The 72,089-nt window shown below is 42.4% G+C and overlaps 1 protein-coding gene across 2 annotated transcripts; it reads right to left on the bottom strand.

Annotated features, from left to right (window-relative positions):
• Positions 1-940: 940 nt before the first annotated feature.
• Positions 941-58,427, bottom strand: LOC132872385 (junctional adhesion molecule-like). Of its 2 annotated transcripts, XM_060907159.1 has the most exons (6): positions 58,368-58,427; positions 28,024-28,329; positions 5,683-5,997; positions 5,461-5,571; positions 5,094-5,366; positions 941-4,477 (listed from the first exon to the last, which is right to left on the bottom strand). In XM_060907159.1, the coding sequence occupies exons 1-5, from the start codon at positions 58,414-58,416 to the stop codon at positions 5,248-5,250; spliced, it is 900 nt and encodes a 299-aa protein (XP_060763142.1). In that variant the 5' UTR covers positions 58,417-58,427; the 3' UTR covers positions 941-4,477; positions 5,094-5,247. The 2 variants fall into 2 exon arrangements, with proteins under 2 accessions (XP_060763142.1, XP_060763151.1); XM_060907168.1 differs by having other exon boundaries at positions 5,094-5,571.
• Between the last annotated feature and the right edge of the window lie 13,662 nt (positions 58,428-72,089).

The following is a 72,089-nucleotide window of genomic DNA, read 5'->3' on the forward strand; positions in this document are numbered from 1 at the left end:
CTGTGCAAAAGTCTTAGGCACCCTAATTTTTTTCATACAAACTTTGTAGATTTCTATTTTTTGACTTCTACATTATTGAGTCAGTTAAATAAAAAAAAGTTCCAAACATCATTAATTTTTCAGCACAAAATTAAATGCTGCAGATTTTTTTTTTTTTTTTACCTGAGCAGCATATTACATAAGAGACCACTTTTCAGATTTAAAAAACATCATGAAGGCTCCTGGGTTTTGCTGCAAAATTTAAGCAAGTGTGACAGTCAAAGTGTCCAGAAGAACTGTGGCTGGTTCTGCAAGATGCTCAGTAAAACCTACAGCTCATTTCCTTATCAAACTGCACTAATTATCTCATCTCATTATCTCTAGCCGCTTTATCCTTCTACAGGGTCGCAGGCAAGCTGGAGCCTATCCCAGCTGACTACGGGCGAAAGGCGGGGTACACCCTGGACAAGTCCTGCACTAATTGTCCCTGAGACAATTTTTTAAAGCAAAGGGTCGTCTCACACCAAATATTGACTTTGTTCCATTTATTATGGCTTACTTACTGATAGTATTTTTTAATGTTGAAAATTTTTATTTTTTTAAGCCATTTTTGGTCTACAGTATTTCTTGATATGTGCCTCATACTTTTGCACAGTACTGTACAGTTCATCATGTTGTGACATGCACAGGAAGGTATCCAGGTGATTCTCACCACCGCTGGAATTTATCTTGTGTTCACAGAACCACAGTTGTGCACATAACTCATGTTCTCATGGCACTTCAGAGCTACTGTGAGACACTCTAGTCAGAGTAACCGCACGACTGTGGCCATGGCAACATGGGGACTGGTGGAAGAATGGCTACTTCCTCTTTCTTACAGCATCAGTTCACCAACATTGTGCCATACACACAGAATACTGTGTAATACTCCACACTCATCAAGCACACTGTCAGACATCCCTTACAATATTTTTATTTTATTTTTATTTTTTACAGCAGGTGACATAGACTACATTTCTCATTACTGAATTCACTTTTTCAAAATTCTTCACTTTATCAACTGTTGTTTCAAAAAACGACAAAATTTATCAAATTCTTCACTTTATCATTACAGCAGTTGACCTCACATCTAAGATGCACAACACACCTCAAAATCACCTTATCTACCAGAACACTAGCAAAGGCTCTCTCTCAACATGAACACCTTATCATTCAGAACACAATGATAAAAAACCCCACTAATATCAGCCAACATTAACATCAGCAACTTTTCAGAGAAGGCCTTGCTTGTTTCAGCAAGACAATGCCAAAACACATTCTGCAGGTATTACAACTGCATGGCTCCATAGTAAAAATAAAAAAAAAAGTCTGGGTGCTAAACTGGCCTGCCTTCAGTCCATGCCAGTTGAGCAACCACTGAACAACTGAAATTATATATCAGGCACCAATGGGACAAAATTTCACTTTCAAAACTACAGCAACTCGTCTCCTCAGTTCCCAAACAGGTTATTAAAAGTAGAGGTGATACAATACAGTGGTAACCGTGCCTCTGTCCCAACTTTTTTGAAGTGTTGTTGGCATCAAATTCAAAATGAGCAGATACTTTTCAAAAAACAATAAAAATTCTCAATTTCAACATTTATGATGTCGTACTATTCTCAATGACATCTAGGGTTTCCATGACTTGCAAGTCATCACATTCTCTTTTTATTGAGGTTTCACACAGCATCCCAACTTTTTTGGAATTGGGGTTTGTAGAAACACTGGAATATAGTCCATTAAAACAAAAATACACACATTTCAGAGGGAATGTTCAAAAACATATCATGAAACCATGTTAATTCCAAGAATGTGACAAAAAGTATAAATATATTCGCTACACATACTGTACATCGACATACACATGCATGTAAGGTATCGATCAAGCACACTGAAAAAAGACTAAAAAAAAGTTTCACACGAACATTTACATGAATGGCATTTGGCCATAAATGTAAATGACCGACAGAAGTGCTTACAGAAGTCTCTCAAAAACACATCCTCATGTTATTTCACTAGGACAGGGACTAAGGGTCTCATCAGATTAAACACAGTGTTGAGAGGTTCGTTCCTCATGAAAAAGACAATACAAGTATTTGCTAATTTAAGTCCTCGGTGAACAGGTAGGTCTTTACACACTGATTCACACTTTCAGAAATATCATTTTGTTCCATTTTGAACCTGTATTCAATAGTTTTGAAAATATTTTGCAGATGGGAAAAATAAGTTGGAGAGACACAAAGTTTTGCTGGAGTTTAAGATTGAAAGAAGAATTCATGAAATTTGATTGATTTGAAGTCAGGAGACGTCAAACTTTCCATGAAAGTCACAAACCAGAACATGTATAGGAGTCTTCTTACACAAAACAGGATTATGCTTCTAGAACTTTCATTTCTTAACCTGCTATAAGAATGGGACACAAAAGATCTAAAATGACATGTACACTCAAAACATAACTTGCAAGATTGTCCATCAGCAATTTCTAAATGATTAACAGACAGAGACAATGCAGAACAATTCTTCGTTTGCATGTGACGTCATAGCTAATTATGCATGAGGCTTTAAACCGGAAGTGGGCCATGTTGGAGGATATACACAAACTCACATGGTGCACATTTACGATAGAAGATATGCTTGAGAGGTTGTTATGCTCAAGAATTCCTTTTGTTTCTTCACTATGCCAGGAGAGTTCTCCACGGAGCGTAGACATCAATGGCTGTCCAACATAAACTGGGCTGATGTAAGTGATGAGAAAGCAAAAGCCACATGAGTCTGCAGTGAACATTTTATCAACGGTAAGTGCTACGAACTAGTTATTAATAAAAGATCACAATCTATAAGAAATATTGGATCGTTTAATAGCCTGGTCGTGCAGAAACTTGCCGCTATCAAACGTGACAAAGCTGTGATCATTGAGCGTGTGAGCCGACAATCAAAGGCTTCTACGATTATTTCATTTTAAAGAGAGCTATATTTTTGATGACGCTGCTTTTATTTTACTTTTTCTTTCCATTAGGGAAACCAGCTGATCTCTCCAATTTTACAGATCCAGACTGGGCTCCAACACAAAATATGGGCCACAACAAAATCAAAGATGGTACTAAAGCAGTAGCTCGAAATGCTAGGCTTACAGAGTGCAGAAAGAAACACAAAATTATTGAACAATCTTCCCAAACAATCACAGAGTCAATCGAACAAGATTCATGTTAATCCACTACCTCAGATACTACACTGCAAAAAATTGAAAAATGAATTTGAGGAGCAAATTACTTCATAATAGTGAAATTATCTTGCTGCATGGACAGATATTTTTACTTGATAAGGCATCTTAGAATAAGTTGATTGCAATCTAGAACTAGGTTTAATAATCTCAGAATTGGTGTCTTGTATTCTTCTAATAGGAAATGCTAGATCGTTTCAACTATTTAAGATATTTTCACATGCTAAGACATCATTTTTTGCAGTGTGCAGCCTCCTCGCCCGGTGAGTGCTCTTTTATAACTAAATCTGTTATAGTGTGTTAGATACCTCTCTTTTGAAGCAGTCAAAATTGTTTTTAAAATAGATTTGAGAAATGACTACATGCTTGGGCGGCACGGTGGTGTAGTGGTTAGCGCTGTCATCTCACAGCAAGAAGGTCCGGGTTCGAGCCCCGTGGCCGGCGAGAGCCTTTCTGTGCGGAGTTTGCATGTTCTCCCCGTGTCCGCGTGGGTTTCCTCCGGGTGCTCCGGTTTCCCCCACAGTCCAAAGACATGCAGGTTAGGTTAACTGGCAACTCTAAATTGACCGTAGGTGTGAATGCGAGTGTGAATGGTTGTCTGTGTCTATGTGTCAGCCCTGTGATGACCTGGCGACTTGTCCAGGGTGTACCCCGCCTTTCGCCCGTAGTCAGCTGGGATAGGCTCCAGCTTGCCTGCAACCCTGTAGAACAGGATAAAGCGGCTAGAGATTATGAGATGAGATGAGACTACACGCTTCGAAATGTAACTCCTCTTTACCCTCCAGTCTGTACTCTTACCGCTGTATGTCTTACCACTGTGTATAGATGTGTATATTGTAGATCCTCCAACATGGCGGTGGTCAATGACGCAAGCAGTTTTGGTCACATGGTTGCAAACGAAGAATACACTTAGCTAACATAAGTAAAGTTAACGCAATACTCTGGAAACCCCGCCCCCATCCCCCAAATTACACACAGGCATGTCTGTGAATATGATTTCTAACAACAAAATAATAATCCCAAAACAGCCAATATTGTGAAGCTGGTGCTTGAACCTTGTGTGTATTTAATATATGTTTTCAGCATTATTCTACAATATCTGAGAATGGATCGATATTTACTGTGGGTTAGTTTGTTATAATGCTGGCGTATTCAGTTTTCTCTCCAGCGTTGGTCTGAACCCGCGCTGCTCCAGGTGTTAATGTAGGTTACAGTGGAGTAAGTATCATCTGGTCCAGTCTGTGGAAAGACAAAGCATGAAAATTAGACATAAAAACACAGTTATTTCTTTTGCTTTTACTGTTGCCCTCAAAAACCCAACTTATATTTATCCATCTGAGCAGGTGAGAGTTAAGGGCAGCAGGAGATACTTTCCTATAACTCACTATTCAATGAGAGCATGTGTGGTTCATGTGTGTTACCTGCAGTGTCTCACAAATCCAACTAAAGTTAGAAACAAATCTGCTATAACTGTTATTGTTGTAACCATGCAGAACTGAATCGAGATCAAATTAAGAATACAGTAGGACTCTGATGGACAATGAAAAGGAACAAAAAAAATTTCATCACATTCTCAATCATCTCCCTTCCTTTTCAAAGATTTAAAGATGCCACACTGCGCAAAATATCCCAGAATCCAGAGATGGTTTTGCCTGGATATTTCAAACTATGACCCATATATGATAAATCCATGTTGGGTTCTCTCTGATCACGGCATGGTAAAAAATATCTCCAGAGATGATCCAGATTCTTTCAAAAATTAAAAAAAAATAAAATCTCTAGATTATTGGGGTTTTGGCACAGTGCCACATAATAATAAAAATGCAGCTGAGCTGACGCCTGCATGTACACTAACCTGATCCTTCTGCTTTCTCTTCCAGTCTGGACGTTCTTCAGTCATCCTGTTCTCTCCACATCTTCCTCCTAAAGAGAAAAGACCTTTAGTTTTCCTTATCCAGAGTGACTTACAGGAGTGCTGCTGGTTTGATAGCTTCTGGTTCGAAAGGTTTTCAGTTAATCAATCTCAGTGTGTGTGTGTGTGTGTGTGTGTGTGTACCTCTACGTCTCCAACAAATAAATGTCACTACACCAGGTATCACCAACAATAAAACCGCCAGAATGCCAAAAACTGTCATAAAACACAACAAAGTTAATAAACGTAATAGGGATGAGGTTTTTTTTTTTACCTTTTCATTATTGAATAAAATGAAAAGTTTTGGCACCTATAGGGAGGCTGCTGCGTGTTTGCGGTTTATCTTGTTCCAGTGTTGTTGGTTCTGATGGAGGTGTTGTGTCTGTTTTGCTTGAGCGTGTTGAAGTTTCTCTTCTTCTGACTGAAAAGAACAATAAAACTTAAACAGGAATTAGTTTTAATATCACTGTGAGTAATATGGCCCATGACACTGGAGTAAAGCATGCTCACAGTCATTAATGAACAAATGTACCTTTAACAGATAGTCTGAAATATTTGTAATCAGCCTGTGCAGAACATCTGTAGTCTCCCTGATCCTCTTCAGTCAGGTCTGATATGAGTAGAGAGAGGTTTCTTGAAGGGTTTTTACTGACCAGTTTGACTCTGTTCCTGTGATGTCCAGTCTGTTCAGGGTAAATTTCCTGATAATTTGTTCCAGATCCTCTTCTAAACTTCCATTGTACAGACTTTGGTTTGTCCTGTAGGTCAGTGCAGACGCAGGGCAGAACTACAGACTCTCCTGTGAACCCAGTCACCGCCTCTAACCCTGCCTTCACCAGCTCACAGCCTGTAAACATCACATTTACAGTTAATAACAGAAGCAGAGCAATTATTAATATTCCCTGCTTGTAAATCACAACATTTTTAAAAGGATGTACAAAAATTTGATTTTCACAAGGTATAAGGATGAAGGGGATTAATCATAACTTGTGCAAATGCTGTTTTGCTTTTAGTTATTATCATCTGTGTTTATGGCATGCACCTCATCTTATGAAGGCAAGGTTACTGAAGGGACATCGTCTTAGGGCTACATGACACCTACATAAACCCTTCATTACAAATTAACTGAACCTAAAGACGTGTTGAAAAAGACTTTCTAAAGTATCAGCTGATGTACAGACTGTGTTTATCAATGTTAAGTTACTATCACACCGAGTCTAGTGACAGATTTCTGTAGACATTAAATGATGTTATGGTGGACAGTGACAACTACTGAAGCCTTTTTTAATGTTTATTTCGGCTTTTGTCAGGTGTCATGTCGCTCTATAAACACTACAGTGTTACAAATAAAATAGATTAGACTGAGAAATGTGTCAAATCCAATCTGACAGCATTCCAAAGTTCAGCTCAGTCTGATATCCATCATCACTATTTATTGCCATTTATAACTTGATACTGATGTGTCACAACATGAGATTATTTCCCCTTTTGTGATGGTAAATGGAGGAGATATTTTTGTTACATCTTTTTTGTGACCAAATGTTAATTTGAACAAGAACACAAGTTACAACCGAAAACAACTCGTTAATTGGACAATAAAGACAGTACAAGAATTGACAGGGTGGCACCTCACAGCAAGAAGGTCCGGGTTCGAGCCCCGTGGCCGGCGAGGGCCTTTCTGTGCGGAGTTTGCATGTTCTCCCCGTGTCCGTGTGGGTTTCCTCCGGGTGCTCCGGTTTCCCCCACAGTCCAAAGACATGCAGGTTAGGTTAACTGGTGACTCTAAATTGACCGTAGGTGTGAATGTGAGTGTGAATGGTTGTCTGTGTCTATGTGTCGGCCCTGTGATGACCTGGCGACTTGTCCAGGGTGTACCCCGCCTTTCGCCCATAGTCAGCTGGGATAGGCTCCAGCTTGCCTGTGACCCTGTAGAACAGGATAAAGCGGCTAGAGATAATGAGATGAGAAGAATTGACAGTAACAAATAATTACTAGTTATAATAATAATAATAATAATAAGAAGAAGAAGAAGAACAACAACAACTTTGCATGTAAATAAGGTGCAAACAAACGAAACCAAAAGGACATGAGTGGGGGGGGGGGGGGCAGCACCCCCTCCCACCCCAGCACTACACTCATTAGGTACGCTCACTCGAGTCTACTGGCATCCTATAGATTTTATATCTCTAACACACACACACACACACACACACACACACACACACACACACACACACACACAGGGGAAACAAGGAGAGTACAAGTCTCACAAAAAAAGCATCAAGTAAGGGAAGTGTTCATCCTACAAGTTCTTTCAGCGAATCAGCTACTGCGTGCCAGTTGTTTATGGTAGCCTCACTAGCGCCATTAACTCTAGCAGTTGACAGTTCTAAATAAATTACATCCAGGAAAGTATGGGCCCAGTGTCTGATGGTGAGAGAATGGGGAGGTTTCCATCGCAATGCAATCAACTTCTTGGCAGCTGTCAGGTCGGCTAGAACAACACGCTTTTTAAGATTTGTAATATTCATCTCTGACAGATCGTTTAGCAGAAGGACAAGTATAGTCACTGGTATGGTCACTGATACCAAGTCAGATAACTCAGCTGCCATTTTAGACCAGAACTGTGAGACAGGAGGGCAATTCCACATCATATGCAAAAAAGTGCCAGAGGCTTTCATAGAACATAGGCTACACAAGGGGTCAGTTATCAACTTCATACAATGGAGCTTGCGAGGGGTTAAATATGTTCTGTGTATATAGTTAAAGTGGATCTGCTGGTGGTCTGGGTTGCGGGAAGCCTCCCTAATATTGGCCCAGACCTGTGACCATTCAAAATCAGAATCAAGATTGGGGCAGTCACGCCTCCACATTCTGTCAAGTGGTAATTCATGATAAGAGGCCTCCAGGAAGAAGTGATATAATGCAGAGAGCGTACCTCTATTTTTAGTTTGTGTGATGAGTAACTTGTATAGTGGGTGGACTGGTAAAGATTGTTGCCCCGGGGCACCATGTGCCAGTAGAGATGATCTAAGCTGCAGATAGAAAAAGAACGAGCATACAGGCACATTATACCCGTCTCTAATATCTTGAAAGGTACACAGCCCAAAGTCACCATAAACATCGTCTAAAGTGGGAATATGACTATTACTCCAGGCAGAACATGAAATAGGTCTTCCTCCAATCAAAAGGCCTCGGTTGGTAAAGATCGGTGTAAGTGTATGCCACTTGCAGGAGATCTTGCATTGAAGTTCAGCCGCACGCCATGTCTGAATAAGTTGTGAAACTATTGAGCCAAAATGCAACCGACATTGCTTATTGGATATATTAGCAAAGAGAACCTCCTGCAAGTCCCAGGGTCTCACACAATTTTCCTCTCGCCTACGCCAGGAAACTGATGCATTAGAGTCACACCATACAAGTAATGACCTAAGCACGAATGACCAGAAATAAAACTTACAGTTAGGTACCGAGAAGCCACCACTGGCCACTCCTCTTCGTATAGTTGACAGTCTGAGGTACGGACGCGTCCTGTTCCAGATAAACCGTGAAATACTAGAATGTAATTTGTTCCAATAATTGACAGGAGGGGAGGGGGGGGGGGATCATTGAACTGATAAAATGTATTATGGGCAAAATATTAATTTTGACTATAGAGATACGGGCTCTGAGAGAGTTGGGGAGACTAATCCACCCATCCAAGTCTGTTTTAATTTTATTCATTGTGTCTGAGTAGTTATGCGTTACAATGTGATTCAAGGATGGGAAGATTTGTATCCCGAGATATTTAAAGTTCTGGACAACTGGAAGACCAGCTGCAAATTGCAACCTCCTAGCCGAATCATTAAGAGGAAGTAATGAGGACTTGGTCCAGTTGATCTTAAAACCAGAGAGACAACTAAATTCTTCACAAATGGACAGCAAGTTAGGTATAGATTGTAGTGGATTCTCCATAAAGACCAAAACATCATCGGCATATCAAGACAAGTGGTGATGAGTGTCGTGAACTGAAATAGGACGCACATTGGAAGACTGACGAATCAGCTGAGCAAGTGGCTCAAAAGAAAAGTGCAAAAAGTTCTGGACTCGGGGGACAGCCCTGTCGGGATGATCTAGTGACTGGAAAGAGTGCAGAGGCTAGTTGGCCAGTGAGTGCCAGGGCTGAGGGATTTAAGTACAGAACCTTAATCATATGAATAAACAGGCATGAAAATGGGTCAGGGGTTGAAAAGGTGAGAAGGGTGCGCACGCGCGGGGGTGGGGTATTGTCAGGCGACAGGAGTTGGTGGTGCGGAGGAAATACTTCCGGTACACTGATGTATCGCAGTTTGGACGTGAGCAATCAAAGCATGACTGCCCTTGTTTGCATAATTTATGTCCTTGTGGCAGAGGACACATCTGGCCAATCCCTCTCTGTCAATTTTCTTAAAGAAATCCCCAACATGAAAGGACACCTCTTGTCCCTTCACAGATACCTTGCCCTCCAGCTTAAGCCAGGCCCACTTCCAGCTTAACAGCTGCAGCGTCCTCTTCCCCTAACACACTCATTCTAAGGCCCACTTTACACGGGGACGGTCTGAAACAAAAACGCAAAAGTCCGTTTTCGTTCTCACTTTTTTCCGCGTCTACATGACCGTTTTCAAGGAGGAAATCTGCGTCTATACGGTGACGCATAAATGTGTGGAATTCAATTGGATGTTGTAATAGAGTGTGCCGAGCGGATGGAGTAGTCAGTCAGAATGATGAGCAAAACAAGGAAAATTCTTTCACAAAAATAGTTTTCTTTTTATTCTTAAGCCGGCAGTTAACACAAACAGGACAAACAAACAAACAAACAAACAAAAAAAAAAAACATGACAAAACCAAACAAAAAAAAATTCTGGGACAAAATGCCCACGCAAGCTAGGCTACTCTGGCATTACTCACACAGAGCTCAAGTCATGCATCCCCTGAATGAACAGTGCAGCGCATATTTAAGACTACGTCACAGTCTTAACACAATTAAAATCAATCAACACATCTAGACAGATTTTAACAGTTCTAAACATTTTCACTGCATGCATTACACTCCTACAACAATGTGCAGACCTTAAATATTACAACAAACACTTACGTAAGATTTTTAGACCATTTCTCTCCGCTCTAATGAGCTGCTTTCCCGCGCATCGCGGAAGAAACCTTGAAAAGCGCTTTCAGACCTGCGTTCTGGTCTGGTCCCGCACCCGGAAGACTACAGCAGGTAAATGGCTACAAACATTTCTGGCTGATGTTAGATAAACTCTAGCAGAAAAGGATTCAGATGTTAAACGTGCGCACTTAATGAATCTTTACACGCTATTGTTTATAGTGAAAACTAATAAATGCTTGCGCTGTTTAAACCTGTGTCGCGTCTTTTACTATGAACACATGTACCAAACATTTCAGGTTTACATATCTAAAAGTTGTAACAAATGTACCTGTAACAAAACATACTTGTAAAGCCCCCATTACCAAACCCACAACAAACATACAACACAGATTGCATTTGGAATGTCTTTGCAACTGTGGTTTAGTCCATTGCACTTGACCATTGAAACATGACCAGCGGGAGGAACCGCTGTTTAGTGACAGACGCATTGCGCTCTGTCACAGATGTGCATGCCAGGCGGCTAGGTGGTGCTGTGAAAGACCTCCGCTATGTCTGCACGCATGCGCAACGTCTAACGTCTTGTCTGATCTGCACATTCTCTCTGCAGATTCTGCACATCTGCGCCGCGAAAACTTTGACTACTCTGGCTATGGTAAGTAAGAAAGTAAGTAAAAAAGTAAGAGCATACTATACCCGCCTCTGTTCATTAACGGTATATGTGCAGGTTTGGTATAGATGTTCGAAGGACTCCTGGACGTTTATTAAAGCTGCAAGAGCAGCTTGAAGGTCCGTTGGATCGATGTAATCAGACATGCTCTTACTTTTTTACTTACTTTCTTACTTCCCGGGCTGGCATGTACAGTATATGACATATGTATGACGTAAACGCGTACCCGACGTGAGCAGATCCGAGCAGAGTTTCGCGTATTGGGTAGTTTAGACGGATATGCAACGGGGGCTGTTTTTAACTTATCCACTCTGGAAGGCGTTTTCAATTTTTTCCGTTTTTCAGCCTCGGAAACGCCGTCGCCGTGTAGACGAAAGGCACTTCCGATAAAATATTTAGTCGTTTTTACCCGACAGCGTCCTCATGTAAACGGGCCCTAAGGATAATGTTTGTATTAGTGCAAGTGGTACATCAGTATCAACTGTAAACCACTCTCTACTGTTAGTCCGTGACCTAGAGGGGTTGGTTGTTACCGAAAAAGTGGCAAAGGCTACCATACCTTTTCTGAAAGCTTGGAGTCTCAGCTTTTCAATGATGTATGATGGCCATCTGACAGGAGTAGCTGTTTTGAGTTATCACACATAATGTAAACTAAGGTTGAGAAAATATTGTGTATAAATCAAGCAGAACACTGATATTGCCGAAATCTATATTGGACATGTTGGAATATTTTATTTTGTTATGTTTGGCATCATTTTAAAGGGGAGACTCTGAGCTTTCGTTTAAATCCTTTTGTGAGCATTTTAGATGAGTACAGCCAACCCTGGAGCTCTTCAAACTTTTAATCACACACATTTTCCTTCCATTTCCGCCTAAGTCATCCTTTGTCTTTTAATTCTGTGGCACCAGGGAGTACCAGAAAAACAAAATCCAAACACTGAAATACTGGCATGACCCTGAGGATTCAGAAAATGTACCATTTACCCATATTATCTGATTTGGAGGGGGGATAACAGACATGGCATTTTTTCAAAGACAAAACAGCAGTCTCATCTCATTATCTGTAGCCGCTTTATCCTGTTCTACAGGGTCGCAGGCAAGCTGGAGCCTATCCCAGCTGACTACGGGCGAAAGGTGGGGTACACCCTGGACAAGTCGCCAGGTCATCACAGGGCTGACACATAGGCACAGACAACCATTCACACTCACACTCACACCTACGGTCAATTTAGAGTCACCAGTTAACCTAACCTGCATGTCTTTGGACTGTGGGGGAAACCGGAGCACCCGGAGGAAACCCACGCGGACACGGGGAGAACATGCAAACTCCACACAGAAAGGCCCTCGCCGGCCACGGGGCTCGAACCCGGACCTTCTTGCTGTGAGGCGACAGCGCTAACCACTACACCACCGTGCCGCCCCAAACCAGTAGTGTACGATTCTAATTTGTTGACATGTCGAGTTGAAAGTCTGAGGTAAAACATTTTTAGAAAAAGTTATTATTCAGCATTTTGAGATATTTCAAAGGGTCCTTAATACATGTCCAACACATATAATTTATATCAGGTCCCAACTTTCATGGAATTTACATTACAAAATGAACACAGTGTTCTGCTTGATTTATATGCAATATTTTCTCAACCTTAGTTTACATTGTGTGAGATAACTCAAAACAGCTACTCTTGTCAGATGGCCATCATACATCACTGAAAAGCTGAGAATCCAAGCTTTCAGAAAAGGTATGGTAGCCTTTTCCACTTTTTCAGTAACGGTTTCCATATTTTGAGGCCCTGGCTCACGGTCTATGTGTTCACACCAGAAACTACTAAAGCTTTAATGGCCAGGAGTAGGCTAGCTGACTTAGAATGGTGACAAAAGCTACAGCAGCGACTAAAAATATCATCAACATAACGATTTACACAACAGCTTTAGTGGCTTTTGGTCTAAACACACGGCAAGCCTTTCGTGACACACTCTTCCCTGTTGTCTTCTCTCTAATTTCGCGCTGAAAAAAATTGACGCCCCGTCTTGTCAATGGATGGAGCCCGGGCAGTAAATGCGAGACGCCCGCTTTCGCTATTTTAGATGGCTCAAAACCATTACGTTTTAATGAATCAATAAATAACAGTGTAAAACAGTGGAGTGTAAAAAAGACCAGGGTTCACAAGTTTTTATTTTGTCACAAAAGGCTTCAAGCATAGGCCAAAGTATAGGCTAACAAGTTTTAGAGTTTACCACTTCACCTTCAGCCTTTTCAGCCCCTCACGTGAATATTAACCTCACACGTCCCTGAAATACCAATTACAGAGATAATAGAAAGAAGTTTGTGTTTCTTCTTTTATGTTACCGTTAACTACACAAGCTTTAAGCTAACTTAATATCTGGCAAACGGGAGCTATTATTTTCACCAGAGCTTCGGCTAGCTCTGGCAGTGTTCAACGCAAGCTGTAGCGAACGGCAGTAACTTTGTTATACCGCACAAAATATGAAAACGATTTAAACCATTACTCACCAAATTCAATCCGCTGGTAAATGCAGGTAAATGTGCAAGTTACACTCTGGTCTGCCTTGTCCCAGGCCATCCTTAAAAAAAATCCGTTTCCTGTCCACCGGGTGAGCAAAAAAATTTTCAGTCGGGAGGGAGGGATTTTTATTTTTATTTTTTTTTATTATATATGGATGGATAAGAAATCGCAATGCTGTGTTTGCTTTTTCTTTCAGTACTTTTTTATTACAAAAGCAGACACATTTAATAAAATGACAGTTTAATCAACTGAAACTTGTACAAAAACTTTAAGTTAGCATTTTAAATGCTGACTGCAACATTTGCAAAACTTTTACAAAGGTACTTAAAATGTCCGACACACGGACTTTTTGTAGTTCTAAATCGACCGTTAGGCCGAGTTCGGATGAAATTACACTATTAAAATGATCACTGAATGATTTGTTTTTCTGAATCTTTACTATTTTGTTGTTCGCTAGAATACCATTTTGCGATTTCACACTTAAGCAAATGTTTGAAAACTCCGGATCTCCTTCCTTCATGGTGGCTGCCATTTTTTTTGTGCCGCACGGTGCATGCGCAGAGCTGATTCGACAGGGCTTTCCACAAGCACCGGCTGCGGCCACACAATTAAGTCCAGCCGGCTACTTTAATGACTATTTTTGTAGCCCACAGGCTCTAAATATTAATTTTCGATTTTAATAAAATTAAATGTTTATCTAACGGACTGACAATAATCAAACTGAACCGCACTCATTTAAGTTGTGATTCGTGCTGTTTGTACCGATAATAACCACAAATTCCCCGCCGACTTCGTTGATCAGGGGAGAGTAACTCATCCGCGGCCCCGACATGCGGTGTGTGCGCGCGCGCACTCGGCGGAGGCAGTATGAGCTTTAGTGGAAAGCCCTGGGAATGCGTAAATGTCAAGTTCGAGTTTAGATTTACGAACCCGAAAAAAATGTCGAAAAACCGGCGTTAAAAAAAAAAAAAATTCACCCGCACAAACAGCACTCACCCAGCCGGTGGACCGGAAACAGAACATTTTTTAATAATGGCCCCAGGTGGATATGTCCTGCTTCTCGTTCTCGCAGCTTTGCAATTCAACCACAGGCTCTCTCCATGCACTCCATGCACACGTGAAGACTGTGCGCATGATTGGAATAATGGAACGCAGTTTGGCATATGATTGGTTCTCGGCAGCGAAGCAGCCAGGAGGATTTACTGACCGTCCAAGTGTCATTTAAAGGGCCGATTTCTGAAGTGCTCAGTTTGCGTATTAAGTCAATCATATGATAATTTAAAAAAAAAATCTCCTCGGATCTACACGATTCGCGTAGGTCACCCTTTTTGACTTCAAAACGGCGAATTTCGCCGAAAGGTGAGAGATTTTCATGCCTGATAAAGTTTCCAGCAAAACCCATTTTTTTCTATTACCACCCACAGAAAGGACCACTCCAGCCTGTCAAAGGCTTTCATAGCGTCAAGGGATAGAACTGCAGCTGGGGCTGTTTTGTCTACTGCAGCATTATATGCAGGAGTCGTCTGACATCATCCGCAGCTAGCCTAGACTTTATAAATCCAGTTTGATCGCAGCTGACTAATGTCGGCATGTGATTCTGAATGCATCGAGCCAGCACATTTGCATATATTTTGAGATCTGCATTTAATAAACCGAGTGGTCTATAACTACTGCAGTCTACAGGGTCCTTGTCTTTCTTTAAGAGTAAAGATATCAGGGCTATATTGACGTCACTTGAAAAACTGCCTTGTCTATAGATGTCATTATCATGTCTTAAAGTAGCGGGCCTAGCTTGTCCCAGAATTCCACGTCTACTTCAGGTGGTATTCCATCAAACCCTGGTGATTTATTTCTTTGCATGTCGAGAGCCGCTGACTTAAGCTCTTCCAGCGATATGGGTGCGTTAAGTTGCATAGAATCAGTTGCTGCCATCTGTGGTAGATCTAGCTGATCAAGGAAATTGTGACACCTACGGTATCTCTATCTAACTGTATCTCTGATTGGTATAAGTTAGAGTAAAACGTGTGAAAGGTCTCATTCACCTGCTTTAGTTCAGTTACAATTTTGCCCGCCGCGGACCTGATAGAAGCAAAGCATTCATTTGTCCTGATTTTGGAGGCTAGAAGGTGACTGGGTTTAGACCCTTGAAAACAGTAACGCTGCTTAGACCTATGTATTAGGAATTCTGACTGTTGCTTTAAAATATTATTAATTTATTTTTTAATGCTGTCACGTTGTAATTCAATCTGTTGGGAGTAGTTACTTTGTAAGGTCAAATCTATTCTGGCCAAGTCAGCTTCCAGAGTTTGTAATTTAGCTGTTCTAGCCTTATGCAAATTTGAGGCGAAGCGCGTGGCGTTGCTGTGTATAAATCCTTTGACGGCATCCCACAAAATTCTGGGGTCATCAACCGAGCCTAAATTAAAGTCCAAAAAAATCCTCTAATTGGTGCAGAAACTGGGATTTATAATCATTGTTTAACAAGGTGCCAGCAGCTGTGGCAAACCGACTCGCCGATATGAACGCAAAATGAACAGACCTCTCCTCCAATGAGAAGTTTAAGCTTCCATTCCTGTTTCCCAGAATATGATAGAAGCAGGGCGGCACGGTGGTGTAGTGGTTAGCGCTGTCGCCTCACAGCAAGAAGGTCCGGGTTCGAGTCCCGGGGCCGGCGAGGGCCTTTCTGTGTGGAGTTTGCATGTTCTCCCCGTGTCCGCGTGGGTTTCCTCCGGGTGCTCCGGTTTCCCCCACAGTCCAAAGACATGCAGGTTAGGTTAACTGGTGACTCTAAATTGACCGTAGGTGTGAATGTGAGTGTGAATGGTTGTCTGTGTCTATGTGTCAGCCCTGTGATGACCTGGCAACTTGTCCAGGGTGTACCCCGCCTTTCGCCCGTAGTCAGCTGGGATAGGCTCCAGCTTGCCTGCGACCCTGTAGAAGGATAAAGCGGCTAGAGATAATGAGATGAGATGAGATGATAGAAGCAAAGACAACAATTTCCCCTGCAATATCCCCTGGTGATGCCCAATAAACAACAACAAAACACACAAAATCCAATAAACAGTCAAGCAAAAAATAACTAAACCAAAAGATAATGAAACACTCATATGTTGATCCGTAATCTAGAATGGACATGGGACCACAAAGGATCAAACTTAACCTCAAACCCAGCACTTAATAAACTGAACCGTTGAATCAGGCTGCTAGAATGTAGTTACGCTACAATGACCTGCATAGCGCTTGTATTGTTTCTGCCTACCGCTAGCGGCCTGCGATGGCTACTCACGCGTCGCGTTTTGGTCTTTGCTTTCTACGTTATTGATTCCCGTGCGGACTTCCCCAGTACACAAATACTGATGACGTAGTCAGTATTCTCAGTAATCTTGTGGTTCTCGAATTTTTGCGATGTGACAACGGGAAGTGGAAAAAAAAATTTGTTTATGAAGTAGATTCTCATCTTCCGACTTCTGCTACCATCAATGGTGAGTAGGTTGTATTTTCTAAACATATAGAAGTGATCGCTTAAGTATTTTTCTTGATTACTGCCAAGTTTCATCGTAATCAAAAGACTAGCACATTGGTTTTGCTATTGTTAGAAAACTGTGTCCAAGTGCTGCCGGCAGATGGGCGGCCACGATTGATTTCTACCGCTAACTTGGGAGGACGAGGGCTTTATAAATCCATTGTTTCATTTATAATTCACAATAAAACTAATTAATCTTAGACAGTATCTTGAACGAATAAATAAAGTTTACTTGCAGTTATACTGTATGTATTCCATATAAAATGTCGATTTTAGGGTAGGCCCAAGTGAATTTTGTGCAAGAGCACAAAACTGAAGAAAAAGGGCAGGGGTACCTATATAATAAGTAACTGGGCAGAAAATGAAACCTATGATGACGCAATCGAATTCGACCTTACTAAGTTTGCCCTCACTGCCGACCACATGAGGACTTAACTATCTCCTAAACTTAACGATTTCCATAATTTTTTGACAAAGAAATGTGAACATTAGCGTTGTACATCACTGGTTAGATTGTTCTAATTGGTACATTAGTTTTGAGAGATGAAAGTGGAGCAAAGAAAAAAACCTGAACTTTTGAAAGTCAAACTAAGATTGGGGGGGAGGGGCAACGTCCCCCGAAAATATTTTAATAAAATAACATGCAAAACCCTGCATTCTAGTACTTATTTTAACTAAAACAAGTTATAACTTAAGCCTTTTTCTTTCATGTACATGAATGATTAATATGTCAAAAATATCGAATTTAATTCCCCTAGTTAATGAGTAATTTTCAGGAGTGCATTTAGAAAACACGGTGATTTTCCTGCTACACAGTTCATTACTTTGAAAAAAATCAGACAGTTGAAGGTAAACTCAGCAAAATGCCAAAACAGTCCTGTTAAAAAGTAAAGGTCTGTTAGAGTTTCGAAAGCTTTCAGGTTTCAATGTTGGGGACACTGAGCCTCGTTTATCAATCTTTTAGTAGAGTTGTGTGTTTGCAGAAGCTAAAGTGAACTAAAAATTTCCAATTCATATTTATGCGAGTTGAAGCCAATTGTTTACATTAGTTCGTACTGTCTGTAAATTTAAACACACCAATGAAGACCAAATTTCTCATAAATCAGGGGCGTGGGGGGCACGGTGGTGTAGTGGTTAGCGCTGTCGCCTCACAGCAAGAAGGTCCTGGGTTCGAGCCCCGGGGCCGGCGAGGGCCTTTCTGTGCGGAGTTTGCATGTTCTCCCCGTGTCCGCGTGGGTTTCCTCCGGGTGCTCCGGTTTCCCCCACAGTCCAAAGACATGCAGGTTAGGTTAACTGGTGACTCTAAATTGACCGTAGGTGTGAGTGTGAATGGTTGTCTGTGTCTATGTGTCAGCCCTGTGATGACCTGGCAACTTGTCCAGGGTGTACCCCGCCTTTCGCCCGTAGTCAGCTGGGATAGGCTCCAGCTTGCCTGCGACCCTGTAGAAGGATAAAGCGGCTAGAGATAATGAGATGAGATGAGATGAGAAATCAGGGGCGTAGGGTGTGTCACACACTGACTGGCAGCCTGAGTACATTATGTAACAAAAAATAATTACCATTGCTAGTTTTAGGTAGCTTAGAAACCGGCTCTTCCATTACTGCTGTTTCTTCCACGTTTTCTTGATGTTGTGTTCTAGAAACGGCACTAAAACTTAGCTTCGAAACCACAAAATGCAACTTTGATGAAAAAAAAAAAATTAGATAATAAAATGCTTACCTCTCTTCACGTCTAAACAAGGAGGAAAGTTTTGCTTGTTTTGACATGGCGAATTATTAACACGAGGAAATACTTGTAATTTGCAACTAAAAAGACTGCAGCTACACTGGTAGCTTGAACACGCTTTCTAGCGCGATTGTGTTGCGCTTGTGCAGAACAGCGTCAGTCCTGCGCGCCTTAGCATGTGCACCTGAAGGTGCTGGCACGCACGCCATTAACAAAGAACACCTACAGTGGGGCAAAAAAGTATTTAGTCAGTCACCAATTGTGCAAGTTCTCCCACTTAAAAAGATGAGAGAGGCCTGTAATTTTCATCATAGGTACACTTCAACTATGAGAGACAAAATGAGAAAAAAAAAAAATCCAGAAAATCACATTGATTTTTAAAGAATTTATTTGCAAATTATGGTGGAAAATAAGTATTTGGTCAATAACAAAAGTTCATCTCAATACTTTGTTATATACCCTTTGTTGGCAATGACAGAGGTCAAACGTTTTCTGTAAGTCTTCACAAGGTTTTCACACACTGTTGCTGGTATTTTGGCCCATTCCTCCATGCAGATCTCCTCTAGAGCAGTGATGTTTTGGGGCTGTCGCTGGGCAACACGGACTTTCAACTCCCTCCAAAGATTTTCTATGGGGTTGAGATCTGGAGACTGGCTAGGCCACTCCAGGACCTTGAAATGCTTCTTACGAAGCCACTCCTTCGTTGCCCGGGCGGTGTGTTTGGGATCATTGTCATGCTGAAAGACCCAGCCACGTTTCACCTTCAATGCCCTTGCTGATGGAAGGAGGTTTTCACTCAAAATCTCACGATACATGGCCCCATTCATTCTTTCCTTTACACGGATCAGTCGTCCTGGTCCCTTTGCAGAAAACAGCCCCAAAGCATGATATTTCCACCCCCATGCTTCACAGTAGGTATGGTGTTCTTTGGATGCAACTCAGCATTCTTTCTCCTCCAAACACAAGTTAAGTTTTTACCAAAAAGTTCTATTTTGATTTCATCTGACCATATGACATTCTCCCAATCCTCTTCTGGATCATTCAAAAGCTCTCTAGCAAACTTCAGACGGGCCTGGACATGTACTGGCTTAAGCAGGGGGCACTGCAGGATTTGAGTCCCTGGCGGCGTAGTGTGTTACTGATGGTAGCCTTTGTTACTTTGGTCCCAGCTCTCTGCAGGTCATTCATTAGGTCCCCCCATGTGGTTCTGGGATTTTTGCTCACTGTTCTTGTGATCATTTTGACCCCACGGGGTGAGATCTTGCGTGGAGCCCCAGATGGAGGGAGATTATCAGTGGTCTTGTAATGTCTTCCATTTTCTAATAATTGCTCCCACAGTTGATTTCTTCACACCAAGCTGCTTACCTATTGCAGATTCAGTCTTCCCAGCCTGGTGCAGGTCTACAGTTTTGTTTCTGGTGTCCTTTGACAGCTCTTTGGTCTTGGCCATAGTGGAGTTTGGAGTGTGACTGTTTGAGGTTGTGGACAGGTGTCTTTTACACTGATAACGAGTTCAAACAGGTGCCATTAATACAGGTAACGAGTGGAGGACAGAGGAGCCTCTTAAAGAAGTTGTTACAGGTCTGTGAGAGCCAGAAATCTTGCTTGTTTGTAGGTGACCAAATACTTATTTTACCGAGGAATTTACCAATTAATTCATTAAAAATCCTACAATGTGATTTCCTGGATTCTTTCCCCCCATTCTGTCTCTCATAGTTGAAGTGTACCTATGATGAAAATTACAGGCCTCTCTCATCTTTTTAAGTGGGAGAACTTGCACAATTGGTGGCTGACTAAATACTTTTTTGCCCCACTGTATCTTTAATCAATGAACTGTATTTGGGCTATTAAAGGACCGCGCCCATGCAAGGATGATGCGAAGTATTACGCCGCGTTTAGGAACATGAAAAATCCGAAAAATAAATTTCTCCATTCTGAAAACCGGAGATTTTCAAGAGTTTTGTCAAATATCTGTGTTCCCGGGTAAATCCGGAAGACTTTCATCCCTGAGTTTTGAAGGGTGAATGGTGGCAGTATACAGTTATGTGTCACACTCATGCTGTAATTGTTTTTAAAAAGATGTTAATTACCATGGTAATTAAAATAAAAATAATAGTATATGACATTGTAGTTTGGATACATTTTATTTTCTTGTTCTCCTCATAAGCTTTCAGCTGATACCTTACTTTTTGAAGTAGGACAAAAATTAAGCAAGTTATGGTCATTTACAGGTGGAAGTTGTTGATATCGGTCACAGTTCTTCTATTGTTTTAGTGTGTAATGAAGGGCTGAAAATCCCCTCGATTTTTCAAAATTAAAAAATTCATAACTTTAATATTTGTCATAGATAGCTGATTCATGCATCATTTTAAAGGTCTTTTCTAGTGTAGCAGAAATATTCTTAATCTAATAACTTTGATTTTTGTCGTCACATGCCTATAGAATGAGCTGCATCTAGCAGAAGTAACTGTGAGTTTAGGGCTCAGGAAGAAAAACAGGAATCAGCTCTCCTCTCTGGATGCCCCGGCACACACACACACACACACACACACACACACACATCTTAACTGCCGGCTAACCAGGTACCCGAGCAAACAAACAAGCTCAGCGTCACAGTCAAACCCTCCAGATTATAGTAGTGGTATGCTCAGTTCTGTCCTTAGAGAAAGCTAAGGGAGCCCACAAAGCGCCAGCAAATAAATATTTATTTACCAGCTGAAGGTCGGTCCGTATGGTGAAATACCGTGACCGAGGTCTTGAAAGTACTGACCGAGGCCTCCCTCACGGTATTTCACCATACGGACCGACCTTCAGCTGGTAAATAATATATTTATTTTTTTCTTTACCAAATTCTAACAGGAATCGAGAGCGCCCGAAAGGGAAAACTACTTCTTCTTCTTCTGGTTTATTGGCAGTGGGCAAGCAACTTTTAGATGTGCATTACCGCCATCTTCTGAAAGGGAGTGTGGGTCTGGATCTACGCTACTCTACACCCAAAGGGGAAAAAGGAAAAGGAGAAAAGAAAAAAAAAAACTAAAATAAAATTAATAAATAAATAAAGGGAAATATAAACAAATAAGCAAAGGGAGTGTTGCCTACAATCTCCACAGAAGACCTGTTTCCTTCAAAAAGGTAAACAAATATGTAAAACATGGCTCTCCTGTCTGCCTTAGAAGTACTTCACTTAGCTTTAGGGGAACTTTCACTCCTTCAAGACATTTACTTAGTTCCTGCCTCTCATCCAGATGTCTAGTACATGACTCTACCACATGCTCTGGAGTTTCAGGGTTGCCACAGTCACTGCATTTGCCATCTACATGTTTCTTTATTAGAAACATTATGTTGTTCAGACCTGTATGGCCAATTCTCATTCTAGAAATGATATCCTCCTCCTGTGTACTCCTATGTGTACTTCGTCCCCTTCCCACTGTTTTCTGAATATTATACAGATGTCTACCTGTGTGTCCCTTATCCCATAGTTCCTGCCACTTCTGCCTAATTTTGACTTTAGTTATACATTTCATTTCCGCTTTACTGTACTTTATGTGCATCTCTACTCCAGGTTGGTCTACTGCTTTCTTGGCATGCTGGTCTGCCAGCTCATTACCTGTAACTCCAATGTGTGCAGGCACCCACATCAGTGTTACACTGACCCCTGACCTTTGCAGCCTGCTTACCATCTGAATGATATCTATTATGATATCCTGTCTTGACTGTGATTGTACATTTTTGATGCTGTGCAGAGCTGAAGTAGAATCAGTAGCAATCACAATATTCCCTGGAACAGATCTATTACTGTCCACCCAAGACAGTGCTAATAATATAGCCACCAGTTCTGCTGTGTACACAGCCAGGTTGTCGCTCAGTCTTTGCAAAACAGTCACTTTTAATTTTGGAATTACAAATGCAGCGCCCACTTGACTATCCTTCTTTGATGCATCTGTATAGACAATATAGCTGTCCCCATAGTAATTCTGTATGTACCTTTCAGCATAATACTTGTCCACTTCTACCTCCTCTCTTGCCTCCAGAAGGCCAAGGTCAACTAAAGGCAATTGTAGGGTCCACCAAGGAGTCGCAGCAAATGGAACAGTAGGACATACAGGTAAGTCTCTGATCTCTACTTCTCTTGCCATTTCTCCTATAACCCATCCAAAGCTTCTAACTCTGTCATTTCTCCTCTCTTGGCAATCCATTAGTGATTGCAGGCCTATGTGACCTTCCTGGTGCCCCATAAGATTAGCCCAGTACACCAAAGACAGCTGATCCCTCCTTAGATGTAAAGGCATCTCCCCCAACTCTACCTGCATGGCCGCCACTGGAGAGGTTTTAATAGCTCCCATGCATATTCGCAAGGCTTGATACTGTACCAGGTCTAGTTTTTTTAGTATAGATTCAGCCGCAGACCTATAAGCTACGCATCCATAGTCCAGCACTGACCTTATCAGGCCTGAGTAGATGGTCTTCATTGCTGTCCTATCAGCCCCCCATTCCGTACCTTTCAGACATCTCATAACGTTCAGCACTCTTTTACATCTTTCAATGATTTTCTGGATGTGCATAGCCCAGGTCAGCCTTTTGTCAAACCACATACCAAGATACTTAAAATGCTCCACTCTCTCCAACTCTGACCCCCCAACAGTGATTTTAAGATCCTGAATACTTCTTCTCTTTGTGAAGAGCATAAACTTTGTCTTTTCCACAGAGATTCTAAAGCCCCAATCCAAAGCCCATTTTTGTACTTTATCCACTCCTTGCTGCATTCTCTGAACTATATGCTCCACGTTCCTTCCTCTCTTCCACATAGCTCCATCATCTGCAAATATCTCCCTCTTACTCCAAGCTGGGACAGTTTAATAAGCAGCCCCTCTCTCCATAGCATGTCATACGCCCGTTCTATATCAAAATACACTGCTGCAACAGACTCTTTATTTACTTGGGCCCTTCTGACTGCGTCCTCCAATGCTATAATTGGATCCATTGTACTCCTACCCTTCCTAAAACCTGACTGGTAGTTGTGTATAAGCCCCCTGGACTCTAGAAAAAATACCATTCTGTCGTTAACCATTCTCTCAAGAGTTTTCCCCATCTGGGAGGTCAACGCAATTGGCCTATAGCTGCTAGGGATCCTGGGGTCTTTCCCTGGTTTCCGTATGGGAACAATAATTGATTCCTTCCAGGATATAGGAAGTACCCCCTCCTCCCACACCTTGTTGTACAAATGGAGTAATGTTCCCTTACTCTCGACACTGAGGTGTTCTAGCATAGAGTAGCATACCCTATCTCTACCTGGAGTAGACCTGCCCGCCTTCTGTAACGCCCTATTCAACTCCTGGAGGGTAAATGGTCTATTAAGGACCCCTTCCTCCTCTACATTTCCCCTGTCTTGTACATCATACCTTATCCTCGTCTCCTGTCTGGCCCTTACCTCCTCTACTCTTAGATTGTTCGAACTGTGCACTTTGACCAATGTTCGTGCAATTGCTTCTGCCTTTTCTTTACAGCTTAAGATAACCTTCCCCTCCTCCATCATTACTGGGTATTCATACCCTCTTCCTTTCCCTCTCATCCTCTTAATCATTCCCCATACTTTTTCAATAGGAGTCGTACGTCCAAGAGTGTTACAAAAACTTCTCCAGTATTCCTTCTTTGCTTTCTTAATCACTCTTCTAACCAGTGCTTGAGCCCTCTTATAGTCTATCAGGTGCTGATATTTATAAGTCTGTCTTAACACCCTAAAAGCTTTATTTCTTTGCTTGATAGCTTCACTGCAGTCTTTACCCCACCATGGCACAATTTTATTCAAGCCCCTTGGTTTAGTCATTGGGATTGCCTCTCGGGCCGCATACACAATACTACAAGTCACACCAATGCATAAATCTTCAATATTTTGACTGGTATCAATAGTCGCCAGTCTTTGGTCACTAAATTTCATAAACTTTTCCCAATCAGCTTTTCCTAAGATCCACTTCCCTTCTCTTATCTCAACTACCCTCACCACCTCTAGCTCCACTCTGGTCGTGATGGGGAAGTGGTCACTGCCTATACTACAGTCTGTGTGCACCTGCCAGTTACATTTATGCACCAACGCCCTTGACACGATTGTAAGGTCTAACGCTGAGTCCGTCCCCCTCACCACATCTATTCTAGTGCTTGTGCCATCATTGAGACACACCAATCCCTGTTCCTCCATGAAGCTTTCCACTATCCTACCATTGCTGTCCTCTTTATTACCCCAAACAGCGCTATGTGCGTTGAAATCCCCACACCATACTGTTTTACCCTCCATGTTTTCCCACATTTCCTCCAAATGCCCCACCTCCAGCTGCTTACATGGATTATAGAAATTAATTACCCTGACACTACCCACTCTTGTCCATACCTCTATTATAATGTATTCTTGTTCATTGCCTTTCTTCAATTCCCTATACTGTATTCCCTTCCTTACAAATGTGGCACAACCTCCCCCATTACCTCCCACCCTATCTCTTCTCACACAGGAGTACCCTCTGATTACAAAATCCAGTGATTCTTTCAACCAAGTCTCTTGTATGCAAATAACGTCTGGCTTATATTTCATTTCATTTAAAACTCCTTTAAACTCCTGACCATTTGCCACAAGACTCCTGGCATTCCACTGGACTATTATCAGAGGTTCTACCCTAATGGTTGTGATTGTTCACTCGTCTCACTAATTAAAGCTGCTTGAATTTTTTCCCACGATAAATTCCCTATATTTAGGAATTTGTGGGCAGCTTTGACGATCATTTTAATCTTATCTTTTTTACTCCTTATGTCATTAGAGCAGTTGACAACATAAGCAATAAAGAGAATAAGTTTCTCTGGGTTTATAGCTTCCTCATTGCTCCCTACTCCTGACGCAGTAGGCGTGCCTTGCGAATGCGGCGCCTTTTGACTACCCGCTCTGCTTTCTTTCTGAACTGCTTTGACCGCGTCTGCGTACGACAAATTCCTGGATGTTCTAACCTGCTGAATCACTACCGCCTGTTTTCTTGCCGGACACCCTCCATACGCAGCTGTATGATCCCCCCCACAGTTGCAGCATTTCTTCACATCGCTATCCCCGCATTGTCCGTATTCATGTTCTCCTCCACACTTCCCACATCGCTGCTTACCATGACAGACTTTAGCTATGTGTCCGTATCGTTGACACTTATAGCATCTCACTGGTGGAGGGACATACTCTCGCACCCGGAAACTCATGTATCCCACCATAATTCTTTCTGGCAGTACTGTTTCCTTAAATTCCAATAGCACAGACGTGCTATCCCTCTTTTCACCATCCCGCGTAGCCTGTAGTCTCTTTGCATTCAACACTGTCCCACCTTTAATTGTCTTTTTGAGATCTTCCATCTTCTCCCCTAAGGGGATGCCAGATATCACCCCTCTTGCTCTCCGTTCTCCAAACACCCTTACTTCACTTATATCCAGCTTGCAAATTGACTGAACATTCAGCGCCTTATCCCTTTGGGCCCTATTCTTGCACTGAATGAGCAACCTGCTATTCCTCATCGGATACGCCCTCTCCACTTCTCCCAAAACCTTTTTCAAACCATTAGTCAATGTAATAAGTCCAACTTTACCAATGTCACAGCCCTCTTTAAAACCAACCACTACTTTCAGCTCATCCTCCTGCCACACTCTCAACCTCACTGTTCGTTCTCCTTCCTCATCATCTGAAAAAGCCCTTTTCGCTTGCTGCTGGTGACTACCCTCCTTCCTTATCCAGGGATTCAGTAGCAACTCTCTAAATGCCTCATCCTCATTTCCACCCCCACCACTACCCTCATCCATGATCCCCTCCAGACCCAGTCACAAATCAGATTATGCCAAAAACCGCCGAAAACCAAACCCGCTGAACAGAGCGCACAGCTTCAATACAAAAAGACGGAGAGAGTAGGAGGGAGGGAATCCCCGAAAGGGAAAACCGAGCCGAGCCGCCATTTTGAATCCTCATTCACGGCTGTAATGCAAATTGCTTTCTCTTCGGTTTACAAGTGCACTTCCATGGCAGGAAAACAACTACATTTTGCCGCCTATGTAGTCCCCTATTTATACAAATAGGAGTCATTCAGGATTCAGCCATGTTTTTGCTCAGCGTTAGCAAGTTAGGTTTTTAGCTTTCTCCTGAAATGTTTTAATTTATTTCTTCTTCCTCAGGGCAGTAAAACTCGCTTTCGCTATGAACACTGTCGTTATCCATGCTGTAAAATTAATGCTATTCTCCTGAGAAATGCGAAAATAAATGTTGACAAAAAATGCTGCTATGTTTGTTGTTGTTGTGAACGAGCGAGTCGCCAGAGGTCCGTAACCGGGGTCCGTAGCGTAGGATACAGAGCCGCTCGCCAGCCAATCAGAGCGCAGGATTTGGACTGCGGAAAAAATAAAACTAATTCTGGACCAAAAGGATTGTAAAATAACTGCTAATGCAGGCCAGGCTAAAGTCAGCCACTTCTCTCTAATCATAATCAGAAGAACAAAGAAAAAACCCCTATCAAACACATTATATTAACAAACCAGTGGTGTGTCAGAGACTCCGGCTGATGTTCAGCAGTGTAATCTGGGCACCGTGTAGAATAATTCAGTTTCAAAGAGCCGTAGTTCGCCGACAGCTTCGCCCGATTGTTCGGGCACCGAGTCGTCATTCCCGGCCGCAGGTGGAGCTCGCGATGCCGGGAGGGATCTGATGAAATCCTCGGCCTTATCCGGGCGCTGGAAAACCTCCGCTTTGCCGGCAGCTTTGCCTTTCAGCGTGGCGGGGTAGAGCAGGAAGAACTCCGCTCCTTTTGCTCGGGCCATATTCATAGCTTGGGAGAAAGCTGAGCGCCGCTTGATGGTGAAGCCGCTGTAGTCGGGTGAAAAGCGACCCGTCCGTCCGTTCACTATGAGCGGGGATTTCTTGGCGGTGCGAGGAATCAGCTGGCGCGTTGTGTAGCGGAGCGGATTAAAGATTAGGGTGCGAGGAGCGGATTTGTTTCTCTTGTTGTTATCCCTCTTGTCTTTACAGCAAGGCCTGCCTCAGATTCCTTGCTCGAATCGGACATGGCGTATTTACAATCAGTAGTACCGTCAAATAAGAAAAATAATAGTTGTCACAACAGGAAATAAAAGTAAAAATGGCAACGCCGGGTTGAGCGGATTCGACCGAAGCTGCCATCTTGTCCAGCTGATCACGTGACTCCCCCACATTTTTGTTACATCTGTAACTGTAATTCATTTAAAGACAAATCAAGCCTGCTTTCACAGTGAAGATCAACTTTTATTGTGTATTTAAATGCTTTACCTTTAACATAAAGCGTGATGTCTCTGTGTTCCCTCTCAGTGCTGCACCTGTAGTCTCCATCATCCTCTTCTCTCAGGTCAGATAGGAGCAGAGACAGATTAGCAGGAGAAGTGTTATTAAACAGCTGAAATCTGCCACGGTAGTGCTCATCATTTAACACTTCTGTGAAACGTCCTGTTCTGCTGGCCTCCCAGGTGAATTTCTGAGGTTTGGTGTTGAGGTCAGAGCAGGAGCAGGGTAACAGCACTGAACCACCTTTGTGTCGTATGATTTCTCCCGGATTATTATCACCAGAGAGAGCACAGCCTACAGAAACAAACACACAAAAACTCAGAATCTACTGAATACAGTATGAAGTACAGCATTTCAAACAAGAACACCCGTCAGGCTGTGGAAGTCAGTTGTGATTAAATATCTATTATTATTATTATTATTATTATTATTATTGCAGATCTGTGGCTACCACCAGTGACTCGACCTCCCTGTGGTTTTATCCAAAATCTCAGAATAACCCCACTTCAAAACAGTCCGACGAATTGTCATCCCAATTCAGGCCATTCAATCAAATGAATGAGAGAGCTGCAGGCTTCCTCAAATGTATTTGAGAAAATAATTTATTGATTTAATAATTTATTGATTTCACTGTAGCCATAAAAGGTAAAAACAAGTTAAGAGAGCACACGGACTCCAGTATGAGGGCGCTAACAAATAGGTCTTGGAAGGCAACAATGGCCTGTACACAGTTTTCATCCCACCAGACAGAAAACCAAGAAAAATTTCCCCAATCATAAACAAACTGTCTTCAAATCTTTGTGGTAACCACACAAACAATCAAATCACAACTCAAATAAAGAGCAATGCTCAAAACAAACCCAAAGAAAACTAAGAGCCCGCCCTGCCCCAAGCCAGTACAGAGATTTTACAGTGCTATTAGAAGATTAATTTTAAAATATCTAAAATTAATAGAAAATTAGACAACAGCCATGAAAGCAATCGGAAGCATGCCGTTCGTACATACCCTCTCGACACCATTTCAACCCACACAAACATGCAACATACACTCCGCTAGGGGCGGCGCTAGAATTTTGGGCCCTATGAAAGAATATAATATAACACCCACCCACCCCACAGGTGACAGTATTTAGTTAGAGACCCAGGCTGTAGCCTGTAGATAAACTAGTAGACAAGTATAAACTTAATATAGACTGGCCTGGCTGTCGCAAACAAACTTCCAAATTCATCCTTATGTCTCCGTCATGTACTGACTCATTATATGCAGTTAAATTTCTAGGTTGATGAATAACTATTTAATTGATAGAAAATTACTTGGTGCGCTGCAAGAAATCCACGGAATGTTCTTTCTTTCTTTTTTTGGCTGTGCCAATTTAATAGAAAACAGAGTCAATACAATTCAGCAGTGCAGTGAGAAAAACTCTACATTCATCAACTTATTCACGTCTTTATTTAATAACAACAAATATAAATGTGAACAATGGCAAAACATCGAAACATACAAAGAGGTCAAATGGTAGAGAATAAATTTCTCAACCTCAAATATTTAGTATCTCAATGTTCAACAGCCCCTAATGAACTAAACACTGTACATACTCTACATACAGTTTTAAAGTCACTTATGAGCTTTGTTGTGCAACAGAGCGGAACATTTTTGAACACAATAATGAATTTTACATCAACAAATTGGTCATACCATGCTCCCTGCAAATGCACATATCAAAAACAGAAAAAGGGGATTTCTTTCACATGCCTGTTAAGGTATTCTTAATTTCAACATGCTTCTATTTTATATACAGAGATTGTTTCTCACCAAGCATCCATCCATCCATTATCCGTAACCGCTTATCCTGTGCAGGGTCGAAGACAAGCTGGAGCCTACCCCAGCTGACTATGGGCAAGAGGTGGGGTACACCCTGGACAAGTCACCAGGTCATCGCAGGGCATCACCAAGAATTCAAATGCCAAAAGACAAACGCTGAATCTTCTTGGTAGCAAAATCGTTGATCAAATCTTCTCCTGAGCCATTGTTGATTTCAGATAGCTCTTGATCAGTTTCAGCTGAATAAATTCCCTTTCCCCACCAGCAACAGTAACTGGGAGGGTGTAAAAAAAATCCTAAAGGCAATGCAAACGTCTCCAAAAATGCTCTGGAGTCGCAGTTTGTAAATTGCATTTTGGCGAGCAAGGCAGGTGCAGTCAGAGGGGAATTTGCAGCCATACTAAAAGTTGGGCAGTTAAGTGACAGTACTATTGCGTCTGTCACTCAGCCACTGATAATTAAGTATACAACTGATCTCACATCTCAGTTTGAAAGTGAAATCAAGCATCTTAATTCAATATTTTCTGCCACTGCAGAAAATATTGAATTAAGATGCTTGATTTCACTTTCAAACTGAGATGTGAGATCAGTTGTATACTTAATTATCAGTGGCTGAGTGACAGACGCAATAGTACTGTCACTTAACTGCCCAACTTTTAGTATGGCTGCAAATTCTTCAACAATATTTGCTATGGTTTGGAACAGAGTATCCAAGTCACTTCTTATCTGGTCCATGGCAGTCAAAAATCCAGTGTTTCGAAATGTTGTTTCTGCACTGTCTTCCTGACCTGTTTCTACTAAAGTCTCAACATGGAACCTCTTCCTCCTCTTCTCATGGTTGAGTTATTTTTGAAATTGAGGTGGAACTCCCATTTGATTAGCAATCAATGGTACCTCAGAGAGGAAAGAATCCCATCCATTTCTAAGAGCCTGCATCTCATCTTTGAGTGCATTTACATTAACTGCCTCCACCTCAATTGATATTTTCCCTAACTGGAGTATCATATTTCTGTTATCAATACACTGCAATACTTTCATCCAAATGGTGAGAAGTACTTCTTCAGACCAACAGCTTCAGCTCGAGCCTCACTTGTGAGACTGCATGAGCTGAGTATGGAAACAAGGGCCTCAATGACATCAGGTAATGCCCAGGTCAGACGGCAGGCTGCAACTAGTTTTCAACTACTTTTGTCTACCTGTGATAACAAAATAAATGCATGACGATGCAGATAATGGCAGAGTGTTGCAAAGGGTCTTTAGTAGAGGCAGTTTGGCACAAGTGGATCACAATCTGTTCGCTTTTTAGCTGTGATTTGCTTCCAATCGGTGCAAATAGCAGGTTGACACATGTAGAGGCAGGCAGTTGTGCAATGCTTGAGCAACCAATCACAGGTTGAAGCAGGTAGTGGCAGCTAGACGTAGGCTGATGCAGGGGAAGACAAGTCTTTAGAGATGGCTGCGATGCATCGCAGGTAAATGCAGACTGCACCTACGGTACAAATAGTTTACAACAACCTGCAAGCAGTCTTATGGCCTTATATTTTTAAAGGATTTCTGTGCACTGCGTCTAGCTGCGTCTGCTTCCGACTGGTTGATTCAGCTTAAAATCTCTGCATCTTGCAATACGTCTGACCACAACGGAAGGATTTGATACAAAACGCCTGCATCCACCTGCGATCAGTCGCCATCTGACCAATCGCAGGTCGCAGCATGCATCTTTCTGCCATCTGACCTGGGCATAAGTGTTTTGCTACAGCATCAATCTGTGCACTCCAGCAAGTGTCAGATAAGCTATGCAGAGAGCAGCCTGTAGTATCTTTGTATATAGCCCATCACTCTGGACTGGCACAAATGTGTAAAGGCGATTATCTCATCTCATAATCTCTAGCCGCTTTATCCTGTTCTACAGGGTCACAGGCAAGCTGGAGCCTATCCCAGCTGACTATGGGCGAAAGGCGGGGTACACCCTGGACAAGTCACCAGGTCATCACAGGGCTGACACATAGACACAGACAACCATTCAGACTCACATTCACACCTACGGTCAATTTAGAGTCACCAGTTAACCTAACCTGCATGTCTTTGGACTGTGGGGGAAACCGGAGCACCCAGAGGAAACCCACGCGGACACGGGGTGAACATGCAAACTCCGCACAGAAAGGCCCTCGCTGGCCACGGGGCTCAAACCCGGACCTTCTTGCCGTGAGACGACAGCGCTAACCACTACACCATCCTTCTGTGCCGGTAAAGGCAATTAATGAAGCCAAAAATTGTTGACACTTCAACACTTGACCCTGCAGCATGCACACCAACAAGATTTAATGTGTGGGAGGCACAAGGTGAAAATGTGGCCAGATTATTTTTCTTTAATATTTGCACTTGTACTCCCTTGACGTTCCCTGACATATTTGCACCACTGTCTGTGGTTGGTAGAAGAGAGCAACTGGACTTGCTTGAAAAGTCTTGAAGACGTTTCGCCTCTCGTCCGAAAGGCATCATCAGTTCTGTCTGTCTAATAGGGAGTATCAAGTATTTATCCTCTCATGGATCATAATAGAATCCAAATCAGAATGCTGATGGCTGCATTGAAGGTGGCTGATAGATGTCATAGACACCCACCTCTGTTCAGTGATGGTCGTTCCAGGCTGACAAAATTGAACGATCCTCTCTGGCTAAGATGTCTGCCAGTTTTCTGGAAGTCCTCTCATACTCCCGCACTAGTCGAAGGGTACTCATCCCAAAGTGTGTAGAAACATATCTGTGAAGATACTCAGTCGTCCAGGTACATAGTAATCTGTGGTTGGTAGAAGAGAGCAACTGGACTTGCTTGAAAAGTCTTGAAGACGTTTCACCTCTCGTCCGAAAGGCACTTTCGTTGCCTTTCGGACGAGAGGCGAAACGTCTTCAAGACTTTTCAAGCAAGTCCAGTTGCTTGAAAGACATGCGGGAGTATGAGAGGACTTCCAGAAAACTGGCAGACATCTTAGCCAGAGAGGATCGTTCAATTTTGTCAGCCTGGAACGACCATCACTGAACAGAGGTGGGTGTCTATGACATCTATCAGCTACCTTCAATGCAGCCATCAGCATTCTGATTTGGATTCTATTATGATCCATGAGAGGATAAATACTTGATACTCCCTATTAGACAGACAGAACTGATGATGCCTTTCGGACGAGAGGCGAAACGTCTTCAAGACTTTTCAAGCAAGTCCAGTTGCTCTCTTCTACCAACCACAGATTACTATGTACCTGGACGACTGAGTATCTTCACAGATTTGCACCACTGTCATACCCTTGTCCCCTGCAATTATTGATGTCTATTCCTAGGTCCCCAAGCACACACTATAATCCCTGCTTTTTCACTTCCTGTTTTTCTGTAGATTTTTTTTTACTCAATGAATCTTTCTGTATTTCCCATTCATTCACATCTTTATTATAATGGACATATTGTAGGAGCACAACATTTTCCTCAGTGTGGGAAATATCTGGTGTGGCATCACATATAATGCCATAATAGACGGCATCCTCCCTTTCCCTAAGAATCGTTTGAAGGACTCTTTTCCCCATACAATTCAATTAACTCATTTTGGATGTCCAAGCTCAAATAATGAGTTAGTCTGCTTTCTTTTTTTGAAGTCCTCACTTTTTCTAGGCGGTCTTTCAAAAGTGGGTCATAGTGGGACAAGCGCTCTAGTGCGTCCAAGAAATTCCCACTGTGGACATCGCCTAAGTCTTTTCTTTTGCCCCTGAAAGGTAACTGTGGCAGCAGGGGCGTGGTCAAGCATCAGTCTGTGAATGGAGGGCGGAGTTAGGGAAGGTAAGTGGCAGAATCACTACACCTTATGGGAATTAACCTGTGTTTGTGTGTCTTCCCCAGTGACCGTGCCCTATAAAGAGGAGAGGGAGAGCAGAGGAAGGGAGCTCTCCCCCAACCTGGATGCTTGTGTGCGTGTATGTATGTGAGAGAGTGAACATAAAAGCTGAAAAGCTAAAATAAAAGAGTTTTTGAGAACTCAGTTCTGGCCTGCCGTGCTTCTGTGCTCCACCCACCTAGAACTCTTGCTACAGTAACTTTCTTGATGCCAAGTGCAGAGTAACATGAAGTAGTCTCAGCAAGAGAGCTTTATTTCTTTCGATCTCTGACTGCACCCATCTTTGCCGCTGATGGTCAGTGCCACTTTGAGCCATAACAGAACACTGCAGGTTTTAACATTTCAAATAGCAGTCCCTGAGTCCCTTGTTATTTTCATGATTTGGAAGTTTATCGTACATGCGGCGCCACTTAACGTCACACATCTTGTACCTGTGGTCACTATTCAGAGTGCTCCGAGAAGGCCTTTTTAATCCATGTGAAAAACGAACACAAGGAATGCAAAACTGAACATTTGCACTGTCACTATGAACTAACCAGTCCCTTTTCACCTTTTCTCTGCCATGCGATGCCTCAAGTAGTCTGGAAATGGCTTTCCCTCTGAATCTTTGGACATTTCTTTGTCTTCCCTTGTTGCCAACTTTCTAACAATAATTGCCCTGTCACTGACGCTTAACTTTGCTGGCCACAAGCCTGGGTCAACTGACAGCAGATCATCTGGTTCTGAAAGCAGTGTATGTGACTCAGTGCCTGAAATGTCCCTCATCTCAATCTCACATTGTTCCTTGCTCTTCACTGCTTCCTCCTCCTCATCTGTGCTGCTGTCACTACTTGTACTGTCATCCTTAGCCTCTTCTTCTATTTGAATATCTCTGGCCTCCTCTCTGGCTGCATCGTGACTCGAAGAGGGCCCTGGCTCTAAAGTATCCGTAACCTTAACCATGAAGTACATACCTGTAATTCAGAATCTGTCATATAATCATGCTAAAACAGTGTGTTGTGAGAACTATGTGTATGTATGACTAACATTTGGATGGAATGAGCTGCATGCTTGGTTAGTAACATTAGTTGATCATAAAGGGAAACAGATATCTTAAAAGGGGGACCTTAAAAGTGGCAATGGCATTATCCCCTTTACAATCTAACAACCTTTTTAGCCAGTTTTTGTCCATTTCATTATTGGAATGTCTATATGAATGTTGTCAGCTAAAATTGTACTTGCTTGCTATAGCTAACTGCTCACATGGTTAATGCAGCATAAATACTAAAAATCGGTCTGCATGAGCCTTAACCCCAAAGCCCTTTATTCACAGATTGCACTGTAAATAGATTATCAAAAAAAAAATACTGCTCACCTCCTCCTGCTTCAACTGGGAGGAGGGGTTGAGGCAGGGTGACTTAATCCTGAGGCTGCATCTGTGCATGTTGAGGGCAGAACTCATTAGTGAACAAGCTAGTTATTAGCATGCATCTTAACCTAGCTGGCATACTAGCTGTATAGTGGACCTACACTGAGCTCTTTGCAGACCAAAGTTAGAGTTGTCTCATTTTCAGTGGCAGTAAAGGTAACCTATGAAATATTTAAGTAAAACAACATTGCATTGTAAATTAAGCTGTTAGCTTGATCATCCAAGCAGTGGTGAAGCCACATGTTAGGTTAATAAGCATGTTAGGTTAATAGCCACCAAAGGAAGATCAGTGAATAAATGTATGGGCTACCTTTCTTCAGAAAAAACTGTGTGACTAACTGTTGGCCCTTTTTCTCTCTCTCAGCTTTCTGCTGCCTCTCTCTACATTTCTTGTAACCCGACTTCTTCATGATGGTGTCAGTCCACTGACGGTTCACCATCAATCCTGTTTCTGCTGTGCACAGCTCATGTTAGTGCTGGACTGGAAAACAACAAACCTAACGTGGTGTCAGACTCTGGTTCTGCCTACACAAGACTGTACCATGTAATGAACAGGGAGGGGGTGAAATATAAAGACTATCTATTCTATAATTTTGCGGAAAATGGAAAACCAAACCAAAAGGTTGTTGTATTTACTCAATATCAGAGACAAAATTATTTAATTTTTTTTTTTATTAAATTAACTTACACATGGGGGCGGCACGGTGGTGTAGTGGTTAGCGCTGTCGCCTCACAGCAAGAAGGTCCTGGGTTCGAGCCCCGGGGCCGGCGAGGGCCTTTCTGTGTGGAGTTTGCATGTTCTCCCCGTGTCCGCGTGGGTTTCCTCCGGGTGCTCCGGTTTCCCCCACAGTCCAAAGACATGCAGGTTAGGTTAACTGGTGACTCTAAATTGACCGTAGGTGTGAATGTGAGTGTGAATGGTTGTCTGTGTCTATGTGTCAGCCCTGTGATGACCTGGCGACTTGTCCAGGGTGTACCCCGCCTTTCGCCCGTAGTCAGCTGGGATAGGCTCCAGCTTGCCTGCGACCCTGTAGAAGGATAAAGCGGCTAGAGATAATGAGATGAGATGAACTTACACATGGTAATAATATTAATTTTGTCCTCTAAGGGCCTTCTGTCAATGCTGGGCCCTTAGAATCGTCCTAACACACACACACACACACACACACACACTCCCCATGGCGCCCCTATGTGTGTGTGAGAAGCTGTAAGTCAGGTGTAATGCAGGAGGTGAAGATGGTGGTCACTGACAGAAGAACAGCAGAAAAAGGTGTGAAATTCACACAAGTCTATTTACAGACCAGAAGAGAATGGCGTGACATACAAGCTATAGGAAAATAACTTCTTACACTAAGATGTGTTCTTGACAACAAACCTAATAAGATTGAACCTGACATTCAATAAGATTGAGAGAGCTCTCAAAAATGTACTATAGAAACACTTCATACATACTTCAAAACCAGCTCACTCTACCAGAACACAAGCAAAGGCCCTCTCTCTCAACAAGAACGCTTTATCACTTGCAAACAATGACTTTTTGCAGGGAGTAAATCCAAAGTACGAAAAACGAAAAAGAAACGACTGAAATTCCAAAAAAAATTTCAAAAGTATGCACATTTGTGATACATACAGTACAGACACACACACATCACATATCAACAAATGCTAAAGATATCCTTTAGCTGTATAATACAGTAAAAAGTCCTGCACTGAGTTGATTCAGACGAGTATATTGTTCACACATGAACAGGAAATGCACAGTGGAAGTGGTAGATCAGTGGTTAAGGCACACTGAGCTCAGAAGGGTGCGATTTTAAAACCCACCATCACCAAGCTGACATTAACCCTTCATCTGCTGAGTTGTATCCTGCTGCTTTGGATAACTGCATCAGATAAATATACACAAAACGCAATTTTGGCTTTCAGTTTAGTTACTTTTCTCATGGATCTGGGGAATATCCTGGAAACACTGGATGTAAAATATACAGAAATACACCATGGATGGCATGCGAGAAGGTTGCAGGGAAACACACACACACACACACAAATGCAAACACACATAAAATAATGAATGGAGGCTCGTTATCTTTGGCCCTCCACCTACTCGTGTGGTTTTAGGATTTAGGAATCAAATTAATAATTTGATAGTTTTTGATAGTTCTTTTTTTATTGTTTGGTTAGAATTGTTTTGATCAATTTTGTAAACAGTGTGTCAACATGTGAAAAATAAGCTGTAGACAGAGCTTTGTTGGAGGTTGTGTTTGTGCAACAAAAGAATTCATGAATTTTGAAAGCTGAGGTTCTTCAATCGTTTTCATGTCAAAGCAATAAAAAGTAATACACAGTGATGGACGTTCAGCCCAAATGGACCCCTGTTGTGAGATTTGAAAATATGAACACAGTCTTGACAAATTAATGTAAGTAATAAAAAAAAAAACTATAAATAAGGTGTAATGCAGGAAGTGAAGATGGTGGTCACTGACAGAAATACAGCAGAAAAAGGTGTGAAATTTGCACAAGTCTATTTACAGCCAAAAAGTGACATGCTTCATATGAGTTCTTATAGAAGCATTCAAGAAGACAGAGATGATGAGAGATGTAATTCAGTAAATATGGAAAAACATACAGGGTAAGTAAAATAATCTAACTGTAGAATCCTCCTTATTCATACACCCACCTCTCTTCATCAGGACATTTAGACTGAAGTAAATCAGGAAGAAAAAAGCTGAACAGGTCGACGTGCATGTTTACCTTGTGTATAAAGATTACTGCTGTCTTTGGAAAATTTAACAATCATACATGCTGGTCTTGAAGTTCTGCATTTTCATAACATTACATAAAGCCATCGTCAAATATTTCCACTGAATGTGTTCATCTCTGTTGGCCCAATTAATATTATAACACTTTAGTAAGTAAAGCTATTGTGAATTAAAACTTTAAATGATAAACATTTGACAGTGTTGGGTTTGGTTGTTCAGGAACAGGGCTGAACTACGGCCGACTGTAACCCAGTCTGGACAGAAACCACATTAACTAAACACAAAGCAGATGAACTAAGAACTGGCTAATATTCTCTCTCCTTTCTGTCCTAGAAAATAGAAAATATCTTCACTCACCTGCAGTGATGTGAAACACAACAGACAGAAGATACAAGCACTTTATCATTACTGATTCTTCTGCACACACAGTATAAGTTACATGTGTTAATCTAAATGCAGGTAAACAACGAGTGTTGTTGTTTTTGTTGTTTTGTATCCAAATGAGAGTCGCAGCTTACCCGTCTGTGTTCTTGCTTCTTGAAGGCTGATCTTGTGGCCGATTGTTTTGAAACAATCTGACTTTCAGTTGTTTGTTCAGTTCTCCATTCATTTGCTTCTTCCATGCAAGGGTGAGATATTACAGCTGAGGCAAGCATATCCAGTGGAGAAATCAGATGGCTAGTCCACTCATTCTCCATTTTCTCCATACTGAGTACTCCATGGTGGTGTAGTGGTTAGCGCTGTCGCCTCACAGCAAGAAGGTCTGGGTTCGACCCCCGTGGCCGGCGAAGGCCTTTCTGTGCAGAGTGTGCATGTTCTCCCCGTGTCCGCGTGGGTTTCCTCCGGGTGCTCCGGTTTCCCCCACAGTCCAAAGACATGCAGGTTAGGTTAACTGGTGACTCTAAATTGACCGTAGGTGTGAATGTGAGTGTGAATGGTTGTCTGTGTCTATGTGTCGGCCCAGTGATGACCTGGCGACTTGTCCAGGGTGTACCCCGCCTTTCGCCCGTAGTCAGCTGGGATAGGCTCCAGCTTGCCTGTGACCCTGTAGAACAGGATAAAGCGGCTAGAGATGATGAGATGAGATGAGATGAGTACTCCGCCATTACTGCTCAACTCAGGCAATTACTAAAACCCGGGATAGAACGGGATGGGATGTCACCTGTTTTAGCAACAACCGCAGGGAGGTCACTGCCCGAGCGAAAATACGTCCCGTTCCATCCCGGGTTTTAGCAACAACCCTCGGCTCACACTCCGGGAGAACTGGTGCAACTGAACTTACTTTCCTCTTCTTGTAGTTTTATTTTCCTTTAATTGTTGGTACTGCACCCTCTTTCAATATGGACTTATAGCCAATGCTCGTCAACAGATCAGAGGTCTCATACAAGTCTTCAGTAAAATGTGCAGAGCAGAGGAGAGACCACTTCATAGGTGCCCGAAGTGCCCGTGAACTTCTCGCAAAAAGCGAATTTAAGGCCAGACAATTTAAGTAACCCTGTAGTTAACAATATAACTGTTTCAGACTAGCAATTAGAATGTTTTACTCCCCTCAGAGAAATTGAACTAACTTCATTAATTTCCATATCAAAATCTTCAACTTGTATACAAGATTCCTGACTTTCAAGACTCTTCAAACAGATAATACATGAAGCAATTGAACCTCTTCTAAAAAATAATCAGTTATTCCCTTAGAATTGGCTATGTACCCAAATCCTTTAAATGAGCGGTTATCAAACCCCTGATTAAAAATCCTGACCTTGACCCCTGTCAGCTGTCCAATGATAGGCCAATATCAAACCTCCCCTTTATCTCCAAGATCCTAGAAAAAGCTGTGGCACAACAGTTATGCTCAAGTCTACATAGGAATAACATCCATGAAATGTATCAGTCAGGATTTCTCATCATCGCACAGAGACAGCACTGGTTAAAGAAGTAAATTACCTACTGTTGGCATCTGATCAGGACTGTGTCTCCCTGCTTGTATTGTTTGACCTTAGTGCACCCTTTGACACCACTGATCATTCCATTCTCCTTGATAGACAAGAAAATGTTGTGGGAATCAAGGGAATGGCCCTCTCCTGGCTCAGGTCTTATTTAACTGATCGCTATCAGTTTGTTGATGTAAACGGTGATTTTTCTATGCATACGAAGGTAAAGTTTGGTGTTCCACAAGGTTCTGCGTTAGGCCCACTGCTTTTTTCTGTATATATGCCACCTCTGGGTAATATTATTTGTAAGCATGGGATGAGCTTCCACTGTTATGCTGATGACACACAGTTGTACATTTCTGCAAATCAGATGAGAGACACCAGCTTCATAAAACTGAGGAATGTGTAAAGGACATCAGTCACTGGATGCTTATTAACTTCCTTCTACTTAACTCTGACAAGACAGAAGTACTTGTACTTAGCTAGAAGTAGGTTTTATGATGACGTAGTAACTCTGGGTGGCCTTCCTGTTTCTTCATGTGCAGCAGTAAAAGACCTAAGTGTGATCATTGACTCCAGTCTTTTGTTTGAAACTCATATCAATAACATTATGATGATAGCTTTCTTTCATCTCAGAAATATTGCTAAGATAAGAAATATTATATCACTACATGATGCAGAAAAACTAGTTCATGCTTTTGTTACTTTTAGGTTGGATTATTGTAATGCCTTACTGTCTGGATGTTCCAACAAATGCATAAACAAGCTTTAGTTAGTTCAAAATACAGTAGCAAGAGTCCTTACTAGTACTAGAAGATATGACCACATCACCCCTATCTTATCCACTTTGCATTGGCTCCCAATCAAATTTCATATTGATTATAAAGTACTACTATTGACCTTGAAAGCACTGAATAGTTTTGGCCACAGTACCTGACCAAACTTCTGGTCCTATATAACCTGCCACACCTACTTAGATCAAAAGGTGTGGGCTATCTGTTGGTACCTCATATAGTGAAGGCTACATCAGGGGGCAGAGCCGTTTCTTACAAAGCTCCACAATTATGGAATAGCCTTCCAAGTAGTGCTTGGGAATCAGACACAGTCTCAGTCTTTAAGTCTAGGCTGAGAAATATATATATATATATATATATATATATATATATATATATACCGTATTTATCCTAATAAACGCGCCCGGGCGCGATGCAAAACATGAAGGGGGAGCATCAATTTCGACCCTTAAATGACAAAAATCGAACATGACAAAATCATCGGAATTTAAAACATTTATTTTCAAACACATGAAAATACAGTTAGATGTCCAAAAAGTCAATTAAACAATGTCCAGCTCGCTTATAAGGATAACATTGGTAAGTAAACTATTTGTAGTGACGTCACAATTCACGTCATCGTTGATGTTTATGAGCTCACAAAACAAAATGTCGTCCTCAAAACGATCCTTCACCGCTAGTTTTAAGTTAAAGGTTGTAGAACTGGCAGAGCAGAAAGGCAAACACTTAGCTGCAAAAACATTTAATGTTCACCGTAAACGTGTACAAGAGTGGTGCAAACAAAAGGTACGTCTCCACCCGTATTGATATCCGCAGCAGAGTGAATGTCCGTATTTTATACTGTCCATGTTTACTAACGCGATTTCTGGTAAAAAAAAATCAGCGGTGAAATTGAACATCTCTGTTGTGGTTTGTTGGATTTAAAGTTTGTTAAATGAAGAAAATGGTTGGTAAATACTATTCTAGCTCTGAAAATCGTGGAGGCGCGTCAAATAGGGAGGGCGCTTCTATAAGGATAAATACGATATATATATATATATATATATATATATATGGCGGCACGGTGGTGTAGTGGTTAGCGCTGTCGCCTCACAGCAAGAAGGTCCTGGGTTCGAGCCCCGGGGCCGGCGAGGGCCTTTCTGTGTGGAGTTTGCATGTTCTCCCCGTGTCCGCGTGGGTTTCCTCCGGGTGCTCCGGTTTCCCCCACAGTCCAAAGACATGCAGGTTAGGTTAACTGGTGACTCGAAATTGACCGTAGGTGTGAATGTGAGTGTGAATGGTTGTCTGTGTCTATGTGTCAGCCCTGTGATGACCTGGCGACTTGTCCAGGGTGTACCCCGCCTTTCGCCCATAGTCAGCTGGGATAGGCTCCAGCTTGCCTGCGACCCTGTAGAAGGATAAAGCGGCTAGAGATAATGAGATGAGATGAGATATATATATATATATATTTATATATATATATACAACCCCGATTCCAAAAAAGTTGGGACAAAGTACAAATTGTGAATAAAAACAGAATGCAATGATGTGGAAGTTTCAAAATTCCATATTTTATTCAGAATAGAACGTAGATGACATATCAAATGTTTAAACTGAGAAAATGTATCATTTAAAGAGAAAAATTAGGTGATTTTAAATTTCATGACAACAACACATCTCAAAAAAGGTGGACAAGGCCATGTTTACCACTGTGAGACATCCCCTTTTCTCTTTACAACAGTCTGTAAATGTCTGGGGACTGAGGAGACAAGTTGCTCAAGTTTAGGGATAGGAATGTTAACCCATTCTTGTCTAATGTAGGATTCTAGTTGTTCAAATGTCTTAAGTCTTTTTTGTCGTACCTTCCGTTTTATGATGCGCCAAATGTTTTCTATGGGTGAAAGATCTGGACTGCAGGCTGGCCAGTTCAGTACCCGGACCCTTCTTCTACGCAGCCATGATGCTGTAATTGATGCAGTATGTGGTTTGGCATTGTCATGTTGGAAAATGCAAGGTCTTCCCTTAAAAAGAGACATCGTCTGGATGGGAGCATATGTTGCTCTAGAACCTGGATATACCTTTCAGCATTGATGGTGTCTTTTCAGATGTGTAAGCTGCCCATGCCACATGCACTAATGCAACCCCATACCATCAGAGATGCAGGCTTCTGAACTGAGCGCTGATAAAAACTTGGGTCGTCCTTCTCCTCTTTAGTCCGAATGACACGGCGTCCCTAATTTCCATAAAGAACTTCAAATTTTGATTCGTCTGACCACAGAACAGTTTTCCACTTTGCCACAGTCCATTTTAAATGAGCCTTGGCCCAGAGAAGACGTCTGCGCTTCTGGATCATGTTTAGATACAGCTTCTTCATTGAACTATAGAGTTTTAGTTGGCAACGGCAGATGGCACAGTGAATTGTGTTCACAGATAATGTGCTCTGGAAATATTCCTGAGCCCATTTTGTGATTTCCAATACAGAAGCATGCCTGTATGTGATGCAGTGCTGTCTAAGGGCCCGAATATCACGGGCACCCAGTATGGTTTTCTGGCCTTGACCCTTACGCACAGAGATTCTTCCAGATTCTCTGAATCTTTTGATGATATTATGCACTGTAGATGATGATATGTTCAAACTCTTTGCAATTTTACACTGTCAAACTCCTTTCTGATATTGCTCCACTATTTGTCGGCACAGAATTAGGGCGATTGGTGATCCTCTTCCCATCTTTACTTCTGAGAGCCGCTGCCACTCCAAGATGCTCTTTTTATACCCAGTCAATGACCCAGTTAATGACCTATTGCCAATTGACCTAATGAGTTGCAATTTGGTCCTCCAGCTGTTCCTTTTTTGTACCTTTAACTTTTCCAGCCTCTTATTGCCCCTGTCCCAACTTTTTTGAGATGTGTTGCTGTCATGATATTTCAAATAAGCCAATGTTTGGCATGAAATTTCAAAATGTCTCACTTTCAACATGTTGTCTATGTTCTATTGCTGTTACGGTTTTGCTGGGATTCAAACCTAGGTTGCTGGCGTGATAATCCAGCAAACCCCCACTGGGCCACCAGGGTGATGACTGAAGTGCAGAGGCATGAGGCGAAAGTAGAGTATCAAAAACAGTTTATTTACACTATATACAGTCCAAAGGAAAAAAACAAACAGATAATCCAAAAGCTCAGAAGATGTACAAAATACAAAAAATCCAAAGGGTCAAAGTCCAAAATCCAACTAAGAAAAGAAGAGGCAAAAACTCAAATGCTCAGAAGATCAAAAGGTCAAAACAAAATCCACAAAGTCCAAAAGAAAGAAGCAAAAACCAAGAATACAAAGACACAGGCAAGGTACATGGGACAGAGGGAACTAGCACTAACAGCATAGCAAAGGAAAAAGACTCCGTGACAAGGGAACAAACAGAGGGGTATTTATACACACAATAAATAGAACACAGGTGACAATAATGAAGACAAACAGGCAATCAACACAAACACAAAACACAGGAACAGTGGCGGCCTCTAGAGGCCAAAACAAACATGACAAGAAAAGGAAATAACAGCGGCCTCTAGAGGCCAAAACAGTCCCAGTCCTAACCCCCCCCCAGGAGCATCTCCTGACGTTCCCAGGGCGATCCAGATGGGCCGAATGGAAGTCCCGACAAACTCCTTTATCTAGAATGTCCCAGGCGGGGACCCAACAGCGTTCCTCAGGGCCATAGCCCTCCCAATCTACTAGATATTGAAGCCCGCCGCGGACCCGGCGGGAGTCAAGCAGGCAATGCACGGTGAACACAGTCTAACCCTGGAAGATGCGGGGGGGTGTGGGGTTCCTAGGGGCAGGGGCATATGTGGACGTCAGTACGGGCCGCAACAGGGAAACATCGAATGTGGGGTTGATCCTCAGAGTCCGGGGCAACTGGAGCCGGTAGGCGACAGGGTTCACCCTGTGCACCACCATGAAGGGACCAATGTAGCGAGGAGCAAGCTTGCAGTTCTCCACCTGCAGCGGAAGGTCCTTAGTGGACAGCCAAACCCGCTGCCCAGGGCCGAAAGCATGGGCAGGTCTTCTATGGCGGTTGGCCTGAGTCTGGTTGGTTCTGGAAGTCTGGATGAGGGTCTTCCTGACCTTGCTCCAGGTCTTGCGACACCGTCTCACATATTGGTTGACCGAGGGCACCCCCGCGTCCTCCTCCTGGTCCGGGAACAGAGGTGGCTGGAACCCGAATTGGCACTGGAATGGCGACAGCTTGATGGCCGATGACTGCAGGGTGTTGTGGGCGTACTCTGCCCATGGCAGCCAGGTGCTCCACGATGTCGGGTTATCCATAGCCAGGCCTTGCAGGGTGGTTTCCAGGTCCTGGTTGAGCCTCTCCGTCTGGCCATTGGACTGTGGGTGAAACCCAGAGGAGAGGCTGGCAGTGGCTCCAATGACCTTGCAGAACCCCTGCCACACTTGGGAGGAGAACTGGGGCCCTCGGTCTGAGACGATGTCCTGCGGGAGACCAAAGACTCGGAAGACATGAGTGAATAATAGTTTGGCAGTTTCAAGAGCAGAAGGGAGCTTGCACAGTGGTAAAAAGCAGCAGGCCTTGGAGAATCTGTCAACTATGACCAATATGACAGTGTTACCTTGTGACTCAGGGAGACCCGTGATGAAATCAACTGCCACGTGGGACCAGGGACGCCGGGGAATGGTCAGAGGATGCAGGAGACCCTGGGGACACTGTCGCGGGTTCTTGGTTCTGGTGCAGACCTCACAGGACAGGACAAATGACCTTACTTCCTTCTCCATGTTAGGCCACCAGAAGCGTCTTTTCAGGAAGTCCAGGGTCCTCCGAGCTCCCGGGTGGGCGGTGAGAGGGGAAGAGTGACCCCACTGGAGATTGGCCCGGGCTTGATGTGGGACGCACAAGAGGCCCGGTGGCCCCGTCCCAGGACCGGGGTCCTGGTGTTGGGCTCGTCGGACGGCCTCCTCAATACCCCAGCGGACAGGGGCCACAATCCGGGATACAGGGATAATAGGCCCGACTTCACTCTCCCTGTTAGTGGCAGAGAACAGCCTGGACAGTGCGTCAGGTTTGGTGTTCTTGGAGCCGGGGCGGTACGAGAGGGTGATGTCAAACCGACTGAAAAACAGGGCCCACCTAGCCTGTCGTGGGTTCAGTCTCTTGGCTTGCTGGAGGTACTCCAGGTTCTTGTGGTCCGTCCAAACCAGGAATGGATGTTGCGCTCCCTCCAGCCAGTGCCTCCACTCCTCAAGGGCCAGTTTGACCGCTAGCAGTTCTCGATCCCCCACATCGTACCGGGACTCTGCAGGACTCAGGCAGTGGAAGAAGTAAGCACAGGAGTGCAGCTTTCCTTCCGAACGTTGAGAGAGCACCGCGCCGACACCACTGTCCGAGGCGTCCACCTCCACGATGAATGGTTGGGAGGTGTCCGGGAGGACCAGAATGGGTGCCGTGCAGAAGCGGTGCTTGAGGTCTTTGAACGCCTTTTCCGCCTGAGGAGACCAGACATAAGATCCACCTGTCCCTTTGGTGAGGTCCGACATGGGTGCTGCTACAGAACTAAAGTTCCTGATAAACTTGCGGTAGAAGTTAGCAAATCCTAAGAACCACTGAACCTCTTTGACGGACTTGGGAGTGGGCCAGTCCTGGACGGCCAGGGTCTTGACTGGGTCCATTTGGAGTTGGCCTGTCCGTACAATAAAACCCAGAAAGGAGACCTCGGGAACATTAAATTCGCATTTCTGGGCCTTGGCGAACAGATTGTTCTGTAGCAGCCTCTGGAGAACCTGGCGGACATGGTGGCGGTGCTCCTGCACGGTCTTGGAAAAGATAAGGATGTCGTCGAGATAGACAAAAACGTACAGGTTAATCGTGTCCCTCAAGACGTCGTTGATTAGGGCCTGAAAAACAGCTGGTGCATTGGTGAGTCCGAAGGGCATCACCTGGTATTCGTAGTGCCCAGAAGGGGTGTTAAAGGCAGTCTTCCACTCGTCTCCCTGTCGGATACAGAGATGCAGGCAAAGGTGTCAGCTATGCCAGAGTTTTCCCAATTTGCTGAAGCAGTACCTCATGGCGAGCAAGGGCCTCACGTTGGCTTGTGAGCATTTGTCCGTGAGCATCCATGGTCACTCCGAAGTGTGTCGGAGCTGCCATAATTCCCTGAAGGTTGGCCAGGTAGACAGTTGAAGCAGACTCTGCTGAGTCGGTTAGGGACAGAGTCTTTCTGTTAGGATTTTGCTGGGATTCAAACCCAGGTCACTGGCATGATAATCCAGCAAACCCCCACTAGGCTACCAGGGGGATGACTCAAGTACAGAGGCGTGAGGCGAAAGTAAAGTATCAAAAACAGTTTATTTACACTATATACAGTCCAAAGGAAAAAACAAAAGGATAATCCAAAAGCTCAGAAGATGTACAAAAAACAAAAAATCCAAAGAGTCAAAGTCCAAAATCCAACTAAGAAAAGAAGAGGCAAAAACTCAAACGCTCAGAAGATCAAAAGGTCAAAACAAAATCCACAAAGTCCAAAAGAAAGAAGCAAAAACCAAGAATACAAAGACACAGGCAAGGTACATGGGACAGAGGGAACTAGCACTAACAGCATAGCAAAGGAAAAAGACTCCATGACAAGGGAACAAACAGAGGGGTATTTATACACACAATAAATAGAACACAGGTGACAATAATGAAGACAAACAGGCAATCAACACAAACACAAAACACAGGAACAGTGGCGGCCTCTAGAGGCCAAAACTAACATGACAAGAAAAGGAAATAACAGCGGCATCTAGAGGCCAAAACAGTCCCAGTCCTAACAATTGTGAATACAATATCAGTTTTTGAGATTTGTAAATTATTGCATTCCATTTTTATTTACAATTTGTACTTTGTCCCAACTTTTTTGGAATCGGGGTTGTATATATATATATATATATATTAGTGCTGTCAAAAATGTCGCGTTATTAACGCGTTAACTTGACTCAATTTTAACGGCGATAATTTTTTTATCGCGAGATTAACGATCTGTGACATGATGCCACGCCCCGCACAGCCAGAGTCCTCTGCCCTCCCCCGAAGAGCCACGGCGCTCGGCTTAGGTTTCGTTTTCCCATCGGCGGCTCCAGCCCCACTTTGCAGTGGCTGTGACAAGACGTGTTATGCTCTGCAATAAAAAAAAAAAACATTGGTACAGCCAGTGTTCGAACTATGCCGATATTTTCAGGGGGTACCTTTTTTTTCCCTTGGGGGGGGCTTGTGCTTGTCTCAGAGCGCGGATCTCCATCGCGCGCTCACTTCGGATATGCAAATGCTTCCCGTTACACACGATTGCTATGTCAATAAACATCATTTTGCCAATATTTTAGAGACCCCCCAACATTTCCCAAATCACGTTTTCAAGGGATCTCATGTCTGTTTCAGGGGATCTCAGATCCCCCGAGTACCCCCGTAGTTCGAACGGTGAGCAAGCCCATTCACTTTTTTATGCTGATAAGAGAATTACAATGGTTTTTCATGTGACAAAAATGTGTGATTAAATTGCGATTAATCGCGAGTTAACTATGACAGTCGCGACATTAATTGCGATTAAATATTTTAATTGCTTGACAGCAATATACACACAATTTGGTAAATGAGTAGATCTGGAGGGTCCTTAGGCATAGAGTGTTTCAGTAAACTGGGATGTATGGATGCTGTCGCCAGCCCCCCCATACACACACACACACACACGTTCACTCGAGTTTGTTGATGGTGGAGTGGCTGATTGCTTTATTTCCCAGGACTCCCTCATGTCTGTGTTACCTTCTGGCTCTCCCCTTTTAGTTATGCTGTCATAGTTAGTCTTGCCAGAGTCCCTGCTTGCACTTAGTACAAAATGTATACTGTTCTTAACTGTTAGGTAACACTGGGCTACCTTACAACCTGTGTCCCCCCCCATCTCTCCCTCTGTCTGTCTCTCTCTGCTGAGTTACAGGTCAATACTGAGACACCAAGTGATGCTGGCCTCTTCTGCTTTTCGGACCTGCCTGATCCATCCTGATGCCCTACGTCTGCCTCATGTCTCATCACATTGCTCCTGTGGAGGATGGCCCCATATGGGCAGTTGAAAGTTGCACTTGGACGATGGCTCTGAACAATTACAGTTTTGCTATGATGGCTGAGGACTACAATTGCCATTATAACTTTAGGACTGCAGTTATCATGAACAGTTTTGCACTCAAGTCTCCATCAATAAACAGTTGATAATTTCAACAAAACTGAGTTCATGCTTAAACTATATTGAATTTCCTGGTGACGCAGTTGTACTTCGTGATGATATAGGGCACAGTTATAAAAGCAAGTATAATTACGCTATCTGTTATCACCCAGATGAGGACGGGTTCCCTTTTGAGTCTGGTTCCTCTCGAGGTTTCTTCTTCATGTCATCTGAGGGAGTGTTTCCCTTGCCCCCATTGCCATAGGTTTGCTCATCAGGGATAGATAAATAAATTTATTAGAGATAAAAATAGCACATGCTTAACGTCTTTAATGTTCTGTAAAGTTGCTTTGCAACAATGTCCATTGTAAAAAATATGCAATACAAATAAAGTTGACTTGTCCTGACTTTACAAGAAGGTATCCTCTGGCAGTTATCTGAATGTTCATAAAACCATACTTGCATACATATCGAGCATTCTCACAGTACTTCAGACCCACTGTGAGACACTCAGCATGTCACAATAAACACATGACTGTGGCCAGGGCAGCATGGGGACTGATGGGAGAATATAGTGACTTCCACTTTCTCACAGCATCATTTAACCAACATTGTGCCATGCAATGGGTATACTGTGTAATATTCCATGCTCAATGATATACGGTCTTATTTCATTATTTATTGACAGTTGGTAACATTTTATACACACACACACACACACACACATACTTACATACACACAAACACACATTATCTATCTATCTGTATATGAGAAAGAGAGAGGATATTACATGTTGGCATGAAGATAATCTTTGAGGGGTAAATACATTTCACGAATGATGCCACAGTTGTGTGTTCTCATGTTCGAGCCACTGTGAGACATTCAGCCTGCCAGAGTGACTACATGACTGTGTCCAGGGCAGCATAAGGACTGAACAGCTACTTCCTCTTTCTCACAGTGTCAGTTAACATATGTTGTGGCATGCACAGAATCTATATTTAAAAAAAAAAAGACAGATCCTCACAGAGATGCAGTTGGCCCCAGAGGAATAGGTTTATTGTCATTTACAGCCAGGAAGAATACTCCAATGACCAACATTTGCATGCCATTAAATAGGTCCCTGCACAGGGCTAGTTCTTGCTGAGTGGTTACAGCTAAATAAAGAACTTCATGCTTATTTGTCAAATAAAGATACAAGGTTTCCTAAGCCTGTAACAGCTTCCCCAGACAAAAAACCATTCACACCTATTAGCAATTTCGAGTAGTCCGTTAACTGAACTGCATGTCTTTGGACTGTGGTGGCAACCAGAGGACCCCCATGCAAATACAAAGTCCACACAGAAAGGCCCCCATCAGCCACTGGGCTCAAACCCAGACCCTTCTTGCTGTGAGGCAACAGTGCTAACCACTGCACCACCGTGTCACCTAACTCATTAATAAAAGGACAAAATTAAATGATTCCCCATAAAGCATCATTCTATAATGTGTTATGATGCTTTCCATGTTGATTTCTTTTAGATCATTATGTCAAGTGCGTTTTGTAGATTTTCTCTCACTGTATATTTGAACGAGTTTGGTTTTAATGTTTCATGTCATTGTAAAATTAATTCTGCTCTATCTATTTATCCAATTCTTCTTCTTCTTCTTCTTCTTCTTCTTCTTCTTTTTCTTCTTCTTCTTCTTCTTCTTCTTCTTATTATTATTATTATAAGTAACACTGGTTTTAAACTTGTATTGATCAGTTTTGAAAACAGGATGTAAACATGTAAAAAATTATCTGGAAATACACAGTTCTGCTGAAGGTTGAGTTTGAGTGAAAAAAAAAATTGAAACCGCAGGTTTCCTCAGAGTTTTGAAAATGTGAACACATTATTGAGTAATGCATTTAAGTAAATATAAAAAAAACCTGTCACTCAGGCGTAATGCAGGAAGTGAAGATGGTGGTCACTGACAGAAGAACAGCAGAAAAAGGTGTGAAATTCACACAAGTCTGTTTACAGTCCAGAAGAGAATGAAGAAGTGACATACAAGATACAGGAAAATAACTTTCCTCTTACACTAATATGCATTCTTGAAGATAAATTCAATAATATCGTGACTGTAAGAGTTCTGTAAAATGTACAATAATTCAAGAAACACTTCATACATGCCTTCAACATACATGACTTCAACACAAGCAAAGGCCCTCTCTCTCAACAAGAACCCTTTATCACTTGCAACCAATGACTTTTTGCAGGGAGTAAATACAAAAACCAGAAACTATAGGAATTCTAAGAAATTATCAAAACTACGTACATTTGCTATACATACAGACACACAGACACAGGACCAGGGGTGGAGCTAAAGGGGGGTGGGTGGGGCCATTGCCCCCTAGCCATACAGGGCCCCAACCTTTGACATTCAGGCCCTCCCAGTAAATGTGCCTTAGGCGATTTCATTGGAAATTCCTTGAAACCTACAAGTTTTCACATGATTACAGACTAGTTGACCTATATAGCTCTCATTTTTGCTACACATTCTTATCATGGTTAAAAAAATAAAATAAAAAAACCTCCTGTGAAATCAGGATAGTTGAGGCTTTTCTTGGATTCGAGATAATTGTGAACGCATCCACTTCTGAACTGGAGGGCCGAATTATTAGCTGCATTGAAGGGAATGGCTTAGATCTCTCCAGATGCCGTGGACAGGGTTATGACGGCGAGAATAGCAGAGCGGGAGCCCCTTGCTTTGTACGTGCACTGTGCGGCTCATTGTCTGAATTTGGTACTGAATGATTCTGTCAAAACTATCCCAGAGATTAGACAGTTTTATGATGTGGTTGCCAACAGTGTTAAGAGATGGGCATTACTTGGTGACTTATTGAGCCCAGAGAGCAGGGACATAACCTTGAAACACCTCTGCCCAACCTGCTGGTCCTCCCGCTATGATGCACTTGTTGCGTTAAAGTACAGATATGGAGACGTCATTAAAGCTCTCACTTACAAGCGAGAAAATGAATGAACGAGATGAGGCAGATGCACTTAAAAAGGCCATTACTAAATTTCAGTTCATATTTTTAATCAGCCTTCAGACAAAGATTTTGGAGTGCACTAATGCCATCTCAAAGTTACTGCAGGAGAAGACCATTGACCTCCTCAAAGTGTCTGCATTATTGCAGAATGCTGTACAAACTCTACGGGAGTACAGGGAGCAGTTTGATAAGGCAAAGGCTTCCACTCTGGCATTGGCTGTGAAATGGGGCAGTCAAACGCAATTTGTAGCCATCAGGTTGAAAAAAGTGAAGCGCCGCTTTGATCACCTTAGCGAAGACAGTCGGCTTTCCAATGCAGAACATTATTTTCGGGTGAATGTGTTCTATGCATGCCTTGATGTAATCATTCAGCAGCTGTCACAAGGGTTTGTCAGTTTAAATCGGACTGCTCATTTGTTTGAGGCTATTCATCCAAATACGCTCCAGCATGCCAAGGATGAGGAGCTAAATGAAGTGGCCCATCGACTGTGTGATCACTATAGTCGGGATATTGACTCCAGCTTTCCTGGTCAACTAGTGTCATTTAGGGCTTGTTTCAAGGAGCAGATAGCGAGACACACATCTGTGCTTAGCCTGGCTAGGTTGCTGGTAGTAGATCATCCCAGCAGTAACTTCTACATTTAGTGAGGTGTGCACGGCCTTCTTGCTTTTTCTCACTCTCCCCGTCTCAGTTGCGACAGCAGAGCGCGCGTTCTCCAAATTAAAATTGATGAAAAATTATCTCAGGAGCACAATGGGTGAAGAAAGACTCTGTGGATTGGCCATTTTATCAATTGAGAATGAGCGAGCAAGAGCGCTTAACATCCCTCAAATAGTCGACGATGTTGCAGCGCGCAAGGCGCGTCGAATGCCTTTTAAATGACGAACGCAGGTTTCCGTGTTGGCTTTGTAGTTGAAGACGTGCTTAGACAATGAGGGTGTATCATTCATGAGTGCTGGATTTTTGTTGTTGTTGTTGTTTAGTGTCTATTTGGAACATAATAAAAAATGAATGGAAAATACAGGCTATGTAGGCCTGTTAAAAAATGATAAAATAATAATAATAATAAAAAAAACTTTGAGCAAGTTCTGTTCTAATATAGCCTGATTATATGCCTGAGGCCTTCTGTTTGTTTGCAATTTCACCATGGCTAGGTCCAAAGGCTATGTTCTGAAAAACTGCTTTTTGTTAGATATAGCCTGAGTCGGCCTATATACTGCAAGCCTTCTAATTTGTTTGTTTGCAATTTCGCCATGGGGGGCCCTGATTGGTGGTTTGCCCCGGGGCCTTGTGTGCAGTTGTTCCGCCACTGCACAGGACATATCACATATCACCAAGTGCGAAAGATGTCCTTTAAATATACTGTATAATACAATAGAAAGTCATTGTAGCAGCAGGGGTGTGGTCAAGCGCTGGTTTCTGAATGGAGAGTAAGGTGAGGGAAGGTGAGTGGCCAAATGATCACACCTGTGTAATCAGGTGTGCGTGTGTGTGTATCCTTGCAGTGACAAACAAGGGCTGAGATGGAGGGAGGAAGTTGAGAAGAGGAAAAAGCTTCCCTGTGTACTGTGTTTGTATGTATGTGCGCACATGTGTAAAAGCATGTGTTGACAGCTGAAAAAAATAATTGTCCTGCTATTAACCTGCATGTCCCAGTGCTCCGCCCCACACCAGAGACTGTTACACTGGTGCCAAAACCCGGGAACACTGAAGAGAACTGCCTGTATGGAATCCTCACCCTTCAAGGACCTTGTCCATGCTTTCGCCACTGCCCAGCAAAACCAGCACCAAGTACTGCTCACCCTCCGCCAAGTACAGGAGCAATGCTTTCAAGCCCTGCTGCAGGACAAGCAGCAGGATCATCAGGCATTCCAGAACCTGCTCACATTGGTAGGCACTCATGGTGTCCCTCTCCCTCCCCCTCCTTGTGTTTCTGTGTTTTCCTCCTCCCAGTTGAGTGATCCCTGAACCGTCAGTGCAGAAGTGAAGCCTGGGCTGGTGTGCTGGCACTGTGGAGAACCTGGGCATTTCCAGGATCAGTGCCACGCATTGGAGATGGGGGCAGTGGTTCGGATCCCCAATGAGCCAGATACCACCCTCGATTGGGCCAGAGTGGCTCATGGGCAAAATCCTCTGTCCTCATACCAGTGGCGGCTGGTAGTCTTTCAAACAGGGGAGGCTCGTCGGTTACGATATTTCCAGATTTTAAAAGAAAAAACACATCAGTTTTGCCCATACTCTTGCCTCTGATCTGGCTGATTGTTGGCAGGGTCACAAACTGTGAAATAACAGGTTCTTTTGGCCCATTAGCCTACTGTCCAATATACATGATGGTGGTGTTGGGGGGGGGGTATATTTTAACATTTTATATATTAAAATTGTGGCATGTTGTTTAAAAATTGACCTCGGCTGTGTTTTTGTTTAAAAATGTTTTCCAAATTGTAGCGGTGTTTAATTCATATCCAGAAAAATATATATTCCAATATAATATACTCAGCATAAACATTTTAAATAGATTCTATATTTTTGGTCCATCCATGACATATTACTAAAGTAGCCTATTTACTGTTGTTGATGTGGGTTACTTGCTGTTAGCCAATTCACTTTCTCGTACCAGGAGAGCTGAAAGGAACGAGTATTATTCCCTACCTTTTTCACCAAGTCAATTTGAGGCATTGGTCTACCCTGCTCTTTAATTTAAATTTTTTCCTCGAAAGGAAGACTGGCAAATGGTTTCGCCAAAATTAAATCAGCAATGCTTGGCATCCGTGCGCAGCTTTCTTGCTAGCTGACTAGCCCCCTCAAGTTCAAGTTCAGTCACTCAAATAAACGAAATTTCTGGAACTAAGATAGCAAACTTGACAACACTATATTTACACTTTATTTACAATGAAAATATATACAAACTAAAAAAGCTGGTAGAAACCGTATGCAATGAATGAAATCGAAATGTAAGCTGAGCTCTTACAATACACCACAGCACTTGCGAATCCGCATGGGACTGAACTGATGTTACCAGATACTGCTGACATTATCCAGCCCAAAATATGTTCAAAACCCGCCAAAATGCACTTAAAACCGCCCAATCTGGCAACACTGTACCGCTGCCTGTCTATAGTTGAAACGAGCTGTCAATCAAAGAAAATATCCGGCTGCTTTCACCAATCACCAGTCTCCTCGCGGAAACTGCCATGTCCCTCCCATGTGAGGCTCGGAGTCCGTGGGCGGGCATTTTTGCAGTATTTGTCCAATAACCGTCTTGCATTTTGAGATTGAAAAGCGCATAGCTCCCAAATGCCGTTGAAGTCCACTGAGGCTGGGAGTCCGTGAGACTCCGTGGGTGGGCATTTTCGCAGTATTTGTCCAATAATTGTCTTGCATTTTGAGATTGACAAGCACAGAGCTCCCAATCCACTGAGGCTGGGCTGCATCGCGCTGTCACGAGGGGGAAAAACTCACACACACATTAGGCGAACTGGGGAAAGTTATAACGGAATGATTTCGCACTGTAGTTGGGTTGAGCACATATATTTCTACGATTCTGGATCTGAAATAGCAATGTTATAAGGTCGGCTATAACATAAGCCTAGCGCAATTCATCCTACATGATGTTCATCATTTTTAGAGGAGGCTGAGCCTCCCTCGTTGTCTTAGAGCAATAGCCCGTGCCTCATACTGCCTATGCCGTGGCCTATTTAGACAATATCATTATATCTAGCAATGACTGGCTGCAGCACCTAATACACCTCATGAGTGGTTGAGACATGCACAGCTCACGTCTAACCTGAAAAAGTGTGCGATTGGGCAGGTGGAAGTATGATATTTGGGCTTCCACTTAGGTCATGGGCAGGTGCGTCCCCAAATTGACAAGGCCGCCTCCATTGGGACCTACCCATGGCCGAAGGCCAAAAAAGAGTTCCTGTGGCTGGCTGGCAACTATTGTAGGTTTGTACCTAACTATTCAGAAGTCTCTGGCCTGCTGACTGAGCTCACTTAAAAAGGAGACACCAGATCTGGTCCAGTGGATGGAGCAGTGCCAACAGGCATTCACTAAAGTAAAGAATGCACTGTGCGGGCAGCCACTTTTACACTCCCCTGACTTCTCTCTCACTTTAATTTTGCAGACAGACATGTTGGACAGAGAGCTGGGGGCTGTTCTGTCACGGGTGGTGGAGGGGGAGGAGCACCCGGTGCTGTACATAAGTCGCAAGCTCTCTGTGTGGGAGATGAAGTACAGCGCCATTGAGAAGGAGTGTCTGCCATCAAGTGGGTGGTCCTCACCCTCCGGTACTACCACCCTCTGCTTGGATTATGTCCCACTCCAGTGGCTCCACCATATGAAGGATACCAACGTGTGGATCACCTGCTGGAATCTGGCCTTCCTGCCTTTCAAGTTCAAGGTGGTCAACAGGTCAGGGGTGCAGATGGTGGTGGTGGACTCTCTTCCCCGTGGAGGTGGGAGTCTGCTGCAGGTTAGATGGCTCCCCAGCCTGAGTCAGGTGGTAGGGATATGAGGCAGCGGGGTTATGGTCAGGCGCCGGTTTGTGAATAGAGAGCGAGGCCAGGAAGGTGAGTGGCAAAACAATCACACCTGTGTCATCAATGGTGCATGTATGCATGTGTCTTGCACCCGAAGACTTATATGGAGGGAGGAAGCAGAGAGGAGGAGAGAGCTTCCCTAAGTGCCATGTGAGAGTGAGAGAGAGAGAGAATGTGTGTGCACGCACAAATGTATAATATATGTGTAAAACCAAGTGTTGAAACCTGAAAAGCTTAAATAAAACCCAGCATCACCAAGCTGACACTTCCCCTTCATCTGCTCAGGTGTATCCTGCTGCTTTGGACAACTGCATCACATCACATATCAACAAATGCTAAAGATATCCTTTAGCTGTATTTATACAGTAAAAGGTCCTGCACTGAGTTGATTCAGACGAGTATATTGTTCACACATGAACAGGAAATGCACAGTGGAAGTGGTAGATCAGTGGTTAAGGCACATTGAGCTCAGAAGGGTGCGATTTTAAAACCCACCATCACCAAGCTGACAACCCTTCACCTGCTGAATTGTATCCTGCTGCTTTGGACAACTGCATCAGATAAATATACACAAAACACAATTTTGGCTTTCAGTTTAGTTACTTTAGTAGTGAATCTGGGGAATATCCTGGAAGCACTGGATGCAAAATACACAGAAATACACCCCGGATGGTATGTCGGTTGCAGGGATCCAGCCACCCACCCCCACACACAAAATAATAACTAGAGGCCAGTTATCTTAGCCCAGGGGTGTCCAAACTGATCCATGAAGGGCCATGTTGCTGCAGGTTTTCATTCCAGCCATGCAGCAGCACACCTGACTTGGCTCATTCAATCAACTGAACTGTCTTCACACAGTCAAATACTTGCAGCCACACCCACCCTTGATTAAAGGGTGGGTGTGTCAGTTGATTGAATGAGCCAAATCAGGTGTGCTGCTGCATGGCCGGAATGAAAACCTGCAGCCACATGGCCCTTTATGGATCAGTTTGGACACCCCTGTCTTAGGCCCTCCATCTACTGGTGCGGTTTTGGGATTTTGGAATCTATTTCATTTAATCCTTTTTTTTTTTTACAAATTTTTTTTTATTGATTGGTTTAAACTTGTTTTGATCACATTTGAAAACAGTGTAAACATGTGAATAATAAGCTGTAGACACACAGGGCTTTGTTGGAGGTTGTGTTCAAGCAAGAAAATAATTTATGAATTTTGAAAACTGAGGTTATTCAATCATTTTTGTGTCAAGGCAGTAAAAAGTGGTACATAGTGATGGACATTCAGTCCACATGGACCATTGTTGTGAGTTTTGAAAACATGAACACAGTTTTGATAAATGCATGGAAGTAATTTAAAAAAAAAACTATAAATAAGGTGTAACGCAGGAAGTAAAGATGGTGGTCGCTGACAGAGATACAGTAGAAAAAGGTGTGTTCACACAAGTCTATTTACAGCCAAGAAGTGACATGCTTCATATGAGTTCCTATAGAAGCATTCAATAATACAGAGATTGTAATTCAGTAAATGTGTAAAAACATACACTGTAAGTATGATAGAGATGTAAAATAATCTGACTGTAGAATCCTCCTCATTCATTTGCCCACCTCTCTTCATGATTACATTTAGACTGAAGTTAATCAGGAAGAAAAAAGCTGAACAGGTCAACGTGTGTAAAATTTACTGCTGTTTCTGAACAATTTAACTAGAACTACATGCTGGTCTTGACATTCTGCATTTTACTAACATTACATAAAGCCATAGTCACATATTTCCATTGACTGTGTTCATCTCTGTTGGCCCAATTAATATTATAACACTGTAGTACGTAAAGCTGTTGTTAATTAAAACTCTCAATGATAAACATTTTGCAGTGTTGGGTTTGGATGTTCAGGAACAGGGCTGAACTACGGCCGACTGTAAACCCAGTCTGAACAGAAACCACATTAACTAAACACAAAGCAGCTGAACTAAGAACTGGCCAATATTCTCTCTCCTTTCTGTCATAGAAAATATCTTCACTCACCTGCAGCGACATGAAACACAACAGACACTAGATACAAGCACTTCATCATGACTGATTCTTCTGCACACACACCAGTCCCTCAAAGTCAAACACACACTCTGTCACACTGCCTGAGTATCTCTCTTTTATATAGTTTGGTTTTCAGGAAACCACAACCACCACTATGTCATTTCTCCTTTTGAAAAGCTCTTTCATCACTCTTTCCACAATTCAATTTACCTTTAATATATAGTATTGATACTTATTCAGTTATTTTCTCATGCAGTGTTTTTTTCTCACTTCATAGTATATTGTACTGTAACTAAACAGGGAAACAGGAAGCAATCGGGGAAACACAAGACAGGTGCGGACTGGAAAGATGCACAGTGGATCACAGACAGAAAACACTACTTCCGGTAGTCTTTGAGAAAGGCGACCTGAGGTCGTGTTTGAGGTCAACCAATCAGAGCATGTGCCATAAATAAATCTGCGTACTACGTCACACCGCGAGAAAACCGAACTTACAATATCTCAGGTTTGGGTTCCAAGATGGCGACACTGTGAGCGGGAGTGTTTAAGTTGCCCTCCGTAACCATCACCGGCTATATGTGACTTATTTTGGACTTATTACCCAGAATTCAACAACCTTTAAACGCTTTTACTACCCAATTTTTTTGCTTGCCATTTGAAGTTTTTTTTTACGCGCTGTGTCATTTTAATGGGAAAGAAAGAACGAAAGAGAAGAAGCATGGCTGAACTCGCCTCAGAACTTCATGTAAACTTTGAAATGAATGAGGACTCCTCAACTTCAGAACTACAATCTTTTCCTCCGACGCCGAGCAAAAGTCCTCCTCCCAAATTCAGAGTTGTGGGGAACGATGACTCGAGCACCAAAATCATCCTCGAAAAACTGTCTTCAATTGAGAAATCCTCTCAGGATACTGCTAAAGCTATGAACGCGCTAACGGTCACAGTGCAATCCCTGCTTAGCCAGGTCACCGCTCACAATGAACATTTCCAATCAATCGATGAAGAGATGGCGACACTAAAGCTGGAAAATCGTGACCTGAAGAAGAAAGTGAATGACCTGCAGCGTTACAGTAGATTGTGGAATTTGAAACTACATGGAGTGAGAGAGGAAAAGGGGGAAGATGTAAGGCGAATTACAATGGACATTCTCTGTAACGTGGCTCCGAGAATCAGTGACAAGATGCCGTTCACTGTGGATATTGTGCACCGCTTGGGCGAACCGAGACAGGACGGCTCCCCGCGTACAATCATCATCAGGTTCTCTATGAGATTCTACCGTGACATCATCTGGAAGGAGGCCAAGAACAACGGATTTCTGCAAGCGAACAACCTCCGCTTCAAAGAGGCCCTAACTGCAGACGACATCGCTGCCAGGTAGAAACTGTGGCCATTGGTGAAGAAGTCCAGAGCTGAAGGGAAAAAAGCCTCCTTCAGTGGCCCCTTTGCATTCATCGAAGGCAAGAAAATTGACGGATCACAGGGGTAAAATGTACACGCTTGAATTAAAGATTCCCATATCAGGTACACAAAGAGGCTTGTTCTCATACGGGCCTGAGGACATGTTTTCGTTGCTTTGCAATTGTTATTTACATGGGCATTTCCCAGATATTGGCCTATGCCTATGGACTGAAGTTATTTACAGGCCAACATGTTTAACATGATGTTACCTATTAAGAGTGGTGGTTACATACCTTGTTCTTATCCACTTTGTTCAGGCCACTTTTAGCCTATTTGACAGTTCAACAGGTTACTACAGTCACGTCGCCAGGTTTCGGAGGCGACAGTTCTTTAAACTCTCACTTCTTACTATCTCTAAGCATCTCAGTCTTAGTCTTAGTACTAGGTATTTCTTGTTTTTCTTCTAATTTTTATTTTATTTTTTTGTGTGTGTCTGTCCTTATTTGTTCTCTTTATGGCCATGCAGAATTTGGAATTTAACTGTCTTAATATTGTGTCCTTAAATGTGAGAGGTCTGAGAGACTTAACTAAAAGGAAAGCACTTTTCTTATTCTGTAAACGCACTGATGCAGATCTGATCTTTTTACAAGAGACTCACTCCTGTGAGTGAGACTGTAAATTTTGGAAGTCGTAATGGGGAAACTCTATCTGCCTTGACCATGGTTCAAACCACTCTGCTGGTCTTATGATTTTTTCGCACAAATTTAAAGGGGACGTCATTGAATCAGCTTCCTCTAAGGAAGGCAGATGGCTGTTACTGGTTGTCAAAGTTGAAAATCTGATCTTTTTTCTATGTAATGTTTATGGGTACAACTCTCGTAACTGTAATAAGGTTCTCCTGTCTGATCTTGCTGCTAAAATGCTAGACTTACAAAAAAAGTACACTAACACTCAATTAATTGTTGCCGGGGACTTCAATGAAACCCCAGATAACTTCATGGATCATTTGCCTCCTCGTCTGTCACAGGGTGTACAGACAAATGGCATAATCTCCTCCTTTTGTAGCCAACTATCTTTAGTAGATGCGTGGCGCTTTTTTAACAACACTGTGCAAGACTTTACTTGGTGTAACAGGCCAAAGACTCTCAGGTCTAGAATAGACTTTTTTCTTATTTCACACCCCCTCTTACAGCATGTAAAGAAGGTTTCGCATCATCATGCCCCCCTAACTGACCACAAAATGATATCACTTAAACTACTGACCTCTAATTCTTCTCATGGCTGCCGAGGTTATTGGAAAATGAACTGTTCCCTCTTAAACGATGCCACTTTTAACCTCTCTGTTGAAGACTGCTTAAATGAATGCTTTCACTCTGACACATTTACTTCTTATGGGCATAAATGGGAACTCTTTAAGTACAAAGTTAGAGCCCTTGCTATTAAACGTAGCAAAGAGCTTAAGAAAAATACACTTCTTAAAGAATCTATACTCATGCTAAAGCTTGAGAGCCTCCTAAAAAAAAGACATCCTCTCTGAGGAAGATACTTTGCAATTTAAAGGTTCTCAACTGGAGCTTGACAAATTATATACTGATATGGCCAAAGGGTCTTTCATTAGATCTAGAGCGAAATGGATTGAGGATGGTGAAAAAAACAGTAACTACTTCTTTACTCTTGAAAAGAGAAATTATAAACGTAATTCGTTAGCTGCTTTAAATATTAATAATACCTTGTGTAAAGACCCTGATCAAATCTCCAATTTCATCTCTGCTTTTTATGAAAACTTGTATATTTTTCAGTTCCAGGAAGATCGTTGTGAAACCTTTCTTCAACAGATGCGTGAGCACACCCCTTACATCACAGAGGACTTCAAGTCTCTATGCGAGGCAGAACTTACAATGACCGAAGTATCGGATGCCCTTAAAAAAATGAAAAAAGTTAAATCCCCGGGCATAGATGGTCTGCCGGTGGAGTTCTACTTGCATTTCTGGTACATACTAGAAAAACCCATCTTCAATCTTTTTAATGAATGTCTCAAAAATGAAGAAATGGTGACCACTATGAAACAAGGCGTAATCACTTTATTACCCAAACCTGGCAAAGACCCTCTATTCATAGACAACTAGCGACCGATAAGTCTTCTGACTACTGAATACAAAATACTTGCTTTAATTTTTGCAAATAGGTTAAAGAAAGGTATAGATCATCTCATCAATGAAGCGCAGACAGGCTTTTTAAGTGGTCGCCACATAAGTAGTAACATCAGACTGGTGTTAGATTTGGTTGACTATGCAGAACATATTGATTCAGATGCCCTTATCTTATTTCTAGACTTCTACAAAGCCTTTGACACGGTCGAACACAGATTTATCTTTTCATCTCTCGAATTATTTGGCTTTGGTCCTAACTTCATTTCTGCCATGAAAATGCTATATAAAGACATTAACAGTTCCATCATTATTAATCATAATACATCTAAAAGATTTAGCATTCACAGAGGCGTTCAACAGGGATGCCCCATTTCTCCCTTTCTTTTCATTTTGGTGGTTGAACTGATGTCCATTAAAATTCGCAATGACACACTTATGCAGGGCATCTCAATTTTCAACAAGGAAATTAGAATCTCACAACTCGCTGATGATACTGCACTTTTTCTAAGGGATAAAGATCAAACTCCCTCTGCTCTTAAAGTGATTGAACTTTTTTCACATGCCTCTGGCCTAAGCTTAAACTTCAATAAATGCGAAATTATTTGTCTTCACAATTCCAAAGACAGCTTAATATGCAGCATACCTGTAAAAGAATCTTTGAAATACTTAGGCATTCATATTTGTAAAAACACATCCTTACATCAAGATCTTAATTTCCTTCCTAGACTGAGTTGCACTAAAAACATTCTTAAAGGATATGGGACATGAAACATAAAAGCACGCTATATCAGTTTCTTTCCATTAAAAATATGAATTACTTGCATCAACAAATACAAAATCATCTATTAAATTCAGCAAAATCATTATATTCGTGATGATTATATGGCATTTCTGCTCGACTTCCGATATGCATTTTTTGCAACCGGAAGAGCCGCTGTCACGTGATCATACGTCACAAAAACTTTCGGGCACAGCACAAGAGGGTAGATGAATGGAGAAGTGGATGACAAGAAAATTGTTTTTATAGTCTTTAAAGTACATTGGACATCATGGTGTATTGTGCTGCTTATGGTTGCAATAATTCCAATGGGAAATGCCCTGGAGTAAGTTTTTTTGCATTCCCCAAGGACCCGAAGCTGAGGAAAGTGTGGGCTCACCTGTGCATGCGCAGTAGGCTTCGCGCATGCGCAGTAGGCTTGGTAGGACAACTTTACAGAACACCTGTTGAAAAAAACTTTGCACCTACTGTTTCCCACAAACTGTATTCGGACCATTTCACTGAGGATTCTTTCAACATTAATACTCAGGTACTGAGCGATATTAATTCATGAAACATGAAACATGAAGCATAAGGGTGAGACAAAAACAGTTCAAATCGGGAAGCCGCGCACACCTGCGCCAGGCTGCACAAATGTGCGCAGCTTCCCGACCCAAACCGCCTCTCTCTCATCCTTACACTTCATGCCTCATGCTCCATGAACCAACATCGCTATTTTTTTTAAAAAATCGGATCTGCGCGATTCAGCCGTGAAAAAGGCGGCATCCGCCGAAAGGCGCGCTGTTTGCATCCCTGCATGGAGGCCAGGGGACAGGGCAGGAATATTTTTGTTGATATGAGTGATCTGGTGCGATTTCGCGACCCCCCTGTTGAAGACCTCTGCGCTAAGCGACTGAAAACCGAGGTAAGGATTAGTATTATAATTTTGGGTGTATCAATTATTGATTATCATAATTCTGACTCGTTTCGCCATTTTGAATGTTTTCATCTCGGACTCTGGAAGCATTGTGTATCAATCAATCTCGAAAAATATCAGCAAAAAAAAAACTAGCTTGCAACGGACTTTAGCTAGATCTATGATGAACTTTCAATGTATGATACAAAAATAATACTTCTTTCAACAGATCATTAGTCTTTGAGCAGAATTGTTTTTAACTTACCAGGAAGTGTTATCGAGCCGACCGCTTTCAGTTTCATGAGGGCTGAATGAACTCTCACTCTCAGAATCATCTGACCCGTCAGAGTAAAGACAAGATCTATGTTCATGTGAATTTCCAGCTATCGGTTCGAATTGATAGGGTCTAACTTCACATCTCTGTGAAACATCGGGAATATCACTGTCGATGGTGTCCATTTCGGTAACCTGTTTACATTAGATTCCCAAGCGCTGGCTCCTTGGAAAGTTTTTGTGACGTCACGTGACCACCTAGCTCATTAACGAATCATTGTTTTACGCTGATGTATAGAAAAACTTGAATAATGTGATGATTTTCACATTTTTGACGCCCTGCAGTGATTTAGATGGCATTTCTTATGTCCTTTATACATAATTATGCCCAGGTAAAAATCCATGTCCCATATCCTTTAACAACTGGCTTCAGAGGGACCTCTCTATCATAGGTAGAGTTCTTCTTTCAAAAGCTGAGGGCCTCTCCCGCCTCGTTTACCCATCTCTATGTCTATATGCGTCAGACTCGTCCTGTAAAAACATAAACCGCATTTTCATTAACTTTATTTGGCGTAATAAACAACACAAGCTTAAAACATCTGTACTGTGTAATAACAGGTCTGAAGGAGGCCTTGGAAGCCATCAACTTTGGTGACATCAATAATACTTTCAAAATTAATTGGATAAGGAGATGCTTGCTTAAGGGCGAAAACTCCTTATGGTACTTCATCCCTTGTAATATTTTTAAAAAATGTGGCGGTTTACGTTTTCTCCTTAAGTGCAACTATTCTCCATCTAAACTTCCTCTTAAATTATCCAACTTTCACAGACAAGCTCTTTTAGCGTGGAATCTGCTTTATGTACACAACTTTTCTCCTCACAAAGATCTTTTGTGGAATAACAAAGATATTACCATAAAAAATAGCTCCTTCTTCCTACCATCCTGGCATGAAAAAGGAATCTCTCACATTATCGACTTGTTCAACTCTGATGGTAATTTCCTGTCTTATGAAGAGTTTCTTTCTACCTTCCATCTTCCTGTTAGATATGTTGAATTTAGTCATGTATGTTAGGCAATTCCAACCGGTATCTTGCAGCTAATGAAATATCTCCCAGACAGCACAAAGTACAAAACTGAGTCTAAACTCACCATTAATGGTTTTCCCCTATTAGACAAAAGATGTGACAATAAATTAATACGTAATGCTCTTCACGCTAAATATAAATGTTCCCCAAGAGGAAAATTCTTCTGGAATGGGTGTATTAATGACATTCATTGGAAAAAGGCATGGCTCATGCCCTATAAATACTGCATCAGTAATAAGACTAAAGAACTTCACTTCAAAATTCTGCATAAAATCTACCCCTGTAATGAAATGTTAGCTAAATTTATGGATATGGACAGTGGGTGTGCCTTATGTGATATGAAGGAATCTTTTGCACATATATTCTATGAATGTAATGCTGTGGGTGATTTTTGGTTAGGCTTAAGTAACCATCTTTCCAGCCTTCTTGGCGCATCACACATCTTCTCAAGAAAAGATATCCTTTTCTATTTTACTCACCATATTACATCTATTGAATTTGTAACTAATTTTTTCATTCTTTGTGGTAAATTTTTTGTACACAAAAACAGATTTCTTACGGCTAAACCAAACTTTAATGTTTTCTTAATTGAATTCACCTTTCTTCTCCAAACACTTAGACTTGTTAAAAATAAGAAGAATGATGTATTCCTGAAGTACTACGACAGCATAATGCATACTACTGTGTAATGTCTAGACCTCTTCTTATTGACCCATAGTAAATATCACAACTGTTTAGACAGATTTATTGACCACTTGATATGGACTGTCTCTGCATGACGTATATCTTTCTTTCTTTCTTTTTCTTTTTACTTAATTTCCCTGTTTACTTCTGTGTCCCGTTTCTTTCTAGCCTCTGTTATTGCGTTTTATGTCTGATGTCACTTTATCTACTTGTTATGTAATGACTTGATACTTTCAATTTAAAAAAAAATGGCGTGGAGTTGAAGCTGAGCGAGCTGATATTGAAATAAGGGCGTTTAAATCTGCGATGATTTTGTTAATATGATTTTATGTTGCAGCTCGTAGTTATTCTTTAATTTTTTAAAATATATTTATATAAAGGATGTCTCTAAATAACAAAAAAAAAATATATCTCAGGTTTGAATTTTAAAAAAATAGTGAAAGTGCAAATAAAAATACAAATACATTTCATAGATAATTAATGTATTGATTCAACAATATCAAAAGCTGTTGTCGATATATTTCATGTGACAATGTGTTGATGTTCAAATAAACTGTTTGATGATAATTATATATCTATATGTTTTTCTTAATTCAATAATAGCTAGGGTTGCCACCTGTGTCTGACAAAAATCCTGGACATTTCGACCATCCAATCGACCTTTTTGCTTGTAAGCAACGGCGCCCTTCGCACATCTAACCCAAGACAAAAATCGCCCTTCTACGCTGAAATTGTATTGCTCTATTTAGTAAAAATGACGCTTTTGCTAGTTATTTATTTAGTTAATTGCTTTACATAATATAGCAGGTCTTCATTATTTTGGTTTATTTCCAACAGTTTTTGGTTGTGGACACCTGGGGGCAGTAGTGGGCACAGGTAAAAGGGGAATACATAATTAAGTTCTGTTTGTTTGCTTATGTGGAATAAAAATAAATAATCTAATTTTTCATTGTATCTAAGAATACCTGAATGTAACAATGTAAGGTGTAGTGTCAAACAGCTTACCTGATTGCTTAGAGTGTGGTGTGTGCTTTGCCTGTGCCTCTGTTGCTTGCTGCTCTTGGCTAAACAAATACATAGGAGGACATGTAACTGATATAACTGGGCACATACAGTACATACAGGAGTATGTACTACACCAGGGCTTTTCAAAGTGTGGGGCGCGCCTCCCCTAGGGGGCGCCAGAGTTCTTCAGGGGGGGCGCAACGTGAGGAAAAATAAACCAGAATAAGTTACTATTACGGACACTTAGCGAACTTCAGCTAGCCTTTGCCAGAGACAAAATGGATCGATTTTTAGTACCTAAAGCTACAGTGAGTGAGGAGACAGAGTCTGGGCCAAGCAAAAAAAGAAGGAAGTCTGACCACGATTATTTAAAGTTTGGATTTTCATGGACTGGATCTGAAGATGCTCCACTGCCACAGTGTGTTGTCTGCCAAGAGGTGCTAGCTAACAATGCTAGCTAACAAGATGTTTAAAATGTGTAAAACAAGATTTTTTTAAAAGCACAGGTGTTTAAAATGTGTAAAAAAAAAAAAGATGTTTTAAAAACACAGATGTTTTAAATGTGTAAAAAAAATATGTTTTCAAACAGCACAGATGTTTAAAATGTGTAAAAGAAAAAAAAAAATGTGTACAACCATTTTTTTAAATAAGAATGGAACATTAAGTATAGCAACAACAAAAATTGTAAGGGGGGGCGCTGTTGTTTATTTGCTCTCTGAGGGGGGGCCGACTCTCCCACACTTTGAAAACCCCTGTACTACACTATATCATTTAATTCACTAAAACCTTACCTAATCTTCCATTTATATTTGGTGTTTTTCTTTGCTGCTGCTGTGAGTCCTGGCTGATTTTCAATGAATGTCTTGAACTCAGTACAGGACAACTGAAAGTTTAGCCTGACTTGAAGCTCAGCCTTCACCATTGCAACAGAGAGTCTGTTTCTTTTATCAGTCCAAGCCGGTTCCAGGCTAGCACCAACTCTCTGCTGGGCCAGAGGAAAGAACCGCTTATGTCAGCGGGGGGGCGGAGTTGTTAAGACCAACAACAATAGCAAGACCGCAAAAGATCGCCATTTTTAAGCGCCAAGAAGCAGCAGCTGTACAAACGGGAAGTCATCCATTATTATTATTATTATTGCTGTTGTTGCTGCTGCTTCTTCTGTGTTGCTTTTGCTTCGACATTCGCACCAAGGTTTATGTAAACGTGGCGCCATAACTGACGTATACAGCGACGTAAGTGACATATACAGCGACGTAATGACGTGGCTCTGGAGTCCAGTAGATGGCGGTAATACACTTTGCCTGAAAAACTGCCATAAAACCTGACAGAAGCAGAAAGACTACGATTAGACTGGGGAGGTGGAAAAGGTTGGCCGCGGCTTGTAGTGAACCGGTGTCTTTTGTGGAGAACCCCATGGGGATCTCAGACACCAGTAGTATGGATAGTGGAGGAGAAGACTGTGATCCTGAGGGCAATAGGACATTTAGACCTTCCCCTACAAGGAGTAGGTCTAAACGGGATAGAGACAATCCGAGTAGATTTAGTGTTGGGAGTGATGAAGAGTCTCAGCGCCTTAAAACAAGAAGGAGTGAGTTCGTCGTAATTGTGAAATTGAAGAGTAATGCGCCCAAGACCTTGAACGCCGTGCATTTAGCTGAAAGCTTGTCAAAAGAAATGGGTGGCTTCCAGCATGCAAAATCTCTGGCTAATGGCAGGATCCTAGTGGTTTGTAATTCTAAAATGCAACAGGAGAAAGCCCTCTCTATCTCATCCCTTAGAAACTGCGATGTGGAGGTATATGTACCGGGGACTGGCACAAGGGCAAAGGGTGTAATTTATGGAGCGCCTATTGACATTACTGATGAGGAAATTCTGAACAATTCTATGGGAATAAAGATTGTTGAGGTTAGACGATTCCTAATTACTAGAGACAATGAGAAAATGCCTAGTCGAACAGTACTGCTGACATTTGACTCGGCGGTTATGCCGAGTCGTGTTGGGATTGGATTTTTGAGTTTTCAGGTGAAGCCATATATAAGGCCTCCTCTGCTGTGTTTCCATTGTCAGGGATATGGGCATGTTGCCTCTGTGTGCCGTTCGAAAAGAAAGTGTGGCAAGTGTGGGGGGGACCACAAATATGAGGAGTGCGATGCGGCTTCGATGTGCTGCCCAAATTGTGGGGAAAACCACAGTTCCGCGTTTAAGGGGTGTCGGATGTATGCGACCGCTGTGGAAGTTCAGAAAGTCAGAACAATTGATAAGATATCTTATGCGGAGGCTGTGAGAAGAGTTAAAAATGCTGGTCCTGGCCGTCTCCCTCAACAGCCGCCAGCTCCTAGAGCCCAAGTAACTTCCACTCCAAGTGATAGCTTTGTTATTAAAAAGATGGATCTTCTGGCATTTATCTCTGACGTAATCTCAGAATCGAAGTTTTCTCGAGTGGTCAACAAGTCTGATGTGGTTCAATTAGTCTCTAAGGCTGCAATTAAATATTTGCAAGTGAACATTCTCCCTGAATCTCTGTTCCGGTTTCTTAAAGAAAGGGATGGCCGTCCTATGATGTCCCAAAGTAGCACTATGGGAGGGAATAGGTAGCTTTGATGGTTTTTAATCTCCTGCAATGGAACGCTCGTAGTTTGATTGGAAATGGGCAGGAATTTAAAAGGTTTGTCACTTCTAGTGAAATTAGTTGTCATGTTATTTGTGTCCAGGAGACCTGGCTGAAGCCATCTTTGGATTTTGTCCTGCCTGGATATGTATCTGTGCGGAAAGATAGGAAGGACAGGGTAGGTGGTGGGCGTGTAACTTTTATTAAAGTTGGCATTGAATTCAGGGTTGTTCCAATAGAGTCTTCCCTAGAAGTACTAGTGACTGAAATTTGGAGTACTACTGGTCGTTTTTCACTGATTAATTTTTACAACCCGTGTTTACATTTGCGCACAGCTGAGCTGGCTGATATATTAAGTCAGGTGCGCACCCCAGTTATTTGGACGGGAGATTTCAACGCGCATAATGTTTTATGGGGAAGCGGCAAGACGGATGGCAATGGGGAGGTAGTGGAAGATGTAATGTTTGATTTTAACTTAGTCTGTCTTAATGATGGACACCCCACTAGAGTGCAGCTTGGGTCGTCGACCACGTCATGCTTGGATTTGATGCTAGTTTCTGGCGAGTTGGCAGGCAAGAGTGGATGGGAAGTGTTTGATTTCAACTTAGGTAGTGACCATTTTCCTACGCTGGGAACTTTTGGACTGCAGCTTCCTGCTGAGATGATTAGGACAGATGGGAGGCTCAACTTTTTCAAAGCGGACTGGGAAAAGTTCAAAACTGTATGCGATACTCTCCTTCCAAGCAGACAAAATGAGTCAATAGACCAGTGGAACTCTGACCTTACAGGCCTAATTTCAGCAGCAGCAGCCTCTGCTATTCCTAAGAAAGGCATAGGCCTACAGAGGAAAGTGGTCCCCTGGTGGAGCAAAGAATGTGATGAAGCTATTAAGGAAAGAAATTCTGCCTTTAGACTCCTGAGGAGGTACCCCACTGTTGACAACCTTATACAGTATAAACGCTGCAGGGCTCTGGCTAGGAGAGTCATTAAATCTGCTAAGAGGGATAGTTGGAGGGAATACTGCTCCTCTCTGTCAGGTGATACCCCTATTTCACAACTGTGGTCTACTGTGAGGAGGATGAATGGTATAGGAAAGAAGGTAGATATTCCTGTCCTGGTGGTTGGGGCTACGACTGCTATGTCACCCGCAGAGAAGGCCAACCTTTTAGTGGAATCATTCAGGAAGGTTCACAGTTTTGATAATGTAGACCAGGAAAGCCGGGACATGATGAACCAGTCTGTGGGTGGGTTTGTGTACTCCCATGAATTAATGTCTGATGATTTTAATGTTTTCTTTTCTTTAGATGAGTTAAAGAGAGCCATAGCGGCAGGCAGGAAGACGGCCCCTGGCATGGATAACCTACATTACGAATTACTCAAACATGTTTCTGATGCCCTCCTGGATGAATTACTCAGTCTCATGAATGACATTTGGAGGCAAGGTAGACTACCAAAGTCATGGAAACACGCAGTGGTCATCCCAGTGCTGAAGCCTGGGAAGGACCCCAGCTCCCCTTCTTCGTACAGGCCTATTGCCCTTACATCGGTTTTATGCAAGGTTATGGAACGAATGGTGACAGACAGGTTGGTCCATTTTTTAGAATCTAAGGGGGCATTGGCAGAGTATCAAAGTGGATTTAGAAAGGGGAGGAGTACCATGGACAATGTGATTGCCTTAGACTATGAGATCAAAAGAGCATTTGCCAATAAGGAGTCTCTTATCGGTGTCTTTCTGGACATAGAGAAGACGTACGACATGCTGTGGAGGGAGGGCCTTCTTGTGAAGCTTTCTAGATATGGTGTAAGTGGTAGGATGTTTGGGTGGATTAGAAATTTCCTGGAGGAGCGAACAATTCAGGTGAGGGTAGGGCAAGTCCTGTCAGATGTAGTCTCTATTGACAATGGAACTCTGCAGGGGAGCGTGATTAGCCCTGTTTTGTTCAATGTAATGATTAACGATATGTTTTTAGATCTGAACCAAGGCACTGGGAAGAGTTTGTATGTGGATGATGGGGCTCTCTGGGTCAAGGGTAGAAACATTCCCTTCATTACAAATAAGATGCAGGAAGAGCTGAATACTGTGGTTAAGTGGGCCAGGAAATGGGGGTTTAAAATATCTGTGGCCAAATCTAAATTTGTAGTTTTCAGCCGTAGCAAGAAAAAGTGGAACATTTCTTTGTCCCTTTATGACTCGTCTATAGAGAAAGTGGACAGTTTTAAATATTTGGGAGTATGGTTGGATAGTAAATTGACCTGGAACGATCATGTCTCTAAAGTGATTACAAAAACTAGCAAAGTGTTAAATGTTATGAGGTGTTTGTCTGGATTTTCATGGGGGGCTGAAAAGGGCACTTTACTAACTATTTATCAGGCCATGATAAGATCTATCTTTGACTATGGGTGCCAGGTATATGGTGCGGCTGCAATTTCTGTTTTAAAGAGGCTAGATGTCATTCAATTTAAGGCCCTTAGAGTCTGTTGCGGGGCATTTGCCTCCACATCGACCTCTGCTCTTCTGGTTGAAACAGGTGAGAAGCCTTTGATGGTGAGAAGAGTTCAGCTTTCTCTGCACTATTGGAATAGGCTCAGGGAGAAGTTTGCTATCTGCCCCACAAGCCACATACTCATGGATTGTTATGAATTTGCCTCTGACCAGGTGAGAAGCCATCCATTCCTTAGACAATGTATGACATGGGCCAAAGATTATAACTTACTGGATATGGTCCCAGTTAAGAGTTCCTATTGGGGATCAGTACCTATGTGGCTCCTTCCCTCCTTCCAAATTGATTTTAAGTTGCACAAGGATAAACATGATGAGGAGATTGAATTTTCTAAG

This window comes from Neoarius graeffei, chromosome 2 (genome assembly GCF_027579695.1).
Source record: "Neoarius graeffei isolate fNeoGra1 chromosome 2, fNeoGra1.pri, whole genome shotgun sequence".
NCBI classification, from domain to species: domain Eukaryota; kingdom Metazoa; phylum Chordata; class Actinopteri; order Siluriformes; family Ariidae; genus Neoarius; species Neoarius graeffei.

Excerpts from the sequence above, each read along its gene's own strand:
- LOC132872385 (XM_060907159.1), bottom strand. The coding sequence starts at position 58,416 with ATGATGAAGTGCTTGTATCTAGTGTCTGTTGTGTTTCATGTCGCTGCA. Across the intron at positions 5,998-28,023 it reads CATCACGCTTTATGTTAAAG|GCTGTGAGCTGGTGAAGGCA; the intron begins GTAAAGCATTTA and ends TGATGTTTACAG. Across the intron at positions 5,572-5,682 it reads TTTCAGACTATCTGTTAAAG|TCAGAAGAAGAGAAACTTCA; the intron begins GTACATTTGTTC and ends TGTTCTTTTCAG.